The 56,269-nt window shown below is 41.0% G+C and overlaps 1 protein-coding gene across 4 annotated transcripts; it reads right to left on the bottom strand.

Moving 5' to 3' along the window:
• Nucleotides 1-309: 309 nt before the first annotated feature.
• Nucleotides 310-37,469, bottom strand: AGO1 (argonaute RISC component 1). Of its 4 annotated transcripts, none has more exons than XM_017660994.3 (19): nucleotides 37,241-37,469; nucleotides 32,153-32,336; nucleotides 29,900-30,020; nucleotides 29,256-29,437; nucleotides 28,719-28,855; nucleotides 28,361-28,495; nucleotides 28,124-28,211; nucleotides 27,029-27,176; nucleotides 23,179-23,298; nucleotides 22,665-22,796; nucleotides 22,404-22,537; nucleotides 17,223-17,407; nucleotides 9,576-9,735; nucleotides 9,295-9,385; nucleotides 8,015-8,209; nucleotides 6,500-6,634; nucleotides 5,808-5,909; nucleotides 5,281-5,528; nucleotides 310-5,039 (listed from the first exon to the last, which is right to left on the bottom strand). In XM_017660994.3, exons 1-19 carry the CDS (start codon nucleotides 37,263-37,265, stop codon nucleotides 4,931-4,933), a joined length of 2,631 nt encoding a protein of 876 aa, XP_017516483.1. In that variant the 5' UTR covers nucleotides 37,266-37,469; the 3' UTR covers nucleotides 310-4,930. The 4 variants fall into 4 exon arrangements, with proteins under 4 accessions (XP_017516483.1, XP_017516486.1, XP_073089726.1 ...); XM_017660997.3 differs by having other exon boundaries at nucleotides 5,281-5,480; nucleotides 37,241-37,468; XM_073233625.1 differs by having other exon boundaries at nucleotides 22,674-22,796; nucleotides 37,241-37,468.
• Between the last annotated feature and the right edge of the window lie 18,800 nt (nucleotides 37,470-56,269).

The raw sequence follows: 56,269 nt of genomic DNA, 5'->3' as shown, positions 1-56,269 counted from the left end.
TCAAACTTTAAGGTCCTTAAGGAAAAAAACAGTTTTTCTCAATTTTGAATTGTGCTTGCCTTCTCCCCCACAGTACTGCTAGACATGGTGCTTTGTGTATTTGTTGAAAGAATAAGTGGAGACCCTGTATGATTCCATAGAATATGCAGTTTCAACACTCTGGAATTTGTTTTATCTACTTTCTTCCTTTAGAAGTGATGGTTCTGCTCTTGTAATAATCTGTTACTCTAAACTAAAATCTACCAGAGATATGATTAATTCCAATAGTTTGTTTTGCTAATAGGAAAAAAAAAGAGAGAGAGACCGCACTTTAGAAATAGAAGCCACTGTCATCTTTATAAAACACAGAATTGTGCTGCTGCTCTTGCTTGCTTTAGAAGGAACTGTACATTACAGCTGCTGGGATAATTTTACAATGGACTGGACAAGGTACAGCTCAAAGCATGACACAAACACAAGTCTCAGAGGGAAACAAAATGCAAACAAGTACACAGCTGTGGGGCTCTAGGGACATTTCCCCATCCATGCTGGACTTGAGAGGAACAAAAAGTTTAGAAACTAAAGTGAAACCCAGAGTAGTCACACATGCCCACCGGATGGCTGCTAAGTGCAACATCACACACCAGTCAGGTTGGACTGTGTGCACAGGAAAGTCATTTCATTTTTCCTTATTGCTACTACACCAGGGGACTCAGTGCATTTGACACATTGTCTTGCACAATTCTTGGAGGGTTTCCTATTTTCCTTTTTAAAGAAGGAAATCTGCCTTCCTCACCTTATTCTGTTTTGTTTTGAGCCCATTCCCTCCACTCCCTTTCTTGGGCTCCCAAACAGCAGCCAGAGGTTCTGAGTCAGTAGGAATAGAGTAAGGGGAGAGCACCAACCTAGCCTCTCTCCCTGCCCAGGGAGAAGGCAAGTCCTAATTAATGGAGGGTGGGGAATGGGGGAAGAAAACCAGAGAATCCCTTCTTCCCATTATGCTCAGAAGGCCAAAAAGGAAAGAGTGCCCTGCATATCCCTGCCATGATCAAACTTTAAGAAGGAAGGCATCCCAGCTACCATCCTGGGTTGGCCTAGGCCCAGTAAATGTAAATATAAATAAAAATAACTTCCCCTGATGTAGTTTCCAAAACTGCATTTTGGCTCGTTTAAGATGACTTTCTATCCTGAAGGGGAAGGAACTTCCATCCTTGTTTGTTACATATGATACCAGGTCTAAAACACTGTCCCACTGTATACCATGGTCCAGCTAAGAAATCAAAGTGTCCCCTTGGCTGCCCATCTTGAGTGCCAGACTCATTTACAGAATTCTGGGCACGAAAAAAGAAAAACTTATCCAGGAACTTGTTGAGCCAAAGAGGCGGCCACAGAGGAGCTATCTGTAGGTGGGAACCAGGAGCTTTATAGGCAGGTTTCACACTTTTAGATACCCCTTTCAGCATTAGTCTAAGCTTAGGTTCCCAGCAAAAACAGCCCAGGTTTATCCCCAGAGGCCAGAAGTAGCACCTCAACCCCCAGTGGGACAGGCTGGATTGGAAAAATTACCAGTGAGCAGTGCTCTCCTTTCCTACCTTTTATCCAAATCCTCTCCATTCTCTTCCCATCACTCTTTTCCTCCCCCATGTCCATCCCTTAACCCTTCAACCCTGGATACCCAAGTAGCTCAACCCTAGGATATCCTTAGAAAAGGGAGGCCCCAGGTAGAGAGAAATGGAACCAGATCAAGAAAAGTCGAGAGATACTGACCCCAAGGAGTAGACAGGCGTGGAAGTTGCCAGAAGCCCTCCTGATTTCATGCTAGTTGGGCAGGCCTGCTGCTCTACCCTTGTGTGAGCTTGATGGCAGTCCAGCCCAGAAAGGACATCACTGGACTTGGGGAATAGATTCTTGGTCTTCCAAAGCCAAAGAGCTAAGCCTGACCTTGCCAAGATAACAGTGAGAGCATTGTAGCCATGCAGAGAATTCATCATTACATAGGCAGGCCAGTAGATAAGCTGAGTGAATAGAAGGAACAGGAAGCCAGGAACAGAAAGAAGAGGAAAAGGAAGGCAAAGAGTAGAACAAAGGGGGTAAAAGACCTATCTAAGAGGATGAGGCTGGGGTCGCCCCAGCACTTCCTCAGAGCTTAAGAAGCACCACTTAAACCAAAGCCCAGAAAACCAAAGCTTGTCGCCAACAGCACTTCTCAATCTACATGCACTACCTTTCAAACAAGAATAATCCTCAAGGTCAAAGGTATTTTTCAGTCTCAAAGATTAAAAAAAATAAAATTAAAAGCAAGAAGTCGTTTTCTTGCCAATGTCCAAGCTGCTGCTTTTGCATTTATTTCTTGAGTGGCATGTGCAATGCCAAAGAGCTAAAAAATGCATTTCAAGCCCCAGCTCAAAACCCATGTGAGAGAGTGAGGCAAAGAGAGAAAGAGAGAACACAAACGTGTTGAGAGTAGGTGGCTACCACCAGCTCCCTGTGGACATTTGCAAATGCTGGTGAATAACTGGACCCTCCAGGAATAGTGCCCTGATCCTAGCCCCAAAATGCACCCAAGAAGAGAACATGCAGAGCCCACTGTCCCAAGAGAGCTCCCCTCCCCAAAGGGTGACTGAACACGAAGTAGACAGTATATGAAGGCGATGAACAGGGCAGATGGAGTGTTGGCATCACTCTCTTTAGGCACTTGTGTAAGGAATGTAGGCTCTCCAGTGAGTTGCCTCCTCCGAGAACCCTCCATTTTGTTCTGCAGCTGGGCTGTGCCCATGGGGCACCACACGCTATAGCCAGTAGGAAGGAAGTAAAGGAGGAGTTACTCAACAGTCCTGATGCCTTCTTCATAATCAATGTTTGTGCTATGTTTTGTGAAGTCACTGAACCAAGAACCAACCCAAACAGAACCTGGGATAGACTGTTTTGCATAGCAAATCTGGGTTTGTACAAGGGCTGCTGGAGAGGGGAAATGGTAGCTCTAAATACAAAGGCCCAGATTCAGACTGGCCTTCCTCTGGCTGGCCTCCAAGCCTGAGCTAGGTCTAAACTATCATGGCTTTATCACCAGATTGGGGCAAACCAAAGCCCAGGTTCCTCAGAAAGAGAAACTTCCACACTGAAGCTCTAACTGCACCTCAGGAGTGGGACAGGAAAAAATGAACAGCTCAGGAAAAAGGGGGGCCTCGCTTCAAGGCCAGCAGGCACCAAGCTAGAACCCCCTACTTTTCCAGGTCTGTAAGACAGCCAAACCCATCTTTATCCAAGGATACGACAAAAAAAAAAAAAAAGAATCATGCCACCCACTTACATGCCCTAGTGGGGAAATCAGGAAAATTCATTTGTGTAAACAGAAGCAATAGGGAGCAGCAAAATCCCCAGTCTGTCCACAGGACACACTGGAATTGGGAATGAGCCAAAGTGTCAGGAGGACAGTCTAGAAAAAGGGAAGATGCATTTGCAAGAAAGAGTGCAAGGCAGTGCAGAGGGAACCTGTAGCAAGAAAAAGGTATTATCTGCACGAGGAAGGATAGTGTCTGAGCCCCACCCTGGGGCTAGACCCACCTGCCTGGCCAGGCCAAAGAACAAGTCAGGTACATAGTTCCTTCTGATGGCTCCATGTTTCTGGGATGTAAACTCACTGGGCATGGGAGGGATTTCCAGATTTTGGCAATAGACTCGAGTTATGGTATAAAAATAACATTTAGTTTTTGCTCTTTTTTCTTATTTTAGACCTAAGGATCATTTGTTATAAGACACCCCAGTTAAGAAATATTGAAACATAAGAGACTTGACCATCAGGAGAAAAGCCAAGAGCAAGAAATGCTAGGGAAGTAACTCCTCCAGATCCAGGCAGGTGGGAAGATACGGGAGACAGGGAGAAGAGGAGACATAAGTGGAAAGGCCAGGGGCCAGTCATCTCAGCAGCTCCGAGACTTGTCATGTCTGAAAGTGCAAATGTCAATGGATTTTAACCATTTTGAGGTTGTGATCTTTTTAAAAGCTCAATGAATATGGAAGTCAATTCCTTCAAATGCAAAATTGCTGGCGCTCTGGCTGGAGGCTTGTTGGGTTAGGGGTATTTCTTCCCTACCTACCTCCTTTCCCACCCCCACCCCATCCCCCAAAGAAAGGTACAAAAGGTTGCAGTTCTGCAGCATTACCGTTACAGGGAAGGCACTGGTTACCCACCAGCAGGCGGAAGGAAGACAGGGTCGTGTCATTTCAGAGCTAAGTGCCATAGTGCCTTAAGTCTTACTAGGGGCTGGATGTCTGTCAGGGAGGAGGTGTAAGGTGGGGTAGAAAAGGTGGAGAAAGAGGAATATAGGAAAGGGGTGGTGGCAGCTGGGGAGGAGCAAATGAAACCATTAGCATTAAAAATCTTCCTACAAACTGGATTCCCAACCCATTAAAACATCTAGTATTCTAAAATATTGATCTGGATCAGGTTTCACTTTTTTTTCTTAAACAAATCTAGACCTTTTCTGATTAAGGCTCCTAAAGAATCCTTCCCTCCTCCCACCCACTTTCTCAAGCCTCTCACTTTCCCATCTAAAATATCAAGCCCAAATCTACCAGCTTTTGTCCATAGGGCTGCAGAGCTGACTTTACCAAGCTGTCAGGCATGAGTCTTTAGCATTGTGAGTCACATGAGACACCTGTGTGTATGGTGGGCACTGATGCTGCCCTTCTTGGTCCAGTGGGGTCAGGGCCAGATGTGACAAGATGGGTGAGGGGTCAGGGGCATGAGGTGGATATCAGAGATTTCTGGCTGGTGGTCTGGCTTACTGGCCCTGTTCCCCAACCTTTTGCCCCCTTTGTAGAAGGAAACAAGGCCTTCTGTATTCTTCCCTACCCCCCTTCCTCCTCCCTCGTCCTCTGGATTTGGGTGGCACAGCTCTTGGGGCTTGGAAAGCTTTCTTCTATCCAGTGAGGTAACAGCGTTCTGCCTTCAAGCGAAGTACATGGTGCGCAGAGTATCCTGGTGAACCTGCACAGCTTTGGCCAGGGCCTGGGGGTCCCGCCCATTGCTCTGCCCCGATATGTGGCTGCCCTCTCCACTGAAAAGGAAAAATGAAAGAAATCCTTCCAGGTGAACTGAGCTGCTGCTAACCCCTTCCCCCGTCCCTAGAGTGCCAATTACCATAGCAATTTAAGAGAAAATCCCAACCCAGATTTGGGCAGATGAGCCCAAGGTCACCAAATTGGACAATACCCATTTCCTTCCACCCAAGGAAGGTTGAGAGGGTCTGGTACCAGAGGCTGAAGCAAAAAGGAAGCCAGCCTGATCCCGCAGCTCACCTGTCATGCTCCTTGTCCACTAGGTGGTATCGTGCCCGGAAAGCCACCAGGCGGGCATAGTAGGCAGGTGCTGGGATAGAGACAGAGCGTGTGCATCGTACATAAGTGTGGCACAGCTGGTACGTCAAGATCTGGAGTTCATCCGCTGTGAAACGGTTGTCATCCCAAAGGACATAGTAATGGGATGGTCGGCTGGTGCCCTGGGAAGATAGGAAGGTGAGGGGCCCCAGGTTGGGCAGAGGGGATGGCTGAGGATAAGGAACAGGATCACTGTTAAAAGTATGGCTGGGCTAGAAGCATATCCAAGAACAGGCAGACACAAAGCCACCTATGTCATAAAACACCCTTCTTATGGGCAACCTGCCTAAGTTATTCAAAGTGCACTTCTGTTCAAGGGCACTGAGGGCTTATTAAGAGAATGCTCCTGATTTGAATGCCACTTGGGGAGGACTGATATATTCTAGAAGCAGTGGGAATAATCAACTGATCTCCGACCCAGTGGGAACCCCAGGACATAGCCCAGCTACCTGGATGCCTGCGTGGCTGCACAGATAGAAGTCAAACTCAAATGGGTGGGTGATGTTGGTATCCACAGTGGTCCCCGCTGGGATGTTACCACTCTTCCCAATCTGTATAGAGACAAAGACAACCAAGATCCCAAGACCTGCCTGGCCCTAACTAGGGCCCCAACTCAATTCTGTCCTGATTCTACCAGAATTCCAAGAGTAAAGCAAAAGTTGTTGCTCCTAGAGGGCACTGGGTCTCGAAATAATGGGCTTTTGAAGTCACACAGACCTGTGTTTAACTGTTCATTTCACCATTTATTGGTTATGTGATCTTTGCAAGGCATTTAACCTTTCTGAGGTTAACCTGGAAATAAGAGGAGGACCTGCCTCACAGGGCTGCTGTGAGGAAGACGCCTTGTACAATGTCTGGCACACAGAAGTTGAATAAATGATAGTTCCCTTTTCTTTCTCTGGGAGCTGGTCTATATATGGGGTCTATAGGCAAGGGAGCTAGGAGGACCAAGAGGAAGCATAAGGGAAGGAGGGGAAAAAAGGGGAACAAAGAGAAGGAGGTGGTAGAGGAAGGGGGCAGAAAGGGGCCAGGAAGAATGGATAGGCCAAGGACTAAATCCCTGGATTTTATCTCAAGGGCTTCCTCCATGTTAAAAGAAGGCAAACAGGATTATGGGTGACTTCCTCAATCCCTCACTCACTCGCTCATTCTTGTCAGCACAAAAAAGGCGGGTGTGATGGCGTTTCTGCACCACAATATAAGTGATCCCAGGCTGGTAGTCCTTTTCCAGTTTGATACAGGCATCACGAATGGCCAGCAGCTCGTAGTGAAGGATCTAGGTACAGGATGAGGATGGAGACAAAGACATACAACTCCTCTGAGTTCACACATATTTCTAAATTAAAGATTTGCCACTTGTAATATGGCTTGCTCAGCCTCTCTTTATAAGCTGACAACCAACCATTAGAGATGATAGGCCCTTCCTGCCAAAATCAGCCTTATACGTAGTTCACCTGACATGTTCCTATAAAAAGACCTTCACTGGCAGGCTTGGCATTAGAAGAAAGCACTCAGTTGGCTCCTATGCATGAAGAGACCTAAGTTCAAGACACAGAACCAAGGTTCACAGAGAAATCACTAAAATCATAATGCCAAAAGTAAGGCTGATTTCAGGATCAGGAGGATAGTAGGAGTTCCCCTGTGAGCTCCAAGAGCAGACAGTTCAGGAACATGGGTGCAGAGGGTGTAGATGTGTTCAGTCTTACACCCAGGATTATAAGAAAATGGACTAGCTAATGAAGAAGCCACAATTAAATAACCATAGTTTATAATAGTTTCCTGTGGCCTTGCATGTCAGATATAGGGAGTCAAACTATATAGTAGAAGTGGACAGATTTTGGAATCAATTTGAACTAGGTTTAAACCAAACTTTATCTAGTTGTATTACTGTGAACAGGTCACTTAGCCCCTCTAAGTCTCATCTTCTCCACATCTACTTGGGTTGTAACAGAGTTGTAAAGACTAAAACAGGTAAGTCAGTAAAAAGCATAGAAAACCTCGTAGGAGCATAATAACTGCTGACAGCTTTGCAAGCAGTCTGAATTTTAACCAAAGGCTATGTGAAGCCACCAGATATTTCTGAACAGATCAGTGATTCAATAAATTTATCTGGTATTTCAGGAAACATGGATAACTTAGAGGAAATTGAGCACAACAGGCTTCAGAATCAGACCAATCTGTCTGAATTTCAGTTCTACTACTTACTAGCCTGGCTGACATTGAAGAAATCATTTAACATTTCCAAGCCTCCAGACCAGCAGCATCACCTAGGAACTTGTCAGAACTACAGATTGTAGGACCCCATCCTGGACTCAAGGAATCAGAAATACTTAGAGTAGAGCCCTACAAACTTTTAACAAGCCCTCCAGGTGATCTTGATGCATGGTAAAGTTTTGAGAACCACCGGTGTAGAGAATCAGTCCTCAACATGAACCAACTAGTAAAAAGGCATGGAGGAGCTTCTGTTACAAGAACAAAGGTCTATAGATGCTTTTACACACCACTTCTCAATTGCAATCTCTGCTCTGAAGTCTATTCTATTTAGCAAAGTTCCCTAAGAAGTGCCAACAGCTTTGAAAATGTAGCAGTACTCTCTGGTACTGTTAGGCCCTCCAGCCTCAATGTGAAGGTCCTCTCCACCTACTGTAGGCCCTACCTGGGGGAGTTGGCCTTCAGGAACCCCATCTCGGTAGAAGATGATGCGGGTAGGCTTGAAGCGGGTGGACTTGTAGAACTGGATTAGCAGCTCACGCACCATGTAGGATAAGTCTTCAATGATCTCCTGCCGTGGTCGCTGTACGCGCACAGTAGCACAGTAACGGCTCGGGTGGGCATCCATACTGCCGACCACCTGATAATCAAAGTGGCAGGATCAGCCACCAGAACCTCCACCTTCCTAACACTGTCAGGTTGTGGGTTTTGGGAAAGGCTTCTTAGCAAGAGAACTATGCAATTGAATGAATAGGTTTTGGATTCAGTGAGCCATGGTTCAATCTCTGTTCTATAAAGCATATATTAGTGAATCCATCTAATCTTTTTCCTTCTCTTGAACGGAGGTAACACCACCTGACTACAGTGCTATTGTGGTACATAGAATGCACCTTGCACAGGACTGAGTCTACAGTAGGTACTTGGTAAGTTTGACTTTCCTACAGCTTACAGAGGGACATGTGAAGGTTTGACACTACTAGCTCAAAGAGTTATCTCATCCAGCCACCAGTTTGTCCTTTTTCCAATTCAAGTGCTAATCTACCCAGAGGCCATAGTGAAGAATATTCTTGCAGGTGGTGAGAATAACAACATTTTCAAAGGAGATACTGGCCAGAGCCTAGCATGGATGGCCACAAGGAAAATAGGAATAAGCATAGTATAGGGTTTCCCTGCATTTGCTGAGAAAAGCCCAATCTACCTACAGAAATGTGAGGGTTGAGGCAGAAAGGTGGGAAGAAAGGCCTGATCTCTCTGGCAACTCTGAAGCCCCCAGGGAACAGGGAGCAGAGAAGGCAGGAGAGGGATTGGAGAGACATCTCATCTACAAGATGGATCAGGGGTAGAAAAGGACAGTCCCAGCAACTTCCTTAAAGTTCCTTAAGTAATTGCCTTAAAAGGGGTCTCAGCAGAGAAATATCATCACTCCCATATCCCAAAAGTGGGAATGGAGAGAAAGAGAGAAACTCAAACATAAAGCTAGAGTGATGGAGACCAGGCCAAGACTCTGGGCACAGCCTACATTCTCACTGCTCTCTGAAAAAAAGACACCATACAGAGGTAGTTTTATGAAGATATCAAGGGAATGGCTAATGGGGATGATCAACTGAAAGGAGAAGATCTTATGATGGGTCAAGTGCTAGGGCTGAGGGAAAGAAACCATGTGTAGTCTTGAGAGCTCAGAGCTAAGAGGAGACCCTTAGGAGGAAGTTGGAGAGTATCACTCACTGCTGTGATAGAAGGTTTTTTCCCATCCCCTGCTGGGGGGTGTGTAACATCTGCTCCCAGGAATATCACTGGCTGCTGAAAGACGGCAGAGCTGAACAAGAAAGAAAACAAACAGTGAGAAGTTGGGTCTTCTCTTCCTGGCACTTAACATTAGCACCCACTTTGGTCCTCTCTCCCTTGTGTCTGATTCACTTTGCCTGGCCAGGGTCCTACCTATCTTTTCATCAATCCCCAACCTGGTACCTTGCTTGACAAGAGCAAGTGGGCAATAGCATTCATACCGCTGGTGTGGGACTAGGATGTTGTTAATGCCACCAAGTTTGACATTGATCTTCAGGCAGAGGTTGGACAGCGTCTGAGGCGAGGTCTTGACCACATTCTTCACTTGCACACACTGCGTAGCCATTCCCAAGAGTGTATCTCCAACACGTTTCACCTCAGCTATGAGCAGGAAGAGAATTAATGCATTCAACAAATATTTACTGAATGCCTACTAGACGCCAAGCAGTATGTGAGGTGCTAGGGAACAAAATGAAGACCAGAAATGCATAGGGTCCCTACTCTTACAGTGCTTACTATATAGTTACTGATTTTTTAAAAAATCACAAAAAGGTATCATAATTCTTCCAAGTGGTAAAGATACCTCAAGACAAATGGTGGACATAGAAGCCACAGGGCATAAATCTGCAAAAAAGTAAAAAGCTAACCTTTTCAAACAATATTGCTTCTCTCTCACTTACCAACTTTACATTTCCCTGTATGGCCCCGGAAGATGACTGGTTAGCCAGAGACGGGTAAGATTCCTCAAGGGAGTAACAACCTAAGACAGGCACAGTCGCAGGGGGGCCATCAGGTGAGAAATTGGGGATCAACAGAGGTGGGGCTTAGAACCTCACCCCACCTGTTTTGAGAGAAATCTTCTATATCCGTGGATGCTTTGTTGCCCTTGTCTAGCTTGGATTAATACTTAGTCTACAGGCACACACCTGATCATCTACATTTGCCCTCTTACAGCACTAAATTATGTTTTCTACCTTTATCTTGCATCTACCTACCACTTCAGCATTTTATTAAAAATAATAATAATAATAATAATAATAATAAGGGAGAAATGTGGGATTCACATATAAATCAAGTATAAAAATCAAACCAATAATCATATTTGACCTGATTATTTATAGTTCATGATGCGTGATCAAAACCGAAAGTTTCTGTGATATGACTGCCCTTGCACTGTTCACCATGTAAGAACTTATTTACTATGTAAGAACTTGTTCACCATGTAAGAACTTGTTCATTATGCTACAGAAGATTGGAGACTGTTGAGAATTAGGCTTGGAGTTGATTAATGATTGTGCATTGAGTCCCCTATACAGAATTTTATTATTGTTAACAACCATATGATCAATAAATATGAAAGATGCCCTCTCAAAAAAAAAAAAATACATGGCAACCAATTGGACAGCCTAGAAGAAATGGATAAATTCCTAGAAACAGGCAATCTTCCTGATGACTGAATGACTGAATCAGGAGGAAAAGAAAATTTGAACAGATCAATTACTAAGAATAAAATTGATTTGGTAATCAAAAAAATAAAAAAACTCCCAACAAACAGAAAAAAAAAATCACAAAAAGTACAATGAAAAATGCTATGACATAAAATTTCATGGAGCTATGGGGGGAGCATTTAATAGGGGGTATAATCTAGCTAGGAAATGACTAAGTAATGATTGAAGTGAAATCTCAAGGCAGAAAAAGACTTAGAAGAGTAGGGGAGTTTGGGAGAGAGCATTCCAGGCAGAGGGAACAGCACACAAAAAAGTAAACTCAGACAGAAGACAGCAATGTATGTTTGAGAAACTAAAAGGCCAAAGTAACCTTTCAAAGGAGAGCAAAGAAACCATAGTGTGAGAGAAAGGACATGGTCATTAGACTGATCTAAGGGAAAATGAGAGAAGCTTATATTAAGAAGGCAGTTGCCCAGATGGAGACAAACTGATTCAAGGTATATTAAGGGACTCAAGAGACTATATATGTGAGCAAGGGAAAATAATTTTTATGGGTAACGTCTGAGTTTCTAGCTTTTCTATCGAATAGATACACCATAAATTCTTTCTGAGACATTCTGAGTTGGAAGCATTTTTGGTAAACCCAGGGAGAATATCAATGAGGCAACTGAGCATAGTAGTTGGAAGATCAAGAGTAGTCTGAAATGGACATACAAATCTGGGAGAGAGATTTAAGTACAGGTAGTAACTGAAGGCAGGATCTTTATGAGGTCACCAAGGAAGAGAACAGAGTGAAAGGAAAAGAGAGCTTAGACGAGAATCTTGAGGAATTCCTAGAATTTGCAGCACAGGAAGATGAGTCTGCAAAGGAGAAAAATCCAGATAACTAGGAGGAAGATCAAGACAGTGTTGTGTCATGAATGCCAAGGGAAGAAAGATAATGTTTCAGGAAGGAGCAAATGTTCAACAAAGTCAGTTGCTGCTAAGAGATCAGGTAAAATGATTTACTGATATCAAGGCAAAAACTATTTTGGTGACATAAAATACCAAGGAGGACATGTAGGATCAATGGAGGATGTGGTATGTTTCAACGGCAGAGTCTTGAGCATGTTCAAAAAGCTAAAGGGATCATTTCCACTTTCAAGAGACATGGAGTATTTAGTGGCAAACCAGTGCTTCTGCAAAGAACATTCAGAAAAGCCAGATAGACTACAGAAATCATCTTTTTGAAGGCACCAGAGAGGTGCTAAGACAACAAGGACAAGAGGGGCTAAAACTCCAGAGAGCAAGGGAATCTCAGATGTGAGCCATCTTCTGCAGCTGTTTTGCCCTGGGTGCATTTGCTGATTCTAGATGTGGGCAGGGGGCTGATACTCCACGCTTTGCACCAGCAGAGGAACCACTGCCAAGGGGCAAAGCAAGTAAAAGGCTTCTGGTGGAGAGAAACGAGTTCCAAGTGTGAAAGGTCAAAAAAATTTTTTTAAAGAAAACAGACTAGTATCTTCATGACTTACAGATTTCTTAAACAGGACACAAAAGTACATCAAGGAAAAATACTGATAAACTGGATTACATTAAAATTTTAAATTTCTGCTTAACAAAAGGTGCCATTGAGAGAGTAAAAAGACAAGCCACAGAGCAGAAGGTACATGTAATACATATACATATTAAATAAGGAATTACAAAGGACATCTATAAATCAGTAAGAAAATGGTAGTTAAGTCAAAACAAAAAAGGAAACGACTTGAGCAGGCACTTTACAAAAGACTCAAAAGACAAAAAGACACTCAGCTTTATCAATCATTAGAGAAATTAAAAGCACAGCACAATATCAAAAAACACCCACAAGAATGGCTAAAATGAAAAAGACTAACAAATTTGGTGAGGCTGTAAAGTATCTAGAACTGTCATACGCTGCTGGTGGACATGTAAATTTGTACACTTAAAGTACCTCAAAGTTAAAAACTGGACAGGTACATGTAAGAGAATGAAGCTGGATCATTGTCTAACCCCATACACAAAAGTAAACTTGAAATAGATCAAAGACCTGAATGTAAGTCATGAAACCATAAAACTCTTAGAAAAAAACATAGGCAAAAGTCTCTTGGACATAAGCATGAGCAACTTCTTCATGAAATATCTCCTCAGGCAAGGGAAACAAAAGCAAAAATGAACAAGTGGAACTATAAACTAAAAAGCTTCTGTACAGCAAAGGACACCATCAATAGAACAAAAGACATCCTACAGGATGGGAGAATATATTCATAAATGACAGATCCGATAAAGGGTTGATATCCAAAATATATAAGAGCTTGTGCACCTCAAAAAACAAAAATCAAATAATCCAATTAAAAAATGGGCAGAGGATCTGAACAGACACTTCTCCAAAGAAGAAATTCAGATGGCCAACAGGCACATGAAAAGATGCTCCACATCACTAATCATCAGAGAAATGCAAATTAAAACCACAATGAGATATCACCTCACACCAGTTAGGAAGACCACCATCCAAAAGACAAACAACAACAAATGTTGGCAAGGTTGTGGAGAAAGGGGAACCCTCCTACACTGCTGGTGGGAATGTAAATTAGTTCAACCATTGTGGAGAGCAGTATGGAGGTTCCTCAAAAAACTCAGAAATAGAAATACCATTTGACCCAGGAATTCCACTCCTAGGAATTTACCCTATGAATGCAGAAGCCCAGTTTGAAAGAGACATATGCACCCCTATGTTTATCGCAGCACTATTTACAATAGCCAAGAAATGGAAGCAACCTAAGTGTCCATCAGTAGATGAATGGATAAAGAAGATGTGGTACATATACACAATGGAATATTATTCAGCCATAAGAAGAAAACAAATCCTACCATTTGCAACAACATGGATGGAGCTAAAGGGTATTATGCTCAGTGAAATAAGCCAGGTGGAAAAAAGACAAGTATCAAATGATTTCCCTGATCTGTGGAGCATAAGAACAAAGCAAAAACTGAAGGAACAAAACAGCAGCAGAATCACAGAACCCAAGAATGGACTAACAGTTACCAAAGGGAAAGGGACTGGGGAGGGTGGGTGGGAAGGGAGGGAGAAGGGGGAAAAAGGGACATTATGTTTAGCACACATAATGTAGTGGTGGGGGGAGCACAGGGAAGGTAGTACAACACAGAGAAGACAAGTAGTAATTCTATAGCATCTTACTATGCTGATGGACAGTGACTGTAATGGGGTAGGTGGTGGGGACTTGATAATGGGGGGAGTCTAGTAACCATAATGTTGCTCATGTAATTGTACATTAGTGATACCAAAAACAAAAACAAAAAAACCTCCAAGTTAAACAACTAATAAAAATGGATATATGTTGAAAGGACATGCACAAGAATGTTCACTGAAGCACATTTCTAATTGTAAAAACTGGAAATAACCCAAATATGTCCATTAACAGTAGAATAATAACTGTTTTATATTCATATGATGGACTAACTATAAAAACTACAAATATACAAACATGGATGAGTCTCACAAACATAATGTTGAGTGAAAGCCAAACACAAAAAGAGTATATAACATATGATTCCATTTATAAGAAGTTCAAAGACAGGTGCAACTAATCTATGGTGTTAGAAGTCAGAATAATAGTGGTTACCATTAATGGGGAATTGTAGTGACTGGTAGCCTGGAGTTGTGGTAATTTCCTGCTATGAGAACTGGGTATTAGTTACCCTGCTGTGATACTTTGTGAAAATTCACATAAGTACACATAAGATTCACATGAACACATAAGATTTCTATATGTATATTATACTCTTTAAATTTAAAAAAAGGACAATAGTATCAATTTAGTGGAAAGGAAGGAGTTAAAAATACTAAGGACAGGATGAGGTATGGTAGCAGATTAGAACTGGACAAATATGACACTGTCCTTCTATACTCTCAGGGCAAACACAGTGCAACTGGACCTTACCTGGGTTATCACTTGGCCCCCAGGAGAGAGAGTGAGGATCTTTAGAAGAATCTGCTTCTCTTACCTGCTAGCTTAATTGCCAGGCAGAGAGCCCCAGTGTCTAAGTGATATAATCAAAGGACAGCATGTAAGTGGAATTAACCCAAGGTTATAATCAAGGTATGAGACTGGAGAGAGGTATAATGTTACTGAGCCCAGGAAAGTCAAAATCTTCTGAGTATACACTGCCTTCCCCAAGTGTGCCTCATTCTACTCCCCAGACAAGCCAAAACATCAGAATCTCCCTTTAATGGAGGGAACCAAAAATGTGGGTAATTACCAAAAGCAGTTCTCCTTCAAAGTATCCTTATCTTCATCCAAGGGACATCAATTTAAGGCCCTAGAGATGCATGGATTGGAGGTAAACTAACCTCACTCTGTAAGAATTGAGTATCATGTCAGTGGATGGTTGTACCTTAGGTGTGTAGGTGTGTAGATACAGAGGGAAGAAGGTTTCAGAACAGAATCAGATCTACTCCATGCTCAAATAATATTAAGCAAGATCAGTATTAAACAATACTGATCAGCAGCCCAATAATATTTCTAGAATAATCCAGAAAGATTTATCTTTTAGGTGGGATGATGAGAGAAGGCTTCCTGGAATAAGTAAATAGTACATTTAAACTGGGACTTCAAGGATGAAGAGAATTTTAAGGGCAAAGTGGAGGATAAGAAGAAGAATACTTTAGGCATGGGCAAATGATGTAAGTAAATTCAGAGACTGGAAAGCACAGACAAGGCATGAGCATTTGGAGTATCTACTGTGTGCCAGGCACTGTTGTTAGATGCTGCTTTTTATATCATTAATTTGTGTGGCTCAGAAAGGTTAGGTAATTTGCCTAAGCCAGGAAACTGGCATAGCCAGGATTAAAATCCAGTTCTATCGAATTCCAGAACAAGTGATCTTTCTGGTATGTGCAGCAAAGGGAACAAGACGAGGTAAAGCTGAAAAGGTGAAACTAAGTTCAGGGCCCTAAAAAACTTTTATTTTGTGAATGGGGACCAATGAAGGTTTTTTGAGAGTACAATCACAAAAAAGTCTCATTCAGTAACCTGTATAAGAAAGATTTAAGAAGAAACGTTAGAACAAATTTGAGCAGGGAATATTATCTTAAGATTGTAAGAAAGAACAATGGAGGTGAAGCAAAGAGAAGACAGACCGTCTCCAAAGTCTGGGTAAAGGTAGCCAGAAGCACTGTCATTCAGAACAGAAGAGGGAAGTAAAGAGAAGGGCTTAGTGGTACACAGAGGAGCAGAAGACAAGCTACTAAAGAGATGATCCACCAAAACACTTCATAAGGACAGAGGCTACATCTGTTTTAGTCACCAATGTATTCAGGATTTAGCACAGTGTTTCATACATACTAGGTGATCAACCAACTCTTACAGAAATACGGGAAAGAAGTCAAAAGGACAGATGGGATCTACAGAGAGGTCAAGGGTTGGATTGAGATTTTAATAGTACATCATAATATATAAGAACAATAGGTAATGAATAAAGCAACTAAAATGGATGAGAATTTAACTAGAATGTGAAGACAGAAAGGGGTCAGAGTACAGAAATCTGGAAAATACCAGGCATTCCTGTTAATGACAAAAATACAGACAGGAGAGAATATCAAAAAATTAAGAGAACTGAGAAAGGTCACTGGTGACCCTCTGCAAAGGAGGTTTAGAGAAAAGATAGTAAAATAGATGAAGAGGTGAATGAGTAAGTGGCTGGTGAGGAAGTGGGTATAGAAAACACAGAGAGTGACCTTCAGAGAGTTTGAAGAAAAACAAAAGCTAAAGGAGATGGCATGACTGTGGTAATGTGCTCTAGGATGGGGAATCTGAAGATATTTGAGGATTAAAGGATATGAAGTCCAAAAGGCAACAGGATGGGATGGTAAGAGCTCACATGAGGTGAGCAAGGACACCTCTTCCTTTGAAGGAGGAGAGGTGAAGAAGGAAAACAATAAGAGGAAACTACTGAGCCAGAGAGGAATATGTATTCATTCCTATTCTTAAAAAAGAGGAAGAGGAAACTTTTCAAAAAGTCTAAGTCATTCCCAAGAAACAGAACACTAACAGAACCATCACAAAATTCCTGCATGGGTGTGCTTGCACAATATCCCAATAGACAATGCATTTCTAAGGACAGGAATCCAGACCACCCCCATCTCTATATCTGGACATCTTAGCCTGCAATAAAGACTGGTACATGGAGGACCCCAATAAATGTTAATGGGTGGGGATTGTGAGCATGTAAGCAGGACCTGGGAAAGTCAACGGCCCATACAGGCTGATTGTTTCTCCTATAAGATGAGCACTGACATTAAGGAACAGCTCTGCCTAAGGCTAAGAATCCACACAGGAGATTCCAGGGAGCTACCCCCAAAAAAGTCCTATCACGGATATCACTGCCCCAAGAGAACTGTACCATATACTGGCGTCTTCCCTGGCAGGATGACAATTATGAGCTGCAGCCCTGAGTAGGTGTTCTTGAGATGCCGGAACATGGGCTCCACGCTGTCTGCCCCCTGCGCATATTTGCAGAAGCAAGGCTGGCCCTGGATGGGCATCCCTGCATCCTTGGAAATCTTCCGCAGCTGGTCTGTGAAGTTCCTGCAACACAAGTATGGTCATGACAGGAGGCATTAAGTCCCACTTCAATATCTCTAACCAGATACTTCCACCTCAGCTGCCAAGCATTATGATAGGCACTGAGAGATTAGAAGAAGAACGAGACACCATCATCTAGTGTAAAAAATACATTTATAACTGTGCAGAACAAAACAGCTTGCTAAATGTCCAATGGTGTAAGCAGAGAGCTGAGTAACACCAGAGAAGGGACCTGTGGGAATTCTCAGTGTCCCCACTTTATCCCAAACAGCTGCTTCTTATGCTCTCTTATAAAGTCATTAGCAATAGGCAGATGCACAAGAGGGGGGGCCTCTTTGCTCAAATTAAAAAAAGGTTCCAACAGTGATCATAGCACAGGAGGTGCTGAGTAAAAATGAGCTCCACTTCACCTCCTACTGGTTCTTTGAAGCCTAAGAGCAAATAATTTAAAAAGTTTCTTTCCTTTGGCTTTACAGTTTTACCCTAGGAAAGGAAGACAAAGTTGGAAGACTGTACACATGGAATAGATTTTAAAAATCAAGCTATAAAAATATGATAGACTGAAATGAGCAGCAGGAAATTTAATTCGTGAAAATCCTGCTAAAAATAGACTAATAACAATAATGTAGAAATAGAGAATGAAAGCAATTGTTTAGAGGATATTGTATAGCATATAAATATCACCATGATAGATTCAAAAGCCTATATAGTGATAACTACAACTATTTTCCCATATATTTAGTAAAATAAATGAAAGATAAATATGGTATAATACTGTTACATAAAATTTAAAGTTTCTTACATACATGTAGGTATATGAATATACAAATTGGATAGGAAGGTAATTATAATTCATGACAGCTGCAGCTGAAGGAAGGAAAGGGACTAGGAGGATATAACGAAAAGCCAAATTTATCTGTAGTATTTTATTTACTTTTTTTAAAGGATAAAATAAATATGATAAAACTCTGGATGATGGATACTTGGATGTTTGCCATATTATTTGATGGTTGTCTTTCTTTTTTTAATTCTTCAAAATAAATGTTAGAATTAAAAATATATAACCTAACAGTATTTCATGTAAATAAGAGACGGGGCTCTGATACACTAACAGTATTTCTCTGTGCCTTGTATACAACTCCAGTGCAGCTACTTCGAAAACCAGTGTGTTACTAGGTTCCATTAATAAGTAGGTCTCTACTTCAAGAAAAGTGGTATTCCAGACCCAGGAATTCCACTCTTAGGAATTTACCCCAAGAATGCAGCAGCTCAGTTTGAAAAAGACATATGCACTCCTATGTTTATTGCAGCACTATTTACAATAGCCAAGAAATGGAAGCAACCTAAGTGTCCATCAGTAGATGAATGGATAAAGAAGAGGTGGTGCATATACACAATAGAATATTATTCAGCCATAAGGAGAAAACAAATCCTACCATTTGCAGCAACATGGATGGAGCTAGAGGGTATAATGCTCAGTGAAATAAGCCAGGTAGAGAAAGACAAGTATAAAATGATTTCACTCATCTGTGGAGTATAACAACAATAAAAAACTGAAGGAACAAAACAGCAGCAGACTCACAGAACCCAAGAATGGACTAACAGTTACCAAAGGGAAAAGGACTGGGGAGAATGGGTGGGAGGGGAGGGATAAGGGGGAAAATGGGGCATTATAATTAGCACACATAATGAGGGGACTGGGGACATGGGGAAGGCAGTATATACAGAGAAGACAAGTAATGATTCTATAGCATCTTACTACGCTGATGGACAGTGACTGTAATGGAGTATGTGGAGGGGACTTGATAATAGGGTCAGTCCAGTAACCATAATGTTCAAGTAATTATACCTAAACAATATGGAAAAAAAAATGTAGTTTGTGAATTTTGTAAAAGAGAGTAATGACCACTCAGTGCAATCTGCATTCTTCAATAAAAGTTGGGTCAAACTAAAAAAAAAAAAAACTTCATTTTTCATAAAAGCTTCATACTGTAACTACATGCCAACTTTGTCTCTCTTAATCACTGACATATTCTAAGCACCTAGAAGTGTGCTTGGATAAAAGGCGCTCATTATTGAATGAAAGAATGCATACCACACTGTACAAATATAATTTAGATGTAAGTCACAAAACACCGATGTCTTCACTTGTGTTCCACAGGCACTGGAATCCTTGTAGCTTATTTATGGGTTCTGTATCATTGATTACCAGTGGCGTATGTTCTACATTCTGAGAAATACTATATTAAAAAATACTTGCATGCTGCTATGATTAACTACACTTTGATCGTTCGTTCACCTACTCCCTGACACTGTTCTGAGCTCTTTATATTCAACTGTTCAATACTCAACTACCTTCTGAGTTAGACTCTTTACTATTGTGGCATACCTTCCCAGTTTGCCTGGGGCAGCCCTGGTTTAAGCTTGCTGTTTCACCTTATCTAAAATTAAGTGCCTCTTTTCACTCTCAGAAGTATCCTGGTTTGGATGATAAATTGTATATGGTCATACTAGTTTTTATCTCTCCTTAACAGATAAGGAAACTTTGACAGAATAAATAGCAGAGGATGGATTTAGACCTGAGCAGCCTGGCTCAAGCCCATACTATACACTACATTACTGTCACACTGTCTCCCCAAACTTGGAGTCTGGCATGTTTTTACAAGGCAATTGTTTATAAAGCTAGCAAAAGAGAAGAGAGTGAGAACACACTGAAATAATGTATTTGATGCCTAAGTCAGAATGGAAGAGTAACAAGAGATGATGATGGTCTGGAGAATTTAGTGTAAGTGATATAATATGTGAAGGAACACACCTATGACTCTGTTCTGTATTATAAGGGTGACTTTAAATAAGGGTGTCTGAAATAATGTTATGCCTAAAAGAGTTGTTTAATAAGAAAAGTCAGGACTAAGGCAAAGAATAAAATTAGTAACAAAACTCTTTCAATTTAAAGTACATCTCTAGAGATAACAAATGTTGAATTATCAATTCTGAGAAAAACCATGTACACAAACACACACACACAAACACACAAATCAATAAAGCTGTGAGATTAAGTTAATCTCAAAAAAAAAAAAGAAAAAGAAAAGTGATATTCCAAATTGTCTGTCCACTACCAGATCACACTTAGGATATATGTCTGGTACTGGGGGCCAGAAAGTGTTGAGAGAATAGGATGGGGATGGTCTTGAAATCCAGTCCTAAAAGTGCTATTCTGAGGTAATAGGGCCTCTTAGACAGAAGAAAAAATTTGAGGGTTGACCCTAGGACTCACTCATCCACCCAGTTTCTCCACCTCCATGGCCACCTTCATCTTTTCTCCCTTTGTCTCAGTGGAAAGGATGCCTTTTCCTGTGCTCTGGATCCCATCCCCTCATGCACATTTGGGAATTTGGCTCTATTTCCTTTCCAGTTTCTCTATTTTCAAATTCTGTTCACAACGTACATTTTCCCTGGACAGCCTCATCCACTGCCATCTACTCTTAGCTGAAGACTCCCCAGAACTACACATGCAGCTGGGGGCCACTGACCCTGGTGTGCAGGTAGCAGTCTTGCCTCCTGCATCTAGGGAGAACTGGGAGGAGGGGATGTCTGATGAACTGACTCCTTCCAACTCTGAGATTCTAGATTTATCAGTTCTGTACCCCAAAATATCTACAACAATGGATTGTTTCTCAAAAGAACTAGATAGAGGAAGAATATGGAATAAGATAATAGAACATAGAGAAAAGAACTTTGAACAAGATGACACAAAGGCAGAGAGCTGTGAGCCTTTCCGGTGTTGCTAAGGGCCAGCTCTCCAATGCTAGGCCAAGGCTAGGAGCAGCCTGCTCTAAATGGGGCTAAAATCCCAAACAACCAGGAAAGGGGACAAGAAGAACCCATTTAAAAGAAACCATAATTGTGATGGTGGTGGTTGTATATCTGTGAAGGGAGGAGGGGGGAGGACGAGCAGGGCAGCCAGAGTCCCCGGGGTCACCAGGGGCTGATGTAGCTTATTATGAAAACCCCAAGGCCAGCTGAACCCACCGGGACACACATCTCTGTTAGCCTCATCACTGCTCAAAGCGGTCAGCATCACCAACTCTTTCTCACCCTAGAGTGCCCTGACCCCACTCCAGATCCAGAGAGGATAAAGAAGCCACCACTTCAAAAGACTACAAGAACTAGAGAACTATACACTTGAATGGGTGAATTTTGTGTTGTTTAAAATATCTCAATAAAGCAGTTAAAAAAAAAGACCACAGAACTATTCACAGAATAAAACAGTGATTTTTTTTCACTTACTCATTGACTAACTCAAGACCATTATTCCCTTAACTTGTTCCTTTCAACCATTTAGATGTATCACTTTCTTCACTGATGTCATCTCCTCCCAGCCCCTCAGCCACCGGTGGCTCAGAGGCACTTAAAACTCATGTTCACCTAATTAAGGTCACTTAGATCTGACTTAACAAATTTTGTGCTCAGAGGACAGCTGAAATTTTGTTTCCAATTAGGAATATAAGCTACAAAGCCTCGGATGTGATTTGATGCCAACTCTGGCACTTTCTTGATATGCAAACCTTGTACAAGTTATTTAACCTCTTTGAGCCTCAGTCTCCTGAAGATGGAAATACTACCATCTAGTCACTGTGAAGATGAAATGAGAGAACATAATATTAGGTACAATGTTGGCATAAACATTAAGGTCATCACTACTACTATTTACTACCAATGTTTATCATTTTAACAATAAAATAATTCAGGCCTCCCTTAGGATATTCATACCCTGAAATCATCATCTCTCACATGGATATAGCTCCTTGTCAAGACTCCTGACCACAGATGGACAGAAACCAAACAGGCAGAAGTTTGAGCCAGATAGCTCAGGGAGGCAGAGTCAAGAGAAAGAGCAGACTACACATCAAATCTTGGCCCCTTGTGGGCAGGGGAAGGTAGGCAGTTCTAGGGTACCTCCCACCCTTCCACCCGTACACCCAACAACCCTCCTTACTTGAGCACCTCTTCTCGACACTGTTTTTGGGGTGCGAAGCAGGCGATGGCCCAGACTTTTATCTCAATCCCATTGTAGAACTGTTTCCCCCGCATGTCCCAGACACCCTGATTGGGTGTGGCAATGGCTCGGTTCTGGGGATAGGCAAAGGGGGCGCCCAGGTGAGCCTCAGTAGAGCCAAATGGGTAGGGGAGCAAAAGCCCCTGGCTATACAACCCAACCTCCCCCTCACATGCCCCAGAGATGATGTCTGGCCCTGACCCTGCTCACCCGGCCGCCGTACTGCAAGATGGGCGCCGGCAGCACTCGCCCCGTCACTTCCGTCATGTCATCCTTCACTTTGATCCCAAATTCCTGGATGTAGGGATCTAGGTTGTAGCTGGCATTCTTCATCTGCAAGTTAAAAAGAGGGGGTTATCTCAGGAGAGCAGCAATATTAACAGTACTGCTTGGCAATACTTCTCACCCTCTGGGTCCTAAGGAGAAAGCCCTGAAGAGCAGCTGGTATTGGCAGGGAATAGCCCTATAAAGGGGGAGAAGTGGAAGATGAGGTACATGGGAGTGAAAAACACAGAGAAGAAATACAGGAGGGAAAAAGAGATAGGAAGCTAAGTAGCTATAGGATCAAGAAACAAGAACAGTCCTTTGGGGGCCCAGGCAACAAATCCGTATTTGTGTTCTCCGGAGGGTCCTGCCAAGGCAGCAGAGCATCTATGCTATCAGGGGCCCCAGTGACTAAGCACCCAAGCACACATTCCTCAGGAGCCCCACTGACCAGGCGGCTGATCTCCTCCTGTCTGTCCGGGGCCGACCTAGCTGTAGCCTTTATCATAGTTGAAGTCTGGTTGTCAGTCAGCTTCTTAATGCAGCGCTGCCCAGCCACAATGTTGCAGACCTAAGAAATGAGGATAGGTAGCTCTGGTTGGAGTACAGTCCACCTGTACTCAGAGCCCCACAGTAAGGGAAGAGAAATTGGCTGTCAGCACTGGCAAGGGAACTGCAAAATCCCTTGTGCACAGACAGTATGTGAGAAAACACTTATATAATTAAAAGGCAATATAGCCACTCTGTGATTAAGAGCTTGAGATTCAGAACTAGATCTGGGTTCAGGTCTCTTATGCTAAATGGGAAGAACAGTAACAATCTCATAGGGTTGTTTAGTGAGTAAATAAAATAAAGCACTTAAAGGATTGAGTATGATTCTGGAACATACTAAACACTCAATAAATTGTTGCATAATTATTATTTACCAAAGGACCCAGTACAGAGCTCTTCTGAATATTAAAAAACTCAATACACACAAACTTGAATCCTAAGGTAGAAGGCATCTCTCCAATGGTGGGAGGCAGTCAGTTGCTCCATCCTGCAGTCCACCACCAGAACTTGACTCTTGAACAGCCTACAGATGATTATAGAGTCCCTGGACAACAGAAATCACTGTCTCTGTTGGCATAAGGAACACCCTGCTACGCAGTTCCTGTAATGGGCCCCACAGAGCATGATGGAGATCAGAAAACACTATCTAGGGATATACAGGACTTCCATTCCTCAAAATACTGTACTCAAGATGCCATGAACAAGAGGCCTTTGGTTGTCAAAGTAGAGAGAGCCAGTAGGTTTGGAAGACTTGAGTTTTGAGACCAGCTTTGCCATTTCTAAGTGATGTTACCTTGTGCAGGTCTCTTACCCACTCTGTTTCTTTAATTTCAGTCACAGAATAAAACACTAGCAGTCTCATGAAGTTGTTGTGAGAATTTAAACAAAAGGAAATGTATAACTTACTCCCATTGAGCCAACAGTCTGTAAACACTGGTTCTCTTCCTAATTCTCAGAGTTCATGCTGAACAACAGTGGAGAAAACCAGGACACCACCACCTGCCCTTAAACCCTATCCCAAGGAATACTAACAAATCAGTCAATTCATTTAATAAAAATCCAGGATTGTTAAAATTTGTGAGGCTGCTTTCTTGAAGGTACCTTAAAGATGTCACACTCCCTACAGGTGATTTCAGCTATAGAATCAATACTAGGAAAGAGACAAAAGCAGGGAAAAACTGGATGGGGGAAATGGGAACCCCTGTGCACTGCTGGTGGAAATGTAAAATGGTACAGCTTTCCACATACTGCTGTAGAAAGGTTGGTGATTCCTCAAAAAATTAAACATAGAATTAATTGCCACAGGATTCAGTAACTCTGCTTCTGGATAGGTACTCAAAAGGAACGAAAGCAGGGACTAGAACAAATAGTTGTACACCTACATTCACAGCAGCATTATTCACAATAGCTAAAAGGTGAAGCAACCTGAGTCCATCAGTGAATGAATGGATAAACAAAATGTGGTAGACACATACACTGGGATATCATTCAGTCTTAGAAAGGAAGGAAATTATGACAGAAGCTACCACACAGATGAACCTCAAAGACATTATGCTGAGTCTGGCCAATCAAAAGAGGCCACATGTTATGTAACTTAATATATAACAAATATCCAGAATAGACAAATCCACAGAGACAGAAGTAGATTAGTGGTTACACAGGGCTGGTAGAGGGTCAGGGAAAAGAAACATAAGTGACTGCTAACGGGCATAGGAGTTTTATTCTGGGGGTGACAGAAGTGTTTTAGAACCAAACAGTGATGATGGTTGAACAGCTTGGTGAATATGCTAAAAACAACTGAACTGAACATTTTAAGGTGAATTTTATGGTATGTGAATTATATCTAAGCTCTTAAAAAAGAAAAAATTCCACCTGGCTATGATAACCTACATGATTTGACCCTACACCTCTCTCCAAAATCATCCCCTACTATTTTTCCGCTCATACAGGCATAGTGGCCTTCCCTCTTACCTCTTAAAAAGATCCAAGCTCCCTGCTGCTTTAGAACCTTTGTAGTTGGTTTTTACTTCTTGTCTGGAAGGCTCTTTCCTTCAGTTGTTACAAGGTTGCTTCTATCTCATAATTGCAAGTAAGCTCAAATATCTCCAAAAAGAGACCTTCCCTGACCATGTAACTAAAGTGGCTCTCTAACCCCCTCAACTCCTTCTATCCCCTTAACCTGTTTTCTTTTCTTTTTTTTTATGTAACTTTTTAGTGAAATATAGTTGACATGCAAAATTAGACTGGTTGCAGATGTACAACATAGTGATTTGCCAATTATCTACGTTACTAAATGCTCACCGTAAGTGCAGTTACCATCTGTCACCATTCAAAGTTATTATAATATTGTTGACTATATTCCCTATGCTGTACTTCCATCCCTGTGACTAATTTATTTTATAATTTGAAGTTTGTACCTCTTTATTATTCTTATATAGCTTATCACCATCTAAAACTATTTTATTTTTAAGTTTATTGTCTATCTCCTTCCAGAATTAATGTACACTTCATGATAGCAGGTACCTTGTCTATCTTGTTAATCTCTATATTTCCAGCACCTTAAAGAGTATATGACACATAGTAGGGGCTCAATAAAAATTTCCTTAACAAACAACAGTAAAAATCATATATAAGTCATGTAAATTATTCACCTTGGAAACTACTGTTCAAACAAAAGTAACATTAATTTGCTAACAAATCTCAGCTTGTGGTAAATATTACCTAAAGTCTATCTACTTAGCTGGGATTGTCAAAGATTTCTGCTTACACCTCAGAAAACATATTGCCTTCATTCTACCTTTTGTGCATCAGCAGCTATTAATTAAGTCAGAGTTATTGGGTTTTGGGATATCTTCTCCCTTTGTCCTAATTCCCTCTGTTTAGTTCTGAAAAGCGAGAAGCTCATATAAGGCTTAAGCTTTGGTCCTAGCTGTCTGACTCCTGTTGCTGGAACAAAATAAGATGGTAGTTGAGGCTAGTGTTTTTCCAACTTTAATGTTCATATGAATCCTCTTTGGATTCTGTTAAAAGACAGATTCTGATTCAGTAGGTCTAGGTAGAACCCGGGATTCTGCATTTCAAACCAGCTCCCAGGTAGTACCTATGCTGTATAATACTGCCAACCACACTTTGAGTAGCACTGGACTAGACAATGAAGCAGTCAGCAGAAGTTTCTCATTAGACATTTTGGTTAGCATACACCAAACCAAATATAACCCAATGGTTCTACATTTGTATTCTATGACTTAAATAGCATCATTATTCTTTCTCAACAGTAGGATTTCATAGGTCTGCCAAATGATAATACAACAAATCTTGGAGCTAAACCTTTTTTAAAAGGAATGTATTGATCATCGGGTAAATAAGATCCACAGTATAGGTAACATTCATCTCCATTTTCTGCAAAATAAGGTACACTTGGATCTCTAGGTCATTTAGGATCCCCAGCTTCACACAGGAAAAGAGAAATTAAGCAGACATTAGTCTAGGTATCTGAAATCTCTGTCCTGAAGGAATTACTTACTTATTAAACATAAACAACTTTTATCTCTGCCTGGAAGTCCTGAAAGAACAGGAGACCAGGATAGGGGATAAGAAGAAAGAACTCAGTAGGCAAGAATAAGGCCTATATTTCATAGAATGACCTCCTACCTGTCAGAATGTCAATTTTCTAAACTTCAAAAAGAGGATAAGAAGAACAGCCTGAGGATAAGAGTGCAGGTGCAATGTTGTTCCCAGCCCAGCCTCACCTCCAGGGGCAGGTAGGTATGCTTTTGTTCTTGGCCAACTTGCAGGCAGGGCAGGTGGGGATACTTGAGCTGAAGGTTATATTTCTGCTTGAAATACTGTGCCACTGTGCACTCTACAGTCTGTCCACTCTCCAGCTGCAAGGGAAACCTGTTTGGGGGAAGGAAAGGAGGTGTCATAGCCCAGCATTCAATTCCACCTCTCTAGATTTACAACCATGGAAAAATCTAGACTTGGCTTCTTCCCTAATCGGCTTTGAGCACTGCCATTCATGGAAAAGCAGGTAATAAATAGAGGGCTCCAAGAGTGAAGCCAAAGCATTATGATTGACACACAAGGTGTGTGTGTTGGGGTGGGGGTAAGGAAGACAGTGTGGCACAGAGAAGACAAGTAGTGACTCTGTGGCATCTTACTATGCTGATAGATAGTGATTGGAATGGGGCGTGGCAGGGGGGACTTGATAATATGGGTGAATGTAGTAATCACAATGTTTTTCATGTGAAACCTTCATAAGAAAGTCTATCAATGATACCTTAATAAAAAATAAATAATTAATTTTTTAAAAAAGAGTGAAGCCAAAGATTTGAGAGGCAAATTTCATGATGGTCAGGACCATACTGTACTCATCTACATTTCTAGTGTCGAGCATAAAGCTTGAAACACAGTAGGCACTCACAGTCCAGGAGAACCTGAGGTCAAGAAGGTGGACACAATCAGTGACAGCTTCCCCAAGGTCTAACCCAGGAGCCCAGCTTTCTTTTTCAGGAGGAAGAATAAATTGAGAGAGATTCTATTACAGGACTGAGACAGGAGTCAGGGGAAGATACCTGCTCTACAGTAAAGGTCCAAGGGGGAAAGGAGGAGATCAAGAAATTAAAAATGGTAGGGAGAGTATCAATGGGTCTGGAAAAGTTGAGGGAAAGGAATGCCAAATTCCCACATTTGATAAAATAAAAAAATAACAACAAAAAAAAATAGGGCTCATCCCCAGGGCCAGTGGCAGGAAAGGGAAGCAGGGGTCGGGAGAATAAAAGGAATATGTTGAAATATCAGCCCTCTTCCACCAATGGTATAGTTTAGCAGCCCGGTCAACTTACGTCTGATGGCTGGCAGGGCGGCGGGTAACATTACATACACGGTATTTCCTCTTCATCTGCCCACAGTGGGTCACTTCCACCTTCAGGCCTGGGGTACACACACTGATCGTAAGGGTTATGAAAGGTTGTTCATGTGCCCACGCTTAGCCTCTCCCCTGAACATATCCCACAGGGATTTCCTTTTAGGACCAAAGAGAAAGTAGTGCTGTTCCCTCCCCCACCTGACTGGGTCCTCACCCTTGATCTCCTTGGTGAAGCGAACGCGCTGGGAGTCAGTGAGGGGCTTGGGCTGCTCATCTATGTTCCGGATGTCCAGCACCTCACACATGAACTCAATCACTGGCTGTGCCTTGTAGAAGGCAGTGGCTGAGACTGTGGGGACAGGGTAGGTATAGCTCAGCTCAGCTTTGTCTTCCAGAATAAATGGAGGCACTACTTTTTACACCCTCTTCCTTCTAGGGTACCGGGATGTGGGAGGAGTCCCAGGGCTGTAGGGATTAGTCTAGGAGTGTGGTTGCAGAGCTGGGAGGGATGAGGCTGGGAGAGTGGTTGTTGGACTCAGGGTGCCCCTGGCTCCACTGCTCTCCCCACTCACCATCAATGTTGAGCATCATCTTCCACATGGCAGGGCGCACAGACTGGTGAAAGCCGAACCAGACCTCGCGCCCACCCCCCAGCGGGTGGTAGTAGCCCTCAGGCGGTGAGAAGAAGGAGCGGCCCACAGGGGTGTACCTGGCAGGGACAGGCAGAGAACTGGTCCCTCGGGCACAGGCCCCCACCCTGTGAGGCATCCTGGGCACGGAGGAGCCCTGGCCTGGAAGGCAGGACACCAGGGCTTTAATTCCAGCTCTGATCCTTTACTAGTTGTGTGACTGACCTTGTGCAAGTCTCTACCCTCTCTCTGCCCTTCAGGGACAGATGGGATGAGGTCCAAAGACGTCTAAAAGGGACAGGGCCAAGGCTTTAAACCATCTAAATGTATACGCACACTTGCCTGGCATACGGTAGGGCTTCAAATAATTTTTTTATTTGAAAGAGCACAAAGTGAGATTTTAATATGTGCTCATTCCCCACCTCCCCGCACAGCAGTTCTGCCACCACTAGAAGCCCAGATACTAACTACACCCAGTACCTCATGGATGCCAGGTGCCTCATGGCCACATCCAGGGCTTGCACAGACTCCAAGGGAACAGGGATCTGGCCACTAACCAGGGCCTCATGCAGCATGCGCCAGCTCACAATGGCTAGCCACTTGATGGAGACCTTGAAGATTCGATCCTTCCCTTCCCCAGGGATTGTCACCTCAAAGTCAACCTTCAAGGAGAGAGAAGGGGGTGGAGGGTCGCCAATGCTTTCCCACAGGTCCAACACTGCTTGCTCTGCCCCAGCTTCCCCCAACCCAACAGATCTGCCAAGAATCTATCTGCTCCTTAAGCTGATAGGGGCTCACAATTAAGACTTCAGAGTAAATCCAGCCCCTTAGTCTCAAGCCACCTTGACTTAGTCTTTTTGACTTAGTGCTTCTGTCTCTCTCAACCATACCTAGCAGGAAGTCCTTTAGGTTCATTTTGAGTCTATGCTCAGTCTGTTTGGGAAAGGGACTGACATATGGTAGGCTAAATTAACACCAGCACCTACCCACCCCTCACCCTAAACACACTTTCTCAGCACAAAAGACGACAGGGATCTCTGGACTACCAAATTCCAAACAGGCTTACATGAGTTCTGTCCCACCAAAGACTCCTAACACAGTTCTAGCCTAACTCCCAACCTTACCCGTTCGTTGCCAATGGGCAGTGCTGTGACAGTGTAAATGTTCTTCTTTCCATCATACACGGGCTTGCGATCACCAAAGATCTGAGGCTTGAAATGCTGGACCATGTATTCCACCACTTCCCTGTGGGGGATAGGAGTGGCCTGTGGAAGCTGAGAGACTACCGCTTCAAGCTTTTGGAAATAGCCTGAATATCCAGGCAATGTCCCATCTACTATATTCTCTCCAGCAGCTACTCTAATCTCATCTACTCCATGGCAGTGTTTCTCAAACTTCAACATTCATATGAATCTGGATATCTTATTAAAATGCAGATTTTGATTCAGTAGGTCTAGAGCAAAGTCTGAAATTCTATATTTCTAACAAGCTGCCAGGTGATGCTTCTGGTCCTCAGATCACCAAGGCTCTAGAGGACCTGAAAGAGTGAGTGTGAATGCCTTCCAAGCAGAAGGGAGAAGGGCTTAATTGCAGGATCTATCAAGAATCAGGAAGAAGATTCAAGTTGCTATAATTCCCAAGCTGATAAGCAAAAAAAGTAGATGGGGAAGAGATCTGAATTGCAATAGGAATAAACTATGGAAGAAGAACCTCTCCTATCCTTTTAAAGCTCTAAGTCCCACCACTCCATTTTCTATTATCATCTCTTTCTTGATTTCACTTCCTGTCCTCTGCCACTTAGATTCCAGAGTATTCATCAGTCCTTCAAAATCCCAGCCCATCAAACTATCTGACCTCTTCACTCTTGAATACTACTGGAAAAAAAGACTCAAAATGTACATTGGAAGCAACTATAAACACATGGTTTCAACCCCAATCAGGCTTCAGTACTATCCAGAAATCTTTTTCATGTCCATCCCTAATCACTTCCATCCCTCATAGTCTGTATCGAACCTTCTCCACTACCCTCCAACTCCAGAACCCATTCCTACCTCTAATACCTCTGAAAAGAGGAGAGCACAGTAGGCACGGCCTACCTCAAGTCCCCAGACATATAAACAAACATATTATATATGCACACCCCTTTTCCTTTCTTTCCTTTCACACCTGAAATGTCTCTTCCTTATATAATTTTTAAACATATGAAAATATGTTCAGTTTTACTCATTAGAGAAACACATTTTAAAATTAGACCAAGATATAATTCTCTATTTTTAAGAATACCAAAGATCAAAAAATCCAATATACTAAATTGGTGCAGTATGGTACAAAAATTTATTTATATTTAATATTCAACACAGTTTAATTTTGTATTGAAAGCTTAGACTCAACCTAAATGTTCCTCAATAGATTTCCTAAATAAGTTATAATACATCCATTCAATGGCATACCTATAGAGTTATGCAAAAGAATGAGGAAGATATGTATGTATTGGTATGTATGATTTTCTAAAATATACTGTTCAGTGGAAAAAAGCAAGGTGCAGAACAAGGTATACAGGACTCTACACCCTGTGCATTGAAAATAATGTTCTATATATACATATGCTTACATATGCATAGAAAAATATCTGGAAACATACTCAAGAGTGAACAACAAATGCCTGTGGGGAAGGAAACCGGTGACTAGAGACCAGGGTAATAGACATTTTTCACTGTTAGTCTTTTTATAATGTTTTAATCTTTTAAAAATTGTACAGTTTTCAAATAATAATAAAATAAGAAATATTTCTTCTTCTAATCCCCCTATGTATCCCGTCATGTCCTCCTGCCTCAGCAAGGACATCCCACTCAGTCTTCCCCTCTTGGTCCTGTACCTTTAACCTCTCCTTTTCCACTAGTTCCTTCTCCTCAGTTTATAAACACATCTGTGTCTCATTCTTAAAAACTTTTCATTCATTCATTTCAACAAATACTGAAATGCTCTAGGCACTGTATTTGACCCCTATAATCCTCTCTAACCAATATATTCCCTTTCTCCCCCCACTTCACTGTCGAGCTATCTGGAAAAAGCTATCTGTTCTCACTACCCTTAACACATTACCTTCTACTTTCCTTAATTCCCTGTAGTCAGATTACTAGCCCAACTACTCTACTGAACTGCTCTGGCAAAAGGCATCAACTATCTCCTAACAGCCAAATCCAGTAGTACTTTTTGAAATTTACCATACTTGGAATCTCCTTCTCAGAACTTTCTTGAGTTTGTTGATAACACGCCCTGCTAGTTTTTCTTGTACCTCTCTGGATCCTCTTTCAAAGTTTTGAGACTCAGGAAAGTGAAGACTCGTGGACAAGGTGACTCAGACATGCATCACTTACCGGTTGACTCTGCGAGGACACTTATCCGGCTTGATATCCACCTCGTAGTGGTAGACGTCAATCTTCGGGATGTCCACCTCAAAGTAATTGGCCAGGAGCTTGATTGGTTTCCCCACAGTGCCAATGCCAGGCCGGCGAGGTGCCTGGAACACCTGCTGCAGGGGGGGCAGGTAGGCGCCCGCAGCTACAAGACAAGAGGCTGGTGAGGGTAGAGTCTGGCAATCTCCTTACTGCTCTGATTAGAGAAGGCACAAGGCCTCCCAGAACAGAAGCAGGACAGTGCAGGGGAAGCTTCTTTCCTGCCTACCCAAACCCCCTGAGGGCTTCCACTGGCTCACAACCCAGGCCCCTTTCTTTTTAAACCTCTTTCCAGTCAGAAAAATTACCCTTGTAGTCTATCTTAGATTCATCAAGTGAATACACAGTAAGTTCTTAATATGAGTTAAGCAGAAGGGCAAAATCTGGTTCCCAGTAACAAAAGTGTTTTCCTTCTACTGGATTAAGACACCTGCCTCCACTAGGTATCTAGCAGCCCTTTTCTCTGCCAGCCAGATGCTCACTTCATTCATTACCATCTTGAACACGAAATAGCATCATCTTAATGCTCTCCTGCAATGTAAGCAGGAGGAAGATCGAAAGAAGGCCAGGTTGGCTGGGGAAAAGGTGAGGAAGCAGTGTCTGAGCAAGGATTAAGGTAACTGGATGGCTGTGGTTGGAGAGACAACACATGGAGAAAAGGCTACAGGGATAGAGTTTGGAGACTAAGGAAAAGAGAGAGGTTCAAACTGGAGGAAAGACTAGTACTGGAGGTTCTGGTAGGAAAGGCTTGAATTGGGAAGGAAGGCAGGCTGGAGTTAGGGGCTCAGTCAAGATCGGTTAGAATTGGGAGCTTGGGCAAGATGCAAGGCTGCAACTAGGGAGACAATGGGAAAAAAATGTTTTCAAAAGAAGAAAAAACTAGGGAATGGAGACAGGCCAACTATGGGAGACTGAGGCTGTAGCAGAGTACTTGGGGAGGAGAGTCATCCATTAGCATGCTAGAGCAGGAAGAGAGTGCACTGGCTCTGGGCGGGGGAATACAAGGCTCTCCACCGCCCACAGCTCCTTACACACCAAGGGCTCAGAGTAGCAGAAGGGATTAATTCCAAGACAAAGGGGACCCTTGGGAAAGGGGTAGGGCAGAGCCAGCTCTCACTACTTTCTCCTCTCTTGCCATCACAGCCCTGATTGCTGTCCCTGGTTTTATTTTTTTAGCTTGAGGGAAAAGGAAGGAAAAAGGGAAACTGCCTAAGAGATGCCTTTGTCCACAGCCACTATTGTCCTTGCCAGTAAAGGACCAGCCCAGGTGGGAGGAGAGAGGGATAAACCATCCCAGAACCTCCCATCACCAGGGCTCCTCTTTCATAGTCTGCCAGTCTGGGGGGATGGGGCATATCCTCAGCTGGGGGGTCAGCAAGAGGTCAGAACCATTCAAGGGAAGTGCTTGCTTCCCAGAGCTGAGCTGCGTGTCTCCTAACCACCTGTCAAGCTCAGCCTCACTCCACAGATAGGGAAATGCCGACAGGGAAACGGAGGCCAGCCTGGGGGAAAGGCCTTTAGGGACTCAGCTACATGGGGGGAAGTGAGAGCCTACCTACCAGCACCTGGTCACCTACCCCAGAAAGAGCTGGACAGACATTGCACACAAGACAGACAGACACACACAAATCAGAACACACAACAAGACCTAGAGAGTTTGCTTTCATACACATACTCCTTACTGCCCTAGATAGTGAATTCTTCAAAGGCAGGGACTTTATCTGCCTTGGTCACTGCTGAATCCCCCGTGCTTGGCATACAGGTGTTCAATGTACAGATATTAAACGAATGCACAAACAGATCCAGACACACCACAAAGAACATGCAAGCCTACACAGCAAACAAAAATATAACACCTGCAAATGCTCAGAAATTATAAGCCCTGCACAGGACAAACATGCACCCTGGTGGAAGGAGCTGTTAAGAAACGGGCTTCCCCTCCCCAAGTTCTTACATTCCATTCACCTCTTTAGCCTCCCAGGCTGAATAATTGTTTGGAGCCTTGGGAGAAAGACATACCTTAGACTTGGGAGCTGGTTAGAAATGATGGGGGACACTCTGGCCTCAAAGCCTTCTCTTCCCTAGACATAGGACTACACAGCAGATTTAGCCTTCGGCACCCTGCACTCTAAGGAGGCATTGGGAAAACTGGAGAACCCCCACCCTCCCCTTCAGCCAAACTAGGGAAGGCAAGAGGAAAGGAGAGCCTTCTCCTATCCCATCCCCCTGCAAGACTTACAGCTGTACAAAGTGCCCCCCTTACTCTACCCTACCCCCAGCTTTTTAGTCTGAGAAAGGGAGACACTTCCCTTCAGACCCAGACAGGGACAGACGGCCACTTTGTGATGCAGATGAGGGCCCCTGCACAGAGGACAAAGCTTGGGCCTTGGGGGAAAGGGGCGGGGCCCCTGCCTGCAGACAAAAGCAAGGAGGGAGGGGCCAAGAGAAGGACACTCCCCCTCCCCCATCCCCAACCAGCCCTGAGAAGGAAAAGTAACAGAGCTGAAAGGCCTGGCTCAGGGATTCCTTACCCGCAGTTCTGAGGCCCACATACCTCCCGAGGAGCCAGACTGCCTATTCAAAAGACAAACTCAAGGCTGGGTTAGCTGTCCGGTAAGCAAAGACTAAGAGACCAGTCTTTCCAAAAAGAATTTGTCCACACGTGAGTATACACAAATTATTAAACATCCACGTATGTACTTAACCATTTATTAACCATTTATGTTCACACTGGAATGTGATTCAATTCAATGAAAAAACATGTACTCTATGCCAGGGCCTAAATACTCGCTGGTTCTACAGGTAACTCAGAGTTGGGGGTGCTCCCAGTCCAATATAAGTACTTGCAACACACTTGTACATAGAAGGCACACCTGGATGTAAGCCCACTGAAGCCAACCACAATACCCTAGTTTGGTGCATTGCTTTCCTCCAACTTCCAAGTGAATGGTAAGGTCCTAGGAAGGAGGTGTTATAGGGTACCTGCATTGTTTCCAGAATGAATTTCAATTACATCCTTTGATGAGGCAAAGCCTGTCCCACTAGGCTACAGGCAACTCTATAGATACCAGGTTCTCATGTTTTCCTAGAAGCTTATTTCTTGTAACAAACAAAAAGTCAGTTTTTTCATCACTTCAAAGCCCATCAGGAATTCATAAGAATAAAATTCTTAGTAGTCTGGTAGGGGTGCCAGCTCTCAGACCTCTGTGACCTACTCCTCCTCTAGTCCACAGGTGACTGCAAATAATCTCCAGCCTAAAAATGGAACAGAGAGAGGGGCCTGAGTGAAGGAGGAAGTAGTTTGCTGAAGTCAGTTCCTCCCTGCACTCTACCTTAAGAGAGACTTTACAAGGTTGTTTTTGTTTTGCAGAAAGTAGTCACTAAGTACTTATGGATCAACAAATAGATGACTTGAATAAACTGGTAGGGGCTATTTCCTGGAGGGAGTTAGATGCAGTATAAAAGACAAAGGTTCTTCCACCAGAAATGAAATTCATGTCCTCCATGGAAATCCTATTCCCATGCCCAGGTCAAACAGAAGAAAGTGGTGAGACAAGACCTAAAGGATTCCCAGGTCCAAATTGCTCCTCCCATCAAAGGGTAAGAGACCTAAGACACAAGAGATGCCACCATCTCTCAGTCCATGCAGGGACTCAGGTCTTCCTGGCAGCCCTGCCTCAGTTTCTCCTCTGTTCTTATCTCCTTTCCTCCTGATTGATTACCTGTGAAGAAGGAGAAGTTAAGGACTTACCAGGGTGAAGGCTATAAATTTCCTACCCCCCCAAACAACTTATTTGTGACAAAAGGCTAGCTTGGTAACTTTGGGTTTAATGGCATGGCCCTAACAGTTTCTGGGGAGTAGAGAGACAAAGAAGATACCCAGTGGAGGGAAAGAAGCCATAAAAAAATGAAGGCATGGAAAGAAATTAGACTGTCACTTCAGAGGCATTTCAATGGAAAGATCATTATCCTTGGATTGTAAGATCCCATCTATACTCAGTATTGGGCCAGAAACGTGTAAACCAGGCAGAAAATCCCTTCCAGGTAAACCTGGTTCTGGCCTTGGTCTCTCAATAACCGACACCTTTTCTGGGGCCTCCCCCTTCAGGGAGGAACCATCCCAGAACATTGCCTTGGTTCCAGTCTTTCCCCATCCCAGTGTCGGAATAAGGCACTTTGGCAGTTTCTCTAAAACCATTCTTGGCAAACTGTGACTGACTGAGGGTTTTCAAGGCCGAGAGTAAGAGCCCCCAGGATGGGAAAGAGGACCACTTCCATTGCGCTCTGCTAGCATAACCTTAGACAGAATGCACCTCATCAGGTGCACTTTTCAAGCCAAAGCCGACGAGCTAGGGTTTGGGGCGAGGGGAGGGTGGGGATGTATTGGGGGCAGCCACGCCCCCACCACATTGGGCAGCCCCTTCCAGCTGCCACCTCCGCGCATGCTCGGACGCCTCCGCTCCAGCTCCCCAGACTCAAGGGGGGGAATCCCAGGCTGGATCCCCACCCACCGTCCCCTGACCCTCGCCCCCGCGTCAGGCCCGGCTGGGGCGGAGCTCACAGCCCAGCTCTGGCGCCTTCTCCCACGAGACACTAGCCCAGCCCAGCCCAGCGGAGCCCGCGCCCCCCGCATGCTGCAGCTCTGGGCCCATCTGTGCCGACCCCCTCCTCTCCAGTACACCTGGAGCCCGCCCCCTGCCACCTGCCGGGCCTCTCCCTAGGCCTCCCGGGATCTCCGGGAGTCCTTACGTGCATTCAGGCCCTTCTTCCATGTTAGTTTCCACCTCCAGGAGTGCATACAGCCTCCTTTGATAAACGGCCCCCGTCTCAGGGCTCCCTTCACAAGGTTTCCCCCGGAACTGCCTACAGCTACCTTCAAACTGGGCCCCCCATCCCATAAGAACCCCACTCTCACTCAGGAACCCTTCCCTCACTCGGAAATCCTACTCTTCACGCGGGATTCTCAGGGTCCTTGGAGCACGCACAGTCCCCACTCCCGGGGGCCCTTACCTGCTCCCGAGGGTCCCGCTTCCATCCCATATACCCGTGCAGAGGTCAGGCGGCCCGGAGACTGTGGAGTCCAGCGTGAGGGGCCTAGGTACCCCGCACCTTAGCTGCTAGGGCTCCCGGGCCGGGCTCGGCTCCACCACCAAGCCCGGCCGCCAGCGCCGCTGCCCCCGCAGCCTCCGTTGCCGCCGCCGCCGCGGAGCCTGCAGCAGCTCCCCCAGCGAGCGCCCGGCCAGCTGCTAGTGCGCAGGCGCGACCGCCAGGCCCAGGGGGCGGACGGGAGCGAGTCAAGCGGGGCGCTCCGACGGCAACAAAGGCCAATGGAGAGGGGCGGGGGCACGGGGGACCCGAGGCAGCGGCCCCTGGCGGTCACCCGTCGCCATGCAGCCCGGCAGGAGGGCTCCGGTAGAGGCGCCGCGGAACCGCGCAGTGGCGTAAATGGGGCAGGGCGGGGGGGCACCCCCCGCAGCAGGCTCCGGCCCTGTGTGTTTTCCGCAAACGGATCCCTCCAAGCCTGCACACAGTCCCCCACCTCTTCGCACAAAGCCACGCGCATATTACAGGAACCCCACCTAGTTCCCAGGTCCCCCTCACACACTCCGAGCGCCCCATCACCCTGGGGCCCTGCCTCCCACCTCTCCTCCCAATCACCCTCATTCTTCAAGCCTTGGCTGCAAAGCGTCTGCCTCCGCGAAGCCTCTCTCCGTCCCTAGTTACTGAACTCACTGACGCCACCCTCTCTTCCAGGCCATGTACTGGGCGCTGAGACCACGGAGCAGAAAGAGACCCTGCCTACCCTGGAAGATGTCACTGTCTCAGCGTAAGGGAGGCTGCAGAGCTTTATTTGCGGGACCTGGAAAGTACCTGCTCCACTTTGTCACCTGCAGCTCACGTCAACTCCGTCAATCTGCTTTTGCCCTCACCATGTCAATTTAAATGCTTTTTGTATCGAAATCCAAAGGATAATTTTCTATTCTTATTTCTCTGCAGCATCTGACACTTGTGCCTCTCCTTCCTTTTTGAGGCATTTACTTGGCTTCAACGTTTTCTGATGGTTCCTGTTGCCTAAGTCCTTTTCGGTCTCCTTCAAGGCGCCCCTCTTGTTTTTGCCCCAGTAAATAACATGTGTTCACCATGGTTTCAAAACCAGCTCTCTTCTCATTCCACTCTTCACTTTCCCTTTAGAGGTCATATCCATTATTATGGCTCCAATATTCTTTCAAATCTCTATTTCCAGCCTCATCGGGGACTCATGTTTCCAAGTGTCTGCTGGACAGCTCCACCTGGATCTCCTACCAGCACTTCAAATTCAGAGTCCAAAACCAAACTCTGTCTTTCCCTCACAAACGTGCTTTTCCTTTGCCTCTGGTCTCTGTGAATGGCACCTTAATCCTAGAAATGCAGTTTCTCTCTCTCCCTTGCTTCCCCCCACGCTTCCATTAAGTTGTTCACACGGAGTCTTGACAGTTTTACCTCTTGAACTATTCTCACATGGTTCTCACTGCAATTCTGATGACTGCTTGCACTGGTGCAGACCCTTAGCATATCTTGCCAAGAGTATCACAACCACTTGCTAGCTAGTCTCACAGTTTCTGGGAACATTACTGTTACTGGTTTGCTGCCGCTGATAAATGGTAAGACACCCAGCTCAAACCAAACCTCCCTTTCCCATATATTCATTCATATGTATTCATCCACATGTATTTTTTGACGCTATTGGCTCCTTTTTCCAGTTCAATCCTTGCATTTGAGTCCCTAGCTAATGCACACCAAGGGCTTCTACTGTGTGGGCCAGAGCCCACTTGCACACCTTCTCTACACCCAGAGTTTCCTGGCCCCAAAACAACAAGGATGGCTTGAAAAAATATTTGCATCCCCATCTATATTTTCTTTTTTCAATATTTAAGAAATGTCCTGGGAACAATGAAATCAAGGTAATATAGTAGACATAAATCATATACACTACTATCAGATAATGAGTCACCAGGCTCTTGCATGCACCATCTCTTTTTATCTATAATAAGATGTATTTCAGGAAATTATTTTAAAAATTAGAAGTCATGAACAATGGAATTAATACATGTCAGCTGGTACTTGAAAATAGTTATGAACTTAGGCTTTTTAACATTGAGATATAATTGACTCACAGTAAGCTGTACATATATAAAGTGTACAATTTAATAAATTTTAACATATGTATCAGCCTATGAAACCATCACCACAATCAAGACAGTGAATACATCTTTCACTCCCACATTTTAAAGCTCATCACAGAGATTTAATAAATATGATAATTTTTTACATGGCTACAGACTAATTGATTTGAAACCCTGAGTAAAATTTTAAGTTATATTTTTTTCTTTAAAAAATGCAAAACAAGGATTCACAAGCAACAGTTGAACCACAATTAAGGAAGACACTAAGAAAGACTATTTGGCCTAGAGGGATCACTGTTTGGTACTTCTAGCCATTCCTGAAAGAAACAATTCTGTTCCATGCTGTATGAATGGTTCTAGAACATGGGAGAAAGGGGAATTTTCCTAATTTGTTCATAGTAGCAGATAAAGAGCCTCATATATTCTCAGATGATATTATAAAAAGAGATCTAAGGAATATGGATACCACTCAAATACTAGTATATAGAATTCTCAATTCTCCAAGAGATTAGTTTAAATTATGATGATAATAGCTAGCATTATTTTTTACTTAATATTAAGTGCCAGGCATTGCTCCAACACTTTACATTGGCCAGCTCACATAATCCTCACCAAATCCTGGTGCATTACAGGACAGGTAAGTGGGCTTGGGCTGAGAAGCACTAGGTAAATAACCAGCACAGGCAGGTACTATTATTAAAAATGGAGACACAGAGGATAAGTAACTTGCCCAAGACCACACAGCTTGCAACTAGTAGAGGCAGAACTTGAACACAAGCTGGATGGTTGCAAGGTCAACACTCTTAACACACACACCACTATATGACATTATTATTAAAAGAATAGCATACCACAAACACAAGGGTAATTCAGGGATGGTTAAAAAATAAAAACAATAGGCAATATATGTAGATTAATAAAAAATAAACATGACAATTGTAATAAATAAGAATGTTGGACAAATTTCAATACCTATTCTTTTAAAAGATACTTTCCCTTTCAAAACAGGAATAAGCAAGGTCACTCTTCACCACTAATATTATTTTAATACTGGTTTGAATATTCTAAAAGAGAAGAGAAAGAGAGAAATAAACTTATGTATATAAGAAAATATCTTAGTGGTTACCAAGGGGGAGGGGTTACCAAGGGTAGGGGAAAGGGGGTTAAGGGGCACAATAATTTGCAATCACAATATAGGTTGGTCATGGGGACAGTAGTAAAGCACGGAGAATACAGATAATGGTTCTGTAACATCTTACTACGTTGACAGATAGTGACCACACTAGAGGGAATGAGGATTTAATAATATGGGTAACTGTTGAACCATTGAGTTGTATATTTGAAACCAACGTAAGATTGTATATCAATGATACCTTAATTAAAAAAAGAAAATGTCTTTATTATAGTTGATATAATTGTATAAGAAAATATATAGTCTTAGTAAAATTAATAAGACTAAATAAGTGGAAAGACTCAAGAAAATCAGCAAAAATCTATACCGTTCACTACTGTTAAATAGCAACTAATTAGAAACTAAACTGATAAAAAATCCATTAAAAATACTTAGAAATAAACTTACTGATAGATTTTTGTGATCTATGAGAAAATCTACAAAGACCAATAAGAAGACATATAAAAATGCCTGAGTTAGGGAGAGAGGCCAAGTTCCTAAATGGAAAAGCCAAATAATAAAATAATGCCTGTTGGACCCTTGCTACTCCAGCCCCATGTTCTGAGGACTAGCATCAGGTATTCCCGCCCATCCCTATGTATTGTACTCCAGGAATACAAAGAGATAAAGATAGATTTGAGCCAGTCCCTACTTCTAAGAAGAGAGAAGAATGCAGATCAGTGCTATCCAATAGAAAGATCACGTGAGACACATACGTAATTTTAGATTTTCTGTAACCACATTATAAAAAGTAAAAAGGAAACAGGTAAAATTAATTTTAGCATATTTTATTTAACCCTAAATACAATTTCAACATGACATCAATATAAAAAATTATTAATATTTTATGTTCTTTTTTATGTCTTTGAAATCTGGCACATCTCAATTCACATTAGCCACACTTCAAGTGCTTAATACATGTGGTTAGTGACTACGTACTGAACAGCACAGATGATCATTTCAGTGCAGTTTTTAGTATAATGACAGAGGCAAGCATGGATGCCACTGAGCTAAGAGGAGATATGTTTAAGCCATGTAAGAAATCAGGGTAGGCTTCCTCGGAAAGATACCTACTTAAACGGGCTTGAGAGGATGAACAGAAATTAGCCAGGCAGTGGAAGGATGGGAGGAAGGCATACTAAACAGCATTAGCAGAGAGCATGAAGGTGAGAAAGAGTACATACGCCAGGAACTATCTGTGGTTGTATTCTCGTATGAAGAGGGAAGCAAGAAACAGGGAGAAGAGGCTAGAGAAGCACACCGTGCCCAAATCTCCCACTCTCTCCCCAGTCCAAGCCAGGGGAGGGGCAACAGGGGGAGGGACAGAAGGAGCTGTCCCTGGTTCTGACATTCAAGACCGATTCACAGTGTAGTTCCAACCAGGTTCACGGTTCAGTTCTACCCAGACTGGAACTGAATAGACCTAAATCAAGCCTATTTCTCTGGATCTTCTGAAGCACACCTGGAGGCCCCTAAACCCTAAACTTGGCCTGGCATAACTGACCCTGAGTGGATTGGAGAATCTTAGGAACATACAAGTCTCTAGGAATAGAACTCTAGGATATTGAAGTTTAGGGTAAAGTATGGCTGAGAAAAGAATGCATCCTCTTTTAAATGAAAGTAGATACAGCTCTATTCTACCAAGTGAACCCCAAAGTATGATAGCCAACCTGGTGTGTTATCTTGACCCCTTAGAGAATATAAAATAATTACTTAACTTTCAATCCAGAATCTATCTGAGTAGATGCTACCAAACTGCTGACTACTGGAAAGGATAGGGGAAGAATTATCTCCTATTATCTTCCTTTACCTCTGTTATCTCCATAAGGAGGCTCGATGGAAAAATATTTACAACAAATATGGCCTCAGTATATCACTGGGTTAAGGAAAAGGATAGTCTACACAAGTAGGATTATATAATTATCATTCATTCATAAGAAAGTCAGTATGGAATATTTCTATATCTACTAATTAAAATTTTTTTATTACATACTCAATGATAAAAGTATTGTCATGGAACTGGTACATTGGCATTTTATATCAGTATGACCCTTTGGAAAGAAATTTGGCAATATTTATTAACAGTTATAATAATATTTCTGCTCTTTGACTTGTAATCCCACCCAGTTACATACTGAAGCACTTGGATTTAGACAAACCTGGTTCAAATCTCAGCTTTACCACATGCAGATGTCTGACCTTGAGCAAGCCACAGTTCCATTACAAATTGTAATTTCCTCATCTGTAAGAAATCTCATAGAGTTGTGGAAGCATTAAATTAATTAATGAACAGAACTTAGCACTTGTAAGTGCTGAATACATGATAAATCACATGGTCCTCTGCTGTGCTCCTGGGGGCAGGTCCATGTGTGTGTGTGTGCGTGTGGTTTTTTTCTTCTTTCTACATCATCTCAGTCATTCTCTATGTTTTAATTTCCTTAAATCTTTTTAAAATAGTAAATAAATATAGAAAATGAAAGGAAGGCAAACTAGTTCTACCCTTTAAAGGGTAGATATTTATATCCCTATCCCTTCGTAGTTTGGGCTCCAAGAGCCAGCCCCTTATAGGTTTCTGGCTTGAGCAAGTAGGAGGTTGGTGATTCCACAGCCAGAGGTTGAAAACACTAGAGGAGGAATGGATTTGGCAAGGAAGACAATGAATGTGGTTCTTGACATCTTGAGCTTGGGATGCTTGCAAGACATCCTAGTACAGATGTCTCTACATGGTTGAATATATGGTGTGGAACTTAGAAAAGACTTAAAGACTCCTATTAGAAGATACTTAAAGATTCCTATTGAGAGTTATAAGGATACAGACTGTAACTGAAGCCATGGGCATCAATGAGAACTCTCAAAGAGGGTGAGTTGCATGAAGAGAAAATAGAGCAAAGAAAAACCTGAAAAAACACCACTTAACTCATACCCTCATTTTGAAATGGTAATAAAATCCTGTGGATTCTACCTTTTAAAATCTCAGTCCTATTTTATATCTCTACTTTTTTATATCCCTACTGCTTTATGCAAGTCCAGGTCACCACTAATTCTTGCCTGGATAAGTTCAACAGTGTAACTCTCCAGATTTAGTCTTGCACCCTCAGACCCATTGTCTAATTGCATCCAGGGTGATCTTCCAAAATACAAATATATATTCATTCATTCGACATTTACTAAATGTCAACCAGTTAGTAAACAAAGCAGAATGTATGTTCCTTGTCCTCATGAAGATTACAGTGACATAGACAATAAATAAGTTCAAGAGAGACCATATTTTTCAAGATAAGTGCTTTGAAGGAAAAGAACAGATTGCTGTAAGAGAGAATAAGAGACTAATTGGAGATGGTGACTGTCAAGAAAGATGGAGGTATTTCTTTAATAGGATAGAACTAAAATACTGATCACTGGCATGTAAGTTGGAAGATGGGGTAATCAAGGTTGAAGTATTTTAAAGGTCCTTGGACCATTTAGGACAAGGATAAAGGTGTTGATTCACTTTAGACTGATAAGCACAAGTTTGATAAAACTTCAAAAAAAGCTATTAAAAATACAAATCACTTAAATCAAGTATAAAAATCAAATGAATATTCATATTTGAACTGACTGTTTATAGTTCATAATGCATGATCAAAACCAAAAGCCTCTGTGATGACTGCCCTTGTAATGTTCACCATGTAACTTATTCATTATGTAAGAATTTGTTCTCCATGTAAGAACTTGTTCGTTATGCTTCAAAAGATTGGAGACTGACGAAAATTAGGCTTGGGGTGGATTGATGATTGTGCATTGAGCATTGACCCCCCTATACAGAATTTTATTGTTGTTAACAACCATTTGATCAATAAATATGAGAGATGCCCTCACAAAAAAAAAAAAGTACACACTTCCAATTGTAAAATAAATAAGTAACCGGGATGTAATTTATAGCATAAGGAATATAGTCAAAATATTGTAACAACTTGGTATGGTGATAGCTGGTACCTAGAATTATCATGTATATAAATGTTAAATCACTGTGTTGTACACCTGAAACTGATGTAATACTGTGTGTCAACTACCCTTCAATAAAAAAACAAACAAAAAAAAAACAACAAAAACTTCCTGTGAGTGGAAAGAACTTAAAAAAAAAATCAAACAAATATTCATATTTGACCTGATTGTTTATAGTTCATAATGCGTGATCAAACCGAAAGTTTCTGTGATGACTGCCCTTGTACTGTTCACCATGTAAGAACTTATTCACTATGTAAGAATTTGTTCACCATGTAAGAACTTGTTCGTTATGCTTCAGAAGATTGGAGACTGACGAGAATTGGGCTTGGGGTGGATTAATGATTGTGCATTGAGCATTGACTCCCCTATACAGAATTTTATTGTTGTTAACAACCATATGATCAATAAATATGAGAGATGCCCTCTAAAAAAAAATACAAATCACATAGAAATAAAACTTTCAAACCCTTAGCTAAATACATCTAGAATGATTAAAGACATTGAATCAGTAGTTAAAACTCTTCCCACAAAAGAAAAACATGTCAAATAGTGTGACAAGAGAGTTCTAACAGACATTCAGGGAATAACAGATTATTTCAATCTTATACAAACTTTTCCAGAAAACAGAAGATGAAATACTCCCAGGTGAGTGTAATCTTGATAACAAAACCAATAAGGACTGTATAAGAAGGAATATTACAGGCTAGTATCACTCAGAAAAAAAGATGTAAAAATTCTAAAGAAAATAATAGGAAATTAGATCTAGTGATGTATTTTAAACACATATATATATAATTTGTATGTGTATTTCATTATATGTAGTTACTATATATTCAATAGTTATATGTATTATACAACAATATATAATTATACATTATTGTATTATATAATTATAATGTGTAATATATAAATATGATTATTATAAATATATAAAATATATATACTATTGATCTTACATATAATATATAAGTATATAAAATATACAAGAAAAATATATAATATATAAATATATAAAACAAATATATGTTAAACATATATTTAATTTTATATAATTTTTATATATTTATATGTTGCTATATATTTTGTTATATGAATATATAAAAGTATATGTTTATACATTTAAATATGTTATAATTTATATAATTATATACTAATATATAGCTTGTTATTTTATAATTACATATTTGCATATAATTATTATATATTATAGAGAATATATATTTATGTATAGTAGTTATATAATTTTACATATAATTTATATAATGCTATATATATAGGCATGTAAATAAATAAATAAATAGTCTTTAAACCAACCTGTATTTATCCCAAGAATGCAAGGTGGTTTAACATTAGAAAGCTCATAGTTGTCAGGTTAAAGGAGAAAAACAAGATGGCCTGCTTTATAGATACAGAAAAATCAATAAATCCAACACTTATTCATGATTTTTTTAAAAACTCTTGGCAAAATAAGAAAAATTGAGTCTCCCAAACTGTTAAAAGGTATCAAGCAAAACCCTGTAGCAAACACTGTTTAAATTAATATTATATTATGAAAATATCTAAACATACATAAAATTAGAGTGATTGGCATAATGAACTCCCATGTACCCATCATATACATATTATCCAGATGTAACAATCACCAGTACAAAATACAAATTCTATTCTTAATGAGAAGCATCCTCTTTAAAATCACAAACAGGACAAATAGGCCCTTGCTTATTTCAGCATTGTACCATAGGTCCAGCCAGCAGAGTAGGGCCAAAAGAAAAAAAAGTTAGAAGACTAGAAAGGAAGAAATAAAATAATGTGCATATCATTATTCACATATGATACAACTGTCTGCAAAGAAAATAAAAATACTATGTAGACAGATTATTACATATGAAATAAGAGAGTTTAGCAAGACTAATGAATATGAGATTAATATTCTTAAAAATCCATTGCATTAGAAAGATAATGACTTACAAGAGCAAAAGAAATAAAAAGACACCAAGGAATAAATCTGACAAAACCATGTAAGGCCTGTGCGGAAAAAAATTACAAAAATTTTATTGAAAAACATTTTTTTTTTGAGAGGGCATCTCTCATATTTATTGATCAAATGGTTGTTAACAACAATAAAATTCAGTATAGGGGGGTCAATGCTCAATGTACAATCATTAATCCATCTCAAGTCTAATTCTCGTCAGTCTCCAATCTTCTGAAGCATAACGAACAAGTTCTTACATGGTGAACGAATTCTTACATAGTGAATAAATTCTTACGTGGTGAACAGTACAAGGGTTGAAAAACATTTTAAAAGACAAAAATAAAGGAAGAGAAAAACTCTGCTCTTAGATAGGAAGTCTCATTACTCTATTCTCAAATTTATCTATAGTTTTAGTGCAATCATGACAAAAGTTACATCAGGTTTGGGTGAGTTTGTGTGTATATAATTTGGTGAGTTCATTAAAAAATGTATATAGATGAACAGAGGCCCAAAGAATAGCAAAGACACTTACAAAGAAAATAACCAAGTGGAGGAATTTGTCCTATAAGGTAATCAAGTCTGATTATACAGCTATGGTAATTAAGGCAATGAGGTAGTGGCCTAAGGCTAGATAAATGGATAGTAGAGCAGAATACAATCTGGAAATAGAACCATGCAGGTATGGAAACAATACTGGTATATAAAAGAGGTGGCATTACAGATAATTAGGCAAATGACAAAATAATAAATAATGGGACTGGGATGACTGATTATTTATGTGGAAAAATATAAAATTGGAGACCCACCTCACTTTATACACAAAAATCAACTCCTGTGAAAGACAAGTCTTGAAAAATGTGTAGGAAAAAATAAGCAACTTGAGATGGGGAAGAATTTTCTAAGCATAACACACTAACCATTTAATAAAAGACTATGAATTCAACTAGATTAGAATTAACAACTTAAGCTTATCAAAAGACAATATAAAGGGAGTGAAAACAAGGCAAAAACAAATTACCACACATATAACCATCAAATTATAAGAATTAAATACATATTAAGGACTACAAGTCAATAAGAAAAACAATTACTTTTTTAAAAGGCAAAAGTCATGAATAATTATTTCAAAGAAGAAGAAACATGAGAATGAAAAAAACAGATAGAGTTTAATCTCATTATTTATTCAGAAAATATGAAGTAAGATCACAGTGAGACATCAATTTTACCCATTAAACTGGTTAAAAATTAAGGATGCAGAATAATAAGAACTCTTAGATACCATTGGTGAGAGTGCAAATTAGTACAACCAACACACTTTTGTGAAGTTGAAAATATGCATACTCCAGGAGCCAGTACCAGAGAAACCTCTGCTTTTCCAACAGGAAATATGCATACGAATGTTCTTAGTAGCACTGTGTATCATAGCAAAATACTGAAAACAACATTAACTCCGTCCATAACATACTACGTAAATAAATTCTATGTATAAATCTCAGAAACATAATATTGAGTGACAAAATAAAAAATCTGCAGAAGAATGCATATAGTACAGCTCTATAAAATTCAAGAATATGCTAAAGTAAAATATAGGGTTTAAGGATATAAATATATACGTTAAACAATGTAGAAATGTAAGGGAATGGCAAACCCAAATTTCAAGATGGTAGTTACATCTGAGAGGGGGGGAAAATGAGACTAGATTTTGAAGAAAAACATCTCAAAAGGTAAAGGTAATAAATAAGCAGACCAAAACAAAACAAAGGTAAAAGTAATGTTCTCGTCCTCTCTCTTTTCCTTTTTTTGGTCTAATTATGAATAGGTTTTTGTTACAGCATTCTTATTTATACCATACATATTTTATATTCTTTTGTAACTGTGTGATCTTAGGCAACAAATTTAGTTTTACTGTGCCTCAGTTTTCTCAAATGTAAATCAGGAAAAACCATAATACCCACTTCTATACAGCTGTTGGGAGAATTAAATTGTTCTCTTTCACACCAGTATATGTTTAATATGTTTCACAAATATAAAATGCCTAGAACAATACCTCAGCTTAATGTGTAAACATTCACTGACTACCAGTTTTCTGTACAGTCCTCCTTACCTCAACAACACTTGATGTCTCCCAGACTCAAACTGTTCTATCATCTCCAGGCAATAAACCTTTAATCTTCTCTCAGACTGGAGACAACAGAGATGGACAGTCATCTGAGTGTTGTGAAGTGGCAGAGGATCTCAGTCGAACACATTTTTACCATTCTTTCAACCACCCTGTTTTCAGCTTCACTTTCTTCCCCATGTCCACAGGTTCTTGGTGCCTCCAATTTCTAACCTGTGTCTGTCTGTGTCTACGTCTGTGTTTGCATGTGGGAAGGAGCTTGAAAGGGAGAAAGAAGGCAGTCTGCAGGGACAACTGGTTTGCCCTTTCACTTTCTCCAACATCACTTCAGGATTTAGCTTTCTGGGATGTGCAAAGTCAATTACCACTGGTCTGTAGGGTTTCTAACTTTGAAATTTTGTTCTTGTTTTCTCTTCTTTCCTCTAGATGACACAGATCGTTACAAAAGAATATTTGTAACATAAATATAGTATCAGGAAGAATGCCTTGATAAACATTTATTACCCATCATTCAGTTTATGGGTCGTATTTTTAAAAATCCACCTACTATTGTTCTTGAGGGGTTAGTGGAAGAAACAGGTAAATGTTGTATAATCCACCATCTGTACCAAGAAGCCAGGTCTTATTCTTAAATATGAGGCAGTATGGAATAGTGGTTAAGAACACATGATCTAGATAGACTGCCTTGATTAATATCTTGACTCTACCACTTTCAAGTTGCGTGACTTTAAACTGCTCTAGTTCTCATTTCCTTCATTTCAGAATTTATAAAGGGAAGGTAGTAGCACCGACTTCATTAGTTATTAAGAGGATTAAATTAGTATTTGTAAGAGCTTAGAAATTTGTAATACTGTGAGTGCTCAATAAATGTTAGCTAATATTATTATTTCAGGAAATTCCCCAACATAAAAGTAAAGTAAACACAACTTTAAGGAAACAGAGACTGCACAAAGGGAACACAAGAAAACTTCCCCTGCAAAATAGCATTTTATATTCTCAGATAGAAGATACTGCATTAATTAAACAAGAGGAGACTATAACACTAGGAACTATTTAAATCAAAGTAAAATATTAAAATAGCAAAACTTTAAAATTGATACATGAGATAAAATTGAGAAAATTATTCCAGAAGGTAGGATAAAAAACAGAGATGCAAAATAGAAGAAAAAATACAAGAAAATTAGAGGAGCCATTCATTAGGTCCTTCATTGTAGCAACAGAATATCCAATTCAGGAGAGAGGAGAAAAAATGGAGGAGAAAATATTATCAAAGATCTCATTACAAAAAACTTTCTCAGAACTAAAGGGCATGAATTCTGAGAAAGAGACCATTCTGGGCTCAGCACACTGAGAGAAAAAACTTGCATAAGAGCACAGGATGGTAAAAATTCAAAATTTCATGAAAGAAAAAGAGATCTCAAAGTTTCCTACCAGAGCACCTAGCACACCTTTTTAATAATTTTTTTTGTATTAAAAAACTCTATTCTTTTTACTTATCAAATTACTGTTTTAAACAAGAGCACAGAGCAGTAGGTTCTTTTTTTTTAATTTAAGTATCATTGATATGTAATCTTAGTTGGTTTCAAATATACAAACAGTGGGGTTCAACAGTTACCCATATTATTAAATCCTCACCCCCTCTAGTGCAGCTACTACTTGTCAACATAGAAAGACGTTACAAAATCATTGACTGATATTCTCCAGGCTGTGCTACCATCCCGGTGACCAACTGACATTGTGATTGTGAGTTAGCTAGCACACCTTTTTTTTTTTTGTCTCTTAATGTGAGGGCAGGGACAACATCCACCTGTCTCACTGATCTAGAGACAAATGCAGTGCCTGGAAAAAAGTAGGTGCATAATGTTTGTTGAGTCAATCTTGTGTAATTTAAAAAAAATTTTGAAAACCCCTCCATATACTCTCAGAAACCTCTCATTATTTATGGCTGGAATTTTAGGGCTGGCAAAGTCATTGCATGGATTAGATGATGACTCCCCAGACGAACACCAAATAATTTTTAGAATGACCATTTATTTATTCATTCATGTTGATGGGCATTTGGATTGTTCTCAGTTTGAAGCCATTACAAATAAAACTGCTATGAACATTTGTCTACAAGTCTTTCAGACAATTTTTTGGGTAAACACCTAGGAGTGGAATGGCTGGGTCTTCCTAAGTGCATAACTTCTAAGGAAGAACTTAACGAAGTTTTTAAGAAGCAGGCAAACTGTTTTCTAAAGTGATTATGTCATTTTACATTCTCATCAGAAAGAGATGAGAATTCCAGTTGCTCTACATCCTCCCCAACCCTTGGCATGCTCAGTCTTTCTAGTCTTCCAGTAGGAGTGTCCTGGTATCATATTGTTTCAGTTAACACTTTCCTAATGCTAAATTACTTCAGCATTTTTTCAAGTGCTTATTTGTCATTTATTTTCTAAGGTGAAGTATATGTTCTAATATTTTAGTCATTTTAAAACTGGATTATTTGTCCTATTAGATTGTAGGAATTCTTCATAATTCTAGATGATCCTTTCTCAGGTATATATTTTGCAAATATTTTCTTTCAGATAATGGCTTGCCTCTTCATTTTCATAGCTGTATCTTATGAGGATACATTGTCATGAAACTCAGTTTATTGATTTTTTTCTTTTATAATTGGTGCTTGTGTGTTATATCTTTTAAATCCTTGCCAAACTCAAGATCACTAAGATTTTTCTTCCATGTTTACTTCCAGGAGCTTTATAGTTTTGACTTTTACATTTGGGTCTATGATCCATTTTGAGCTATTTTTTGTATATGATGAAAGTGAATATCAAGGTTCTTACTTTTTATTTTTATTTTTTGGATAAGACTATCCAATTATGGAAAAGATTGCCCCTATTAAATTGTCCTGGCACTTGTGTTGAAAATCAATTAGCCATATATGTATGGACCTATTTCTGGATTCTCTATTCTGTTACATATATCTATCTGTCAATATACCAATACCACACTGTCTTGATTATTGTAACTTTGTAAGTCTTAAGATCAGGTAGTGTAGTTATCTATTGCTGCATAACAATTTACCACAAATTTGGAGGTTTACTACAACACACGTTTATTATGTCACAGTCACTGTAGGACAAGAGTCCAGGTATGGCTTAGATAGATTGTCTGCTTAGCATCTCATGTGCTGCAGTTGAAGTGTAGGCCAGAGCTGGATTCTCATCTGGAACTTAACTAGGAAAAAATCCACTTCCCAGCTCATAGGTCCTGTCCACTCAAGGGGAGGGGATTGTCCAAAGGCCCGAACACCAAAACATGAGGCCATTTTAGAATACATCCTCCATAGGTAATATAAGTTCTCCAACTATTTTTTTGTTTTCAAAGTTATTTTTGTCTATTCTTGGTACTTTCCATTTCCATATACATTTTAGAATCAGGTGTAAATGTCTACCAAAAAAACCTGCTGAGTTATGATTGGGATTGTTTTGATTAGAGCTATAGGATCAATTTAGGTACAGATAACACCTTAACACTCAAGTCTTCTGATCCATGATCGTGGATCCATTTATGTAGGTCTTCTTTAATTTCAATCAGCAATGATTTCTGATTTTTAGGGTATAGATCTTTCACATCTTTTTTCAAATGTATCCCTCCCTAAGTACACTACATTTATGATATTACCTAAATGGGATTTTTTTCAATTTCAATTCTATTCTAAAGTTCTTTATCAGTAACCTTGAAAAAGTAGACTCTTTCCTTGTGTGGAAAATCAAGGTTCTCCTGTGCTTATTGTGATTAGGAAAGCAAGCATGTTAAATAAAGGGCGATGTTAGCACACCTGTTTGCCCTCACTTCTAAGCAAGTCCTCTTATCTAAGTCTTATCAGCAATAAAGCTGACATCTTGCTCTTCATTCCAAGTATCTGATATCTATGTCTATTTTTCAGTTGGTTCTGAGCTGGTGTAGAGAACAGGATATGATCTATTAACCCCCACAAACCTGAACATCTCCTCCTTCTGACTGGTGAAACTCACTTTTGTATTTCAAAATTCAGCTCAAGGCTTCCTGCCTTCATGACAACTTCTGACATTCCCTCCCGTGTGTCCCTGCTTGCATTTCCTGTGGTGCCTGTGGTAACACTTAGCTGCTCTCCTTTGTCAATATAGCTTCCCTTTCCTCCTCCCCCTCCGCCCTCTAATGTAAAAGTCTCAGAAGCATGAAGCAAAACCACACTTTATTTATCTTGGTAGCCCCAATGCCTGACACCACGTCAGACGGTCAGTGGGTATCCAATAAATGCTTATTTGACTTCAGTCTTGAGAAAAGATAATTGCTCATTATGTAATAGCTAATGAAACAACAATACAGCTCCCTATCTGCATTAAGATTATAACTGTATAAAAATGTGTGTGTTGAAAATATAAATCAAAAATAATTTTTATTTTAAAATGTAAAATAGATTTCCATAGAGTTGGTAACTTTTTAAATAAGAATTTGAAAACTCTCCATTATGCCTACTGTCTGAATTGCGCCCCCATACGCACACATGGAGTTGGAGATGGAGGATTAATGTCACTTGAGACACCAAGACTCTGAAGGCCACCAAGGGAAGGCAGCTGGAGAAGGCAGAATTAAACATGAGAGAAGCCAAGTCCAAATGCCAGCCACATCCAGGGGTCAGGAGCAGGGTCAGGGAAAGAGATCACTGAAACAAGTTCCAATTAGATGAGACAGGATCACTGGGAGAGCAAAGTTCAGGATGGAGGGGAGTTCAAGCATTGCTTCTTTAAATATCTATGAGAGTGTATGGATATCATTTGTTTAACATACATTAAAGAGCACCTACTATATGCCAGACACCATATGCTGGTTTCACAGAGATGAATAAGACAAAGTCCTAAGCAGGAGAAATACAAAGATACCTGGGCCTAATATGGTAAAAGTGTTGAAAATCAAAACCAAAGAGAAGATACTAAAGCAGCTAGAGGAAAAAGGGCAATTACCTTCTGTATTAGGGTTCTCCAGAGAAACAGAACCAATGGGAAGTTTCTTTAAGGAATTGGGCTTATGCAGTTATGGAGGCCAAAAAGTCCCACAATCTGCCATTTACAAGCTGGAGAACCAGTCTGAGTTCAAAGGCCTGAGAATCAGGAGCTCTGATGTCCAAAGGATGTCCAGTTCAAGAAGAAAGAAATTTGTTCTATTTAGGCCCTCAGTGGATTGGATGATGCACTCCCACAATGGTAGAGCAGGTCTCTTTACTCAGTCTCTCAGTCTACTGATTTAGAAGTTAATCTTTTCCAGAAACACCCTAAAGACACACACAGAAATAATGTTTTACCAGTTATCTGGGCATCCCTTTGTCCAGTCAAGTTGACCCTTAAATACTATCACAGCTTCAAAACTGAATCCCAACAGAACAATGGAAGCTCAAAGACGATGAAACAACATTTTCAGAGCTCAAAGAAAAAACCCACAAAAATATATTAAATGTCAAAATCATTCTTCAAAAATTCAAGGACCTGATTCAACAAGGGGCAAAGGACTAGAATAGACATTTTTCTGAAGAAGATACAAATGACCAATAAGCACATGAGAAGATGCTCAGAATCACTAATCATTAGGAAACTACAAGTAAAACTGCAATGAGATACCACTTCAAATACATTAAGATGACTATTATTACAAAAAAGAAAGAAAGAAAAGAACAAGCATCCCAGTGAGTGGAGAAATTGAAACCCCTGTGCACTGCTGGTGGGAATGTAAAATGGTACAGCCATTGTGGAAAACAGTAGGTAGTTCTTCAAAAAAATTAAACATGGAATTATTATATTATCCAGCAATTCCACTTCTGGGTATATACCCAAAAGAACTGAAATCAGGAGCTCAAAGAGATACTTGTATATCTGCATTCATGGCAACATTATTCACAATAGCCAAAAAGTGGAAGCAATCCAAATTTCCAAACCTTGGTTAATGAATAGTGGTATATCTATACAGTGGAGTACTAGATAGCAACAAAAATGAACATATTTCTGTTATGTGCAACATGAACAAATATCACAAACATAAAATTAAGCAAAATAAGGCAGAAACAAAAGGATACATTCTGCATGATTCCATTTATATAAATTTCCAAAATAAGCAAAACTAACCCAGATCATGATAATGGTTATCTTTGGGAAGAATGGATGCATGTAGTGACGAGGAACAGGTCCTGAGGAGCTGCTGAGGTACGGGTATGCTTGTTTTTAGATCTCTGGGTGGGGTACATTAATGTGTTTGCTTCATGAAAATTTGAGGTATACACTTAAGGTCTGTGTATTTTAATAGATGTCATACTTCAAAAAGTTACAAAAGGCTATACAGTATAGCCTTCTCCCACTTCCACCCTCTCCCAGGTTTTTCCACTTGTACATTGGATCTCAATCCCACCAACTTCCTTCTCATTCTCCCTCCATCATGCATCTTTTCTCTTTCCAATATTGCCAATTTTCCCTTCTACTGGCTCCTTCCTAGTGTGTAAATGTGTTCAGACTTCTCCCAATCTGAAAAATGAATCTGCTTCACATTCCAGCCAGTGTTAGAATTCATTCTTTCCCTTTATACCAATCTGCCAACTAAAAGGCATGTTCTATAGATTCTTCAGATCTCAATAGGCTTTTGCTTCCTCCAACATCGAGCATTGCTCCACCAGGGTCACCTATGACCTCCTTGCTGGGAATTCTAATGAGCACTTTGCAGAGTTTGTCTTGCTATACCAATATTGGGTAGTTGACTACTTCCTTCTTCTTTGTAGTTTACATCTAAGGGCTTCAAAGGCGTTACATATATTATCTCATTTAATACTCACAAACCCAGGATGTAAGTGCTATTACTGTCTCTACTTTACAGATGAGAAAACTGAGGCTAGGAAAGGTTCCCTTTAACTTCCTTTCAGCAGAACATCAGCTTCAACCCACCCACAATGCTACTGCCAGAATAATCACAAATCAGACTCCACTATTCCTCTGTGCCCATCGATAAACTTGAAACTCCTTAGAATGCCATTCAAGTTCCTGTCCCATCAAGAACTGGTGCTTGCTCTGTGTCCAATTTTATCACCTCCACTTCCTCCCTTGCCCCATATAATTTAAAATTACTAAAGTTATTTGTAATTCATCCAAACAAGTTTTTTTTACCCTCTGTGCCTTTGCCCATGACAATTCCTGGAATGCCTTCTTCCATCTTGTTCATTTATAAAAAACTCTTTCTTATTCTTTATGAGACAGCTAGGTTTCACTTCCCCTAAGAAGCTTTCTTTGATCCCCAGGTTCTAAGTGATTCAACAGTTCTGTATATACATTTCTCATTTTCCTTAACCCTTAAAGCTACCTTGTTACACATGTAGTTGCCAAGTTTACAAAGGAACCTTTGAATGGCCAAAACTTGTATCTTTCATCTTTGTATTTTCTAATACATAGTAGGAGCTCCAGAAATGTTTGTTAAACTGAAATTACTTCTTTCCTCCTCCAGTTACTTTTAATATAGTTGCTACTTTCCCATATGATTTTGTTCCTCTTCTTAAAGATTTGCCACTAGCTTCTGGAGAATAAAGTTAACATAGAGAAAATCAGAGCCAAGAGATGGAGAAAAGGAGAGA

Source organism: Manis javanica, chromosome 4 (assembly GCF_040802235.1).
Source record: "Manis javanica isolate MJ-LG chromosome 4, MJ_LKY, whole genome shotgun sequence".
In the NCBI taxonomy this organism is placed as follows: Eukaryota; Metazoa; Chordata; class Mammalia; order Pholidota; family Manidae; genus Manis; species Manis javanica.
Note: the sequence above shows the minus strand (reverse complement) of the source record. Positions and strands in the feature narration are given on the sequence as shown.

Excerpts from the sequence above, each read along its gene's own strand:
- AGO1 (XM_017660994.3), bottom strand. The coding sequence starts at position 37,265 with ATGGAAGCGGGACCCTCGGGAGCAG. Across the intron at positions 17,408-22,403 it reads TGTCGAGAAGAGGTGCTCAA|GAACTTCACAGACCAGCTGC; the intron begins GTAAGGAGGGTT and ends CTTGTGTTGCAG. Across the intron at positions 9,386-9,575 it reads ATCCTAGTCCCACACCAGCG|CTCTGCCGTCTTTCAGCAGC; the intron begins GTATGAATGCTA and ends TTTCTTGTTCAG.